The sequence below is a fragment of the Streptopelia decaocto genome (assembly GCF_964273445.1).
Source record: "Streptopelia decaocto genome assembly, chromosome: 3".
Lineage (NCBI taxonomy): Eukaryota > Metazoa > Chordata > Aves > Columbiformes > Columbidae > Streptopelia > Streptopelia decaocto.
This window is the reverse complement of record NC_138656.1, coordinates 30,360,932-30,433,020: the sequence shown is the minus strand read 5'-3', so window position 1 is coordinate 30,433,020 and position 72,089 is coordinate 30,360,932. Positions and strand designations below refer to the sequence as shown.

The following is a 72,089-nucleotide window of genomic DNA, read 5'->3' as shown; positions in this document are numbered from 1 at the left end:
CCCCAGTTTCTACTTTGATCTGGGCCACTGGATGCAGTTTGCTGCTCAGGTTCTGCTGTGGGTCTTTCCATATGACACAGTGACCTACATACCTCTTCTTGTCATTAATGGGCCGTATCCTGGCTTATTTGGCCCTCCCTTTTCCGAGGGTGATAAGAAAGGAGAGACCTTTAAGTATCTGGTGGTCTCCACCCACCAGTCCCCAAGTTAAATGTGCTGCTATCCCCCATTTTTGTTCATGTGTTATTGAATAAGAACTAACCTAAAGGTTTTCCATCCAGGCATCTCTGTGGAGTCTTAATCTGTCCACAATCTTAACTAATTGGATTGGTTTGTAGAAGAAAGCTGCCCGTGGTTTGACTTTCTGCAGAACAGTTAAAACACACACACACACACTCAAAAAAAGGGGGCAAAAAGATAGAACCTAATTACAGTAATGAAGAAAAAGCAAACTGCATCACAGCTTACTCGGTTGCAGGATTTATAAAGACATTGCTTAAATTTGCAGTGGAGCTTTTGCATGCATAAACAAAGCAGCGGACTACACGGTGCTTAATATTCCTCTGCCCTTGTAGGTTAGTTATGCAGGGAATAAGCAGCAGCGTTCCTCCAATGAGTCACACTAACTTATGTTTCATTTCTGCTTGCAGCACCATTGCTCTGGTAAAACTCAGAATGTAAAATGCTGCTTCTCTTGAGAATGGCTTGTAAGTACTACCTTACTTTTGCAAGCATCACTGTTGAATTGCTAAAACCCCAGACTTGAGAGGTTAGGTATAACTCATAGACTTGAGAGTCAAAATTAGGATGACAATACCTATATCCACTGATTACTGAGGTGCTGTGCCCATCACACAGTTAGTATAGCAGTACTGCCTGCTGCTCCCCTGTGTCCTAGGCTGTGGGACATCTACCACAGCTGCAGACATTATGTTCAGATGACCAAAAAGCAAGTGTCTGCCCAAGAAACTGCATCCCTGCAAACACACAAAGGCTGCCTAAAATGCCACAGCATCAGGAATGAAAAACGCTGCTTACGGCTCATTTAGCAAGGTCTATAGGTCACATGTGTTTTCTGTTTGGTGCTTCAGACTTCCCTCTGGGCTGGCGGCGAGCGGCAGGAGCCCAGCTGTGCCCAAGTATGGGCAGAGACAGGCAGAGGTCGGAGTTTAAAAGTGGTGCAAGAGGTCAGTTGTTCATTTTGGCTTGGAGATGGGGCCGCGTCTCTGTTTTGATTTGATGTTTTATCAGTTCTGCAGGCTTGGGGGCTGATTCTAGTTTAATCTACCCTAGCTCTGTATTGATGTTGCTCCACTGAATCTTGATTTTTATGAAGGTAAGGGTACCAGAGCTCTGCTCATTGTAACACAAAAGGCCAACCTGAGCTTGCTTCCCATCACCTCTGTGATGGATACCAGGGGCTGGGGCCGAGCGTGAGCCAAGCCCTGCTGAGCTTCTGAGACCTACTGGAATTCATGAGATTTAGGTGAGGCCTATGATGATTTCAATTTTTCTGAGCTGCTTCTAGGAGTCTGGAAGAATACTGATCTTCGAACTAATCTTGATTTAATGCACTGAGGACCTGTGTGATTGATGGTGCCTATAAATATCATTTAAGTGCACAATAGGATATTTAACATACCATTTCCAGCAGGCTTTGAGCCAGGCTCTCTGCCTCACTCCTGCAGCAGCTTCCCCTGGCTGCAGGGGGACCCTCTTGGTGGTGTGTCCTTGGCACGAGGAACATGTGGCTGGGGGGCTCCCTCGGTACCACCACCCCCATTTTGGCAAAGGTCTTGTCTAAAGAGCGTGCTGGACAAGTGGGCAAGTGAGGGACACAGGGGCACCAGGCAGGGTATCAGGGGATTTCTGTGTTTTGGGTACAACCTAAGGGTCCCCGCTTTGTGGGTCAGCATGGGGCAATGCATGTTTTCTCACAGGAAGAGGGGGAAATAACCCAAAGGGCAGCACAGGCAAATGGGGCAAGAGGCTCCAGGCAAATAGTTATGGGAAGCACAAAATTATGGGGGCAGGGAAGGAGGAGAGGTAAGCTCTTCCCCCCTATCCTCCAGAGATATCTATGGTGTTATTTATAATATTCATGTGTTTATTGGTGGGGGAAGGAAAAGCCTTTTATAGGAATCTGATTATGTGTTTCTATATTTAAGAAGGGTGGGTTTTTTGATGCTACTGTAGAAAAAAAATAGTGGTTTACTGCATTAAAATTTCCAAGTACTTAGCGTAATCTAGCGATTAAGGCAGTCTTTTACTAGTACACTTGTAAATCATAAATTTCCACTGCAGAACAGCTCCTGTGGCATTTTGCCATTTAACCTTGGAGTGCTTTGATTTCACTTTGACTCTAGAAGTTCAGGCTGCTCCCTAGCTTGTTTAGTTGTTGTTGTTAACAAAATATTTGCCATTTGAAACACACAGTGCTCAGTACACGTGCTTAAGGTCCCTGAGCACATGCAATATTGATGTCTTGTGGATCGCAGAAAAACCTTGACTCATTAGAGAAGAGAAATTAAACAAATACCCTCAAAGCAAGCAAACAAACTCGACCATTTCAAAGATGATTTTTCAGCCTGAGCTGCAGCGGCAGAGGCATAGGAATTTCACGGTTAGTAAACTGGTGAGAAGAGAGGAATCGCGTTGTGTTTGCAGGGACCCAAGCTCAGTGTCCCAGCTCTGCCCACCTTGCAGACCTGCACTGCCATCAGCAGTGGGGCTCAGCTGGAAGAGCGGGGACTCTGCCTCCTGTCCTGCTTTTCCCAGGGCTGGAAGCAGAGCTGTGGGCCAGCTGGTGAGCATGTAGCTTGCAGTGAATATTCCTGCCCTGTGTCTGGCAACCAGCAGACAGCAAGCGTAGCCTTTCTGCAAAGCACGACAGGCACGGCGGCTGCTGTGTGCCTGAGTCCATCCTCGTCCCTCCTGGGTTCTCATCCAAGATCTGCCTTTGGCTTAGCCCCTCTTTCATCTTCTCCTTTAAGAGTATAATGTACGGTATTTACTTTTCTCTTCCCCTCCCATAGGTAGTCCTGCAGTCAAGGGCTGGAAACACTGGTTGAGACCAAAAATACTTCAAGATATAAAGCTTATAATGAGCATCAAGTATTCTGGATATATATTTTGCAAGCCATGTGGCATTTATTATTTATAACTAATGAATACATGACAGTTGAGAAATATGAAAGAGAATTTGCTCTCTGTGTTCAAGGTCTCTCAGTTCACATAAGTCAGTCTCGGTGTCTGAAGCCTAAAAAAGGTCACTTTGCAACCTGTAAGTAGCTTTGAAGCCTTCACGGGCCTTAAAGCACCAGGCTTAGCCAGTGGAAAAATACCTCCTGGAACAAGGCAGCTCTGCCAGTAGAGAGCTGGAAGATGGAGAGAGCTGCTAAGCCTGTCATCTCCTGCTCTTGATGCAGGTAGAGGAAGAAGAGCAGAATGTTTTCTAGAGGCTGAGCATATGTCTGTTTTGTCACAGCTTCAGCCAATAATTCTCACAGTTGTCTATCCCAGGCTTGTCTCCAAATGACCAAATATAAAACTTGACATTGCCTTATGGACACATGGATGTGTGGAACTGGTGAGCAGTCCTACCTCCACAGAACCTGGTATTCCCTTGTATTTTCTTCTGTCTCCTGCCTTTGTCATTGCAGCCTGCATGTCCCACCACTCAGCCACCAGCATCTGTAGTCTGCTGCTTCTCACTAGACCCACATCAGTCAAAACTTGTGACAGACTAAGAATATTTCTTTAAGCTCAGGTTTTCTTTGCATCCAACCTCCAGTACCCACCCATGAGGGAAGGTGAGAGCCTAGATGGCTCCCATTATACAAATGACAGAAACTCGTTGTCTCTCAACATGCAGCTGACTCCCCTCCCCTTTCCCCTACAGAAAACCCAAGTGTTGTGCTTTCATAAAGAAGGCACCTGAAAACACAGCCCCTCTCCAAGAGCGGTTGCCCTGTGAAGGACATGGACAGACACTCCTGTGTGAACAGCTGTGGCAGTGAAAATGTTACTGCTCATCTTGACCTGCTCACAGGAGCACCTCTCAACCTGCTCATGTCAGAACAAGCTGGATTTATAAGGTAAGGTTCCCCTTGCTCCACTTTGGCTGAAACAGGACATGAGTTTGTATGAGCTGCTCAGCTGGAAGATGAATCCCTGGGCTGGAATAGGGATGAACTGCAAGCCACAGGGGCAAGGCTGGAAGCACTTCAGTCTCCTTGGTTCAGCACTGCTGAATCTGGGGGTAAACAGCTGGTCCCTGCTTATTTGACATCACCACTTTTGCACATCCACCTCCTTCTAGTCAACTTTCCCTCAAGTGGAGTTTTCCTCCACGCTGCCTTACACACCTGAGATGATCTGGGACAAAACCCCACCTTGCCACCGCCCTTCTGACTTCCTAGCCTTCCTTTAAATTCCTCGCCAGGTTGTGAAGCTGGTGTCAGTTGTGAGCAATGGACTGTGACTAATGTTCATTTTCTTGCACAACAGTATGCTTGGTTTCTTATTACCTACCTTCAGCCTTTCCACCTTCGTCTTCTCTTCCTATCTGCATGTTTATTTTGTGCATCCATTGCAAGTAATTACTTCTTAGTAATAGGAATTGCAAGTCTGGTTTCCTCAGGAAATGAGGCTTAGGTGATCATGCTCTGTACGTCCTCAGATAACTGTTGAATATATTGGTTGATTTAATTTGGCTGATGGAGAGTGGGCTCCACGCTAATTGAATTCCTACAAAGTTTGTGCAAGTAGGCAGCTAAGCTGGAGCAGAGAGGAACCCTGAAACCATGTGTCAGAAAGAAAGGTAGCAGATAAATTTGTATCTTAATAGATATCAAACAATTCATAAGGGAGATAATACACTAATAAGTGTCAAAAAAGCACCTCAGTTTATACCTGAAAATGACCACAAGACATAAACCCATAAGAAACCTGGACTCTTCTAGTGTTTGTTGAATTATTTGCTTTTTTATGTTGTTTGCACTGTGATCGGAACAATAGCTTTACATCCCTGAGAGGGATTTTTAGTGTGTTAATACAGGTGGTGAAAAAATAATAATAGCAGTAAAGGCATAATGTACTAATGAATGTTTCCTATTCGCAAAGCTGTTTTCAGGACAGCGCTTTTCTGTAATCCTGCAGTATTTGACACTTCTCCATAGCTTTCTCTTGCACAGCCTCATTAAAGTCTTCTGCAGTCTTAATACACTAATTTTGCATTTGTTTAATTTCAAATGGTGGCACAATAGGGCTGGCTCAAAAGGACATTTGGGCTTTCTTAATCATTCCTGCTAGGACCAAAAGGCAACTCTGGTGCTATATCACCACTGTCCACCAAAACGACTTAGTGCCATTGGGTTTTAGCCGTCTTTTCAGGCTGCCTGCTCTCCTGGTCTGTGATCTCAGGAGACCTCATCACCAAAGGGTTCATCTGACAACTGCAGGGTACAAAAATCCTACCCCACCATTTTGTGTTTTTTTGCCAGCAGCAGATCTTTAGCCCTTGTCCACCCCACTCCCCTTCCAGCGACAACTTTAAAAGTAGCCGGATAACTTGTAGGCATGTGTAACCCTGGAAGAAACCAACTTCACCTGCAAATGGCAGGTGATGGATCTAGACCTGGTTCAAGGTTTCCAGCTCCTGACTGCTTACACAGCAAAGGTGGTAAGTGCAGCACTAAGAATCAGTGCGAGGTTTTGCACGGTGACACATGCCTACCCAGAAGCAGACAAAAGGGGGTATTTAACCACAGACCAATTCTACTTTTTTTTTCTGTAAAAAAGGCACTTTTCCACTGTAAGACCATTCCAAAAACTAAAAATGAAAACATAAAAATGCTTGTGCAGCAGTTTGGCTGCCATGTTTCATGCAGTAGTGTCGTGTTACAGAGATAAACATCGGTGCTTCGCTTACAGATTGTCTCAACACCTGGAAGGCTGTTGTAGAGGCAGGCTTAATAATTAATTGCTATTTCCCTGAGACAATGCACGCTGGATCTCTTAAAGAGCATATTGCATACCAGGTAACAGGAGGAGTGGGCAAAAGAGATAAAAGCTTTAGAAAAGATAAAAAGACTGAGATCAAATAACATTATTCCTCATGTCGTGTTGGAAATGGGGCTATACTCACCTGATCCTGTGAAGAGGTTGCCTGGAGATGGTTCAAAGTACTTGAGGTCAAAATACTTCTATTCCAAAGTTGCTTTTAGGTAAATGACTCTCCTATGGCTGGTAGCAGGAAAGATGGGAGCAGATCAATTCCTTGATGTCACTATGTTTGGCTTATGTCATGTTACACTGCACGGATAGGTATATGGAGGGGTTGTTTTATAATCAGGAAACTATGGTACCTGGAAATTATGCTGAAACTTTCCTAAGGGATATGTTTCCTGTACGTACTACATATTCTTGTACGTACTATATATATTCTATGTTTTAGCACTACATTTTTCTATGAAACCTATCAACCTTATGAAATCAAATACTACAATGAAACAAGTAGTAAGAAAAAATATTATTATGCTGGGCTTCTTAGTGACCGTGACCCAAACCACAAACGCAGCCCATATCATGGCAGCAGAGGAACACTCGCATCTGTTTCTCTCTGTGTTTTGGGTACTTGCCCACGACAGGTACTTTACCACCTCACTGGGCACCTGTGTGTTATGACAGGGGTACGAAGGAGAAAGGTAACGTCTGTGTGCACAGGTGTATTGGGGGTGAAGGCAGAGGGCCAGGTGAAGGAGGTGGCAGCAGGAGGAGAAACGCTTGGGGAGGGGAGGCCAGGCCAGGCCTGGGACATGCAAAAACACCAGGACATTTGACAGGTAAAAGTGGACTCGTGTTGGGGTGGGAAAGTGGCATGTTTCAAGGTGCAGCAGATAAAAGCATCAGATGTGTGTGCAGGGAAGGAAAGGCCCCAACATATCAACTGCACCTTTCTCCTACTAATGCTTATAATTTTTAAATCACTGCAAACGCATAAGGGATTTCAGCCATGGGGATATTAATGATGCACAATTTTAATTCAACCTAGAGTGCAGATACAAGCTTATTTGACCAAATGTGTATGTTTACTGCGGGGGACTACAATGGGTCCATGGATTCCCTGACGGAGGGCATGGGAACAGAGATTGGCCTTGAAGATATTAAGGTCTACCCATGAGATAGATGGGAGTAAAGGAGTATCCGGAGATGTTAAGGATGTACCCGTGAGAGAGAAGGGAGTAGAAGAGTAACATTGATGGCAGCAAAAATAGCCAATGAGATGTTACTGCTGTGAATTGTAACCAATAGTGAAGAGACACACAAATTAGTAAAACTGTATAAAAACGCACTTGTGGCAATAAATGGCATCTACTACGTTCATCCTGGAAGAGCTTGGTCTATGTCATTTGTCCGTCTCAACTGTGACAGTTTACTGATGTGAATGGTCTGGTTTTAATGGAATCTGTGAAATAAGCAAAATTATGAACGCATTTAAGATATCTACAAGGACAAGACTAACTGCTGGTACGTGCTGTGCTGTGAGTTTAGGCTGCTGGTGATCAGTGTGTGTTTCATCATTGAGTGAAGCCCATTGACATCCTGAACAAGATGCATAGACTATTTTTCTCATGTTTTTTATTGTTGAAGAGGATCTTGATTTCAGTGAGTCAGTATTCTTTGGTAAACATGTCAGCTCAGATGGCTTTGAAAAATGTGTTTCCTTATGAATTGTAGCTGTGTCTCCAGCTTCTTTGATAAGCATCGTGCAGAAATTGAAATTGAAATGGATGTGGATAGTTAAATCACTTCTACAGATGGGTCTGATGCTGTTGGGCACATTTTCTCAGTGCTGCTGTAAAAAGAAGGAGCTCCTGAGCTGGAAGAGGGCTTTAATAGAGGAAATTACTTGGGATTGTACTGGTTTCTGTAAGATAGACAGTTCCTGTGGAAAACCTCTGTTTGCAAGCTTCCTTTTAGCTTATGGCCATATTCTCAAAGTATAACTCACCCCAGGCCAACTGAAATTACTTTCATACTACCTGAGTTTCTTACCCTGTATTTTATCATCATTCCTGGTAGCTTTAATCTGTTAATCTGCCATGGAAAACCAGCCTAGGCTGAAGCACAGAATTTATCAACCAAGTCTGTAAATCTCTCCTCCACAAGACATTTGAAATAATTCATTGTCTCTGGCATAGAGATTTTAAAATACGTAATGGTACCTTGTAAGTGAAGAACCAGTAGAAGCAACAGTGAGATGTGTTTGGTGGAGATGAGGGAGTCGCTCTTTTGATTGTGAAAAGCAGCAAATAGCTTGGGTGACTCCAGAATGTCTGGATTTTGAAGCAAGTGCTGGAACATGCAATCATGATACCATAACTGGCTTGTAGAAATTGAACCTATTTTAATTTCAGTTCCTCCGATGAAACAGCTTTTTCCCATCTCCTCCTTAGCTCTAAGTGCTGGCACTCTCGCTATCCAGTGCTGGTGATAACATTCAGCACTTACTGAGTACTTTACATACTTCCAGTGCTGGAAAAACATTAGGTCATTAAATCTTCCAGTATATCTGTAATAACAGCAATCATTAGAATTGTCTTCACTTTATGGGCAAGAATAAGAGAGAATGGAGAGTTTAAGTGACCTAACCATAGTAAATTAGTGGCAAAGTTAGGATAGTGCTGTTGATTTTTGCCTATTCTCTAAAGGCTCCTGAAAATTATATTCTCTGTTCACTCAGCTGATTAGCCTTGGGCTTTCTCTTATAGAACTGGTGTGGGCTTGGATCTAATAAGTAATGGGATTGATTATTTTCTTCAAAACTCTTTGACACAGACTGTGAGGCACTTGAATATTTTAAGGCTGTTGAGTTACCATGTCTTACTTTCCTTACTCTTGAAGGAAATAGTGAAATCCATACCAGAAGGAGTTACGGGGCTTTGCACGTCCGTATTTGTAAAGTACACCGTTGCCTGATGGAGTGATGGGAGAAGCTGGTCAGTGGTGCCACCGGTTCCCCATTGTGTCACGCAGTGTGGGTGACGTGCCGAGCAGCTGTGGAAGGGGAGCACAGTCCTCCTGGGCCCCAGCAAACCTACACCAAGCTTCACAGCTTAGGACAAACCACCCTCACATTCATTCATGGCTCTGCCCATGAGCCTGAGACTCTGCATAATCTTTTGCACCTTTACAATTCTTCACAATAGCCACGGTGGTGGAGCAGTGTCCTCAGTTTGCAGAGCAATTACATGCTCTGACTTTTGGAGAGTTCTCCCCCTGTTCCATGCAAGATCATGGTTTGGTATCATGCAGTTCCCCAGGAGGTGGCTTTTTAATGTGTGCCAAACTCAAAGCAAATGTTGGATTGTGTTTTCTGTCACTCATGTGACAGCAATCATTGGCACGCAACGGTGCATCTCCCTTCTTTAGATCACAGCTGCCCTGGGTAGACTTCTCCTTGTATCCTGGAACAACTGCAAACTACATTAAACCAAAAAATACTCGAAAGTATGGAGGCACTTCCAAATCAATACAACCTTTTCCGACTACCCATCTTGATGTCTTCTGTGAAAAACTAATCTTGAAAGTTCGATTGCCACTCCAAAGTCATTTGTATTTTGCATCGAGGCCTGTGCAATGATTCACTTTTTACTCCATTTGCCACTAATAAGAATGCATCATCTTTGGAATCTGATTTCTTCTGTGGAGTTTTCTAGGAGCTGGAGGTTGAGTGATTAATTTTATTGGGACAATAAGTTATAAAGGAAGGACTATGACATCCTTTCTCAACAATTCTTCTTCCCCAGATGACAGCATAATAAATTACAGGTGTAACGCAAGCTCCTAAATGCAATCAGTTGACTTGTGCCGGGTGGGTGCAATAAGAGCAGTGACGATGGGTTTGGTCACTGAAGCTTTACTGGTGGTTTAAGTCAGCACTGGGTGGTCTACTTTTGAGAGATGGTTGAGCCTAAAGCTCACGCTGAAAAAAGTTTCTTTTGACAAGGTCACCTACTTTATGCATTGCTGACAAAGATCTCTCCTATTGTGTCATATTTTAAAAAGAAGGGTTTGTCTTGCTGGATAGAACCATTAGTCTCTTAAGATTTTCATCTGGACATCATCCAATGATCAATGTCTGAGGCTTCAAAGAACAGAGGAAAAAAAGAATAGCCCAAGAAGTCCATCTCAAATGTCTCCTACCTCCATAATTCTTGTATAGGGATAGGAAACATCTGTTCTCACCCCCTTGATCTTCAGCTTCCATCTTGAAGATTTGCTTATTCTTCCATTCATGTCCAAAATGTAGATACTCTTGAATAATAAAGTTAGGTAGCCCCTTTTGTTGCCTTTCAGTGCCCTGTAGCCAAGCATCAATGTAACAATGGTTCATTCTACCAGGGATGCAATGCGGGCTGTAAACCACTGTGGCTTGGCAGCTGCTTCACAAAATGTTTTGAAAAGAGGGGGCTGGAGCTGGAATCAGTAATCACACAAGCATCCCTCTTCATTTATCCCCTCTCATGAGTTAATTAATGGACATTAAGTCCAGCAGGGACTGTTCTGATCATCTGCACTGAATTCCTGCTTACGTTGCATAATTTAACCCCGTAATTCCTGCATGGGATGACTGTACAAGAATGGATTTTCAGAAACACCATTAATCCTGATTTAATCATTTTATATCATGGAGAATTAAAAAAAAAAAAAAAAAAAAAAAGAGCCTTGGAAGGCCATTCACCTGATTACCCTAAAGGTAACCAGGAGGTACTTAGTGTGCCCAAGGTGATGCCAGGAGTTGCTGGCTGAGGTCAGGGAACAGAACTGGCTGAGCGAGCTCTCAGCCCGTGCTGTCACTGTAAGAAACCCTTACACTCCAACACCCGCAGGATGCTCTTGAACAAACTGAAATACGCAACTTGTCTTTCTAAAACCATCAGCTGTTAGTTTCATTAATTGCTCTTGAACATGATACCCTGCTGGGCAGTCTCTTACTGGTTTAGACTGTGATCTAAGGTGAAAAGATGCTATTCAGAAAACCAACAGCCTATGCAAGAACAAGGATTAGAAATGCTTAACTATTTTCTTCTCCTCTGTAGGGCTGAAAAACTAAAAAGCCTCAGTGACAGGAGGCAGGGGACACAGCTGCTTGATTTTAGGCATGGCCCCCTAACTTGTATTATTTATACTTTTGACAGAATTAACCAACATAATGTGTGTCAAGTGCAGGGCAGGTACTGGTCAGAAGAACAAGAAATCTGTTGGTTCTTTTCCTGTTATTCAGGCAAATTTCCACTCATTCTTATGCAAAGGTGTCAGAATTCAGCTGATCAGCTCTGTTTTTTAAACAAACATGTAAATACGTGCACGTGCGACACTCCTCTCTGTCCTTTTAGAGACCATAATATGTTCTTAAGAATTTGGGCCACAGGTTTTGAAGAGAAAATCTGCTTAGTGCCCCAGATATTTATAAAGCTGCTAGCAAATATAAAGAGAGAGACGGCACGACAGATGTGCAGACGCAGTGAGGAGGAATTGTTAGAGGCATGAGAATAATTTGTCGCTGACGTGTGTTCCCCTGCTTCCTCGACCCACATGCGGGGCACCCTTTGTGGGGCACTTGCTGTTGTGTGGTTTTGTTTTTCTGCTTTAATACTGTTGTCCTTGGGGAGGGGGTGAATCCTGTTCCCTTGGGGTCCATGGGGGCTGGATGCGTTTAATTCTGGTAACAAGCTTTAGAGGGTGAAGGTCTTTGATACCAAAGCCAATAAGAAAAGGAAAGGGAAGGAAAGTAAGAATGGGTATCAAAATCCCCATATATTTACTATATTCCTAGCTTGGGAACTACTGACCTGGAGCCTTTCCTAACCCCGGCTGATGAGGTTTCCTTGGCAGAGCTGCAGAAACAGCCAATATGTAACAGTTGTGGGTATTTAACTTTCTCTCAAATTCAGGCAATTTTGGTTTCTGAAGATGTGTACAGCATTTTAGTACTGATAGAAAAAGATTCTAATTTAATAATTGATTAAATCTCTTCATCCAAAGCACCAGCTCAGGGATTCGTTATCCACTTCAACCTCAAATCTTTTTCAGACTCATAGGTTTGAGTCTAGAGTAGCTCAACATCTTGTGTATATATGGGCAAGATTCTTTGCTGCATTTTTTTAACTTCACTGTTCACCACACTGAAATGAATATTGTTTCTTTACACCAACTTCATCATCAGACCAATAATCCCGGTGTATTCTCTTAGCAACCTTTGAGCATTTGCTGCACAGAAACTTATTCTGAGTCATTTTTCCTCCTTCTTTGCTTCTTTATGGTTACTTACTAGGTTAAATCAGGAGAGAAAAGCCTTTTCCTTGCTGAAAGTTGAATGAGCTTTGATGAGCCATAAACTGAAACTTGGCTAATGCTTTCAAAGTACTGTGGGTGAGGACTCATGTGGGCAAGGGACTGTGAGCCACAAGCTTCCTTTGCCTGGATTAATAGTGATAATAATACAGTGATCAATACTTAAAAAGTGAACATTCTTAGAAGCAAGCCATCATACAGAATGCATGTATTGCTATAAAATAACACAAAGTCACATCAGGTTCTATGAAATGTTTTGGTGTTGTTTTTTTGGGGTTTTGTTTGTTTTTTTGTTTGTTTTTCAGAGGCAGCTTCCAGAGAAAGTAAAGAATTCACTGTATTTTTGTGATCACATCTAGGAGCAAGCACTTTATTGTATTGTTTATCTAGCCCCATAACAACAGTGAAAACTTGTGCTTAAGGTCACCTGGCGTTTTAAAGGACTAAAAAACTGAGGTTCCATGCTAGTTCTGACCAGGGTAGGGTATGAGTCCTTCTTTGTAATTAGACCAAGCAATCAAATTTTATTGTTGTTTCATCTGAACAAACAAAATATGGCACAAAGATTGTGAAGCAAGTCTGTTTAAAAATTTAATGAACTATAAATGTATTGCAGGGTTTGATCCAAAGCCAACTGAAGTCCATGGAGAGAAATGCTTTCTCAAACAAAATGTGAATGAGAGAGAGGAAGAAGGAAAAACAGTGGAGAACTTCAGGAAAAGAGCAAAGGAAAAATCAGAATAAAGTGACAGGCTAATCAGAATTATATCACAGCTCTCTCTTCTTAACCCCCATGTATGTTCCTCACTATTGCTGTTATTTTTTCACTTATTCTTCATGGAAAAGACATGGCTAGGACACAGTTTCTGCAAGAGAAGCTCCATGCATTAGGCATTTGGCCAACTGGCTGTAAGGCTCTTCTGTTCACACCAAACCTTGAAAGATCTGTTCTTCCTCCACCTCATACTCCTGACAGGCAACTGGAGATGCCTCCACTTCTCCGGGGACCTGCCCCTCTCTCAGCCCCCTTGGAGAACCAGAGGCTCTTCACTCCTGTGCTGCAAAATCCCTCTTTTGTCCTCCTCATTGCAGATTCAGTCGTGGCTCAGAAACACAGACTGCCGACCAGAACAGCTTTCTCCAGGGGTTCAGAACTAATCTTAACACAATCTGTTGGCACCAAAGAAATTAACTTATTTGAATTGAGACTGGATAAAAAAAAATAATGTAAATACTTATCTGATAAAGTAGCTATTCTTAGTTTATCGAATTATTCTTCAAGCCTTTGCATGTTTTTTATTTGCCTTTCTTCCAAGCTGAAATTCAACCCAGGCAAAATTTACTTTCCCCTGCATTATGATCATCAAACTTGTACTTGAGTGGACTTTTTTCCTTGAAGCCAAAGCCAGTTTTGTATTTCAGCCAATTTTACTCACAGCTCCAGTCAAAAGCAACAAATCTTCTTAAAGTACACAAAGCATATATTTGGTCAACTGTGAAGACAGAGTCACTAATGAGCACGGAATTTCTCATCATCAGCATGGGTGTTTGCAAGAGAAAATGCTACTTGGAAAAGTTGCACGTTTCTTGAGTAAATCCCCCATCAGGAGTCCAGGCTGCTAAGCTGCTGGAAAAGTAGAGTGGTCAGCAAGAAAGACTTTTGGGGGGTTAAGTGTGATCAGTCAGATTATTTGATGCTGAAGTCAGTAGATCAATAGCTCCCTGTACCTCTCCCCCATAGAAATATTTCTCTGCTGAAAAATACCATTTAAATGAGAAACTGCTGGCTAGGCTGACATGCACTGGGTTTTTATTTTATGTGTTTTGTGTGTTAAAGGCTCTAGGTGGGTGAAAAATTGTGGCACCACATTAATATGAAATAGCAACGGCAGTTGCAGAGATGGAAAAGGCATGCCAGATCATCTCGATTAAGGCTACCAAAAGGCATTACAGAAACTGGGGCCTGGGAAACGCAGAGGTTTATTCACATTTGGAGGACTTTGGGGTTTTTTTAATCTATTGTTCAAACTTTCAAGGAACATTCATAAAGCCTATACTCTCCAAATTATTTACTATTACTTCAAATTAATGACAGTAACTTGACTTGCTTTGTCATATGGGAAGTAAACAACTGCTTTGACTAACTAAATACTCAAATCAGGTCGAGGAAGGTTTTAATTAGTTGATTTCATTAATCACAAAGTCTGTTTGTTGCTGTTCATGTGCCATGGAGCAGTAGAAATGGCTGTTACTATGCAACAAGACTGCAACTGTGCTTCTTCCTTCAAGGCAGTTAAAAAAGGCTTTCTGCCCGTGTCTTGTAATATGTAACGACAGGTGTACTTTTTCTTAGGATTTTGTCTTAGACTTTAATACAATTAATATCTCGTATATCATTTGTTCATGAAATACCTTATGCTAGCAAGAGAACAGGTTATGTGATTTATAAAGACACGTTACAAGTTTGCAGTTAAATGGGAATTCTGTGAATACTGTGGTATGTCCTGTTTATATCCACCAAAGGTTGGGAAGGACACAGAGAGAGAGAGAGAAAAGCCCCAACTTTAAAAGTACTTTTGCAGCAAAAAATGCCATAAAGCAGTGTAAAAAAACTAAACCTGTGTGTTTTGCTCCTATGTGCTGTGAAATTAATGTGTAAGTTTGAAATCAGTTATAGTAAGAGAGTGGAAAAAATCCAATGCAATTTATTTGGGAAGCATAATTTGTTACTTTAGGAGATAGGACAATTCATCTACAGTAGCCATATTGAAAAATACGTGTAGTGCTCATAAAAATCTTCAGGCTGACATCAATCTACATAAAACCTGTTGGGCTCACTCCTCTGCAGCGTAAGTGATGGTAATTGCTCTGAAATCAATGACCCAAACTCTCACAACCTGGACTGGCTGCAGGCCTGCCCATATTCATTTTTCATACAATAGGTGCAGAATGGGCAGCAGTGAGGCTACATTTCCCGTGCAGGGCAATTGCTTCTCCACCCCAATCTCAAGGGATCATTCCCAGGTCAGACCTGAAAGAGATGATTAATCTGCATATGTTGTTCAGTCCTGGGTCTCTGTATTGTGGTCAGCAGTTCATAAAACCCTGAATGGCAAACACCATCATGTCTTCTCTTGGCTGCCAGGTAGGAATAACTTGCAGTCACTCCTAACCTGGTCTAGACTCATGCAGTAGCCTGGAGGTAAAAGATAACAATTAATGAATCCTTTGACTTGCCTAGTTCCCACTTTTTCACCTAAATTACACTTTTTAAGGTTAGATTACACAGTATTGTTTGAAGAAGAAAGTTTCTGTTTTTCACAGGCATCATTCGTTATGTCCTCTCTTGGAAAATTGCAGGTGCATTATATCACTGCTGTGGATGTTATTTGTTATTATTTCTACCAGGAAATCAGTTGGTCCTGCAGAATATAACAAAAAACACTTACAGCAAAGAGGAGATTATATTCTCCTGTGGTGATGCTGATGACATGGAGAGATGGTAAATAGATGGTTGGAGAAGACCCTACTGTTAGCCTGGCAGGATTGACCTTAAACAGCTATGTAGGCCTATATATATATATACTGATTTCAGCCTGCCATCAAAGCAAAAGCAATGGGTACAGTACGCATGTAAGCTGAGTGCCAGCATTAAAACTGCATTTGCATCACTTTTGTTTGCTTTTAGAAAAATGCTCTTGGGTCTGTTTGCTTGAGTAGTGAAGCAAGAATTCCATTATTTTAATATGAGGCTCTGTGGCCTGAAGTAGAATAGCAGTCACTAGTCCTTTACTGTTCTTGCAGTTAGAAAACAATACTAAAATATATCAAAGTGCCTGACCTCTCCTAGTTCTCTGAAAGCCTCGGCCTCTGCATCTACTGCACATCCTCTGCTTGAAAGTACATGCTCAGTTGCAGTCCCTGGTGTGGCCTATAAGTTTGTCCTTTTTGTAGCTTTCAGTGACTATGGAAGTGATTTCTCAGAGGATTATTTTCATGTAAAGTCCTACAGAGGCCACAGAAATATGAGAGAGTCTCTTTGCCAGACACTGAACAAACGTATAATGTGTGATAGTACCTGCCTGCAATGCGGCACAAACCTCACCTGTGGCAAGCAGGAATCCCCTGGTATTTTCTGTAGTAAAGGTGCAATGCCCTAATTAATTTCTCGTTTGGCTAATTACCTTGTCTAGTCACATTTCCAAGTCGTATCACCAGGATGTAGCGCTCTGCATTTACTGCTTTGGCATTTGCTAACAAACTGTTCAGCTGTCAGACTCTTGGCTAGAACTGAAGGCACGATGATGGACCTACTCAAAGTTTGTAAAATAAGCAGAGCTGATTGAACAGGTCCACATTGCACCACAGAATTAGTTGCACCTCAGAGAGAAATGAGGCCTCTCCTTTATTTAGTGTAGGCCTAAAGACACCTCCTCTGAATTCAGTAGCAAACTGTGGCTGATTCCAGGACAAATCTGGTTCCAGTCCCTCACTCGTGGATGGACTTTGGCTTCGCAGTATGCACTGCATGGGTTAAGATAACATTGTTTTTCTATGTAATCTAACAAGTAACTTTCTGCGAATTTTTCAGGTCCTAGCCTTGCCTATTTTAAAAACTTGTGTCATTGTTTTCTGAAGGGCAGCATTTGCATTTTTGAGGAAACCTAGCAACGCTCATGTGAAAAAAAAAATTAATATGAAGCAGATTATTAGAAATGCAAGACTGAATTACAGTCTGCTGAGGAAAACTAAGTGTGGCTAATGACATCCTTTATAAAGAGATACTCAGCTAAGAAGATAAATTAATGTCATTTGTATTGATAATCTATGTTAATGCTTGCAAGTATTTTAAACTATTCAAAAAATATTAGGGAATCTATATGTAAAGATCCAGTGGAGTATCCATCAGAGTGACAGACGATTTTTCGCATTGGTATCTTGGATATTTTTACAGTTCATTACACCAAAAAATGGAAAACAAATATGAAAAATCCTAAAAGGAAAAGTGACTCTTAATACACTTAACTGAGATGAAGACCCAAGTAATGTATGTCGGAAGAATTTTGTAGGTAAAGCTAGAGAAAAATAAGCTGAAATAGAGCAAATTTCACCCTGGACCCTTTCACCCTAATCTATAGTTTAAGGCAGATTGAATAGTCCCTGTTTAACAACAGCTATGCAAAAATCAAATTAGATTATACTACAGTGGACGCAGGGTTAGTTAATATGATGCTGAATGGGATTTAACTTTTTCTCTGCTAACTATTCAGCTGTGGTCAGCACATTCTAAGAAATCTACCTTGATTTTCCATAGCTGTATTGAAGCACAGTAACACCTGCCTGGGTAGACAAGGTTTAAGATTTTTGTTGACACTTGAAGGCTTTGTCTTGTGTAGGGTGATTTTTATGATATAACAACTTCAACAAAAGCTGTAGCGTACACACAATTATACCAGAAGAAAAAAAAAAAATGTAGGTTTGATGTTATGGCTCATATGGCTTGCCAAACTGGAATGCGTTTTACAGGCAAAAAGCACTTTAATTACGTAGGAGGAGTTTAGGGCATAACTGCACAGCATGACAAAACTTTCAACTGTAAACAGGAGCTAGGTGCTTATTTAAGTCAGTGTGTCTTCTAACCACTTGACAAAGTATAATTCGTTTTCCAAAACCTCTCCTTCCCCAGCCACACACTGGGTCTGACTCTCACCCTGTTCAGAAGCCAGCAGCAGGACACCAGCCCACCAGAGAGGCAGAATCAGGCCCCTTCCTTTGGAGAACGACTGCACCGACACCATTCACCTGCTAGCAGAGGGTGGCATGAAGAGAAAAACAACACCCTGAGAGGTAAAAAAAGAAAATAAAAAAATTAGTCCTTGTCCTACTTTTACTTACACATTCATATGACTTCTCATGCTTTCCTGTTTAACTCGTACCAGCTCTAAGCTCCTTATGGGTGCCCCTGGGACAAAAGGGATTTAAGATAACAGCGGGAGGTGCTCACTGGGCACCAGGCAGACTGTGCCCTGCACAGAGCAGGTTCTCCTTTGTGCGATACAGCTGCTGGTTCCAGGAACAGGAAACCTTTTTTCTCACCTGAGGGCAGGCTGGCTTGGCCAGACTGCATCTGTGTGATGCTGTGTGAGGACACATTACCAGCTCAGGCTGTTGATAGCTTGGTTCATTCTTCCAATTCACAACGCAGACATCGGAAGGACCTTGTGCCTGCAGGAAGACTGTGGGGAGAAGGTCAGATTTGAAGGATTACAGCAACTGGGCAGTAGAGCTTGCACAGTTCCTACCAATTATATTTCTGACGGTTGCCATCACTTTTAATGAGCTCTACCTTTACCCCTTCCAATCTACCCCCAGCCAAAAAAGTGCAAGTCAGACATGGGAATGTCTGTTTTGTACTTTTCTGGTATTTGGGTTGAAAAGGGCAAGGAGAAAAAAGAGAAATCAGCAAGATCACATTCCATTAATATTTTGGAAATCCACAGGCTTAATGAGAGAAGAGAGCTAAATGTGTGACTGATGTCACTAGCAAGTCATCTGGAGTGTGCAAGGGAAAATGCTGTCAAAATCTTTAAAGTAAATGATCATGCAAAGACAGAAATAGTCAACACTTGCGGCAAAAGGTGTTTAATTAGAGTGGGAAAAGTCTTTGTTCTAGGTAATTAAAGGTAAAATTCCAGAGTAGATGAGAGAAAACAGAACTCCTTGAACATTTGACAGCCCTAAAGAGAAATCTGCAAGGATTCACAGATAAACAAGGAGATGCAGAGGGTGAAGCCAGACTGCCTGCTAATGCAGCTCTGCTGGGGCGCTGCAAGGGCTGAGAAGTGGGTCCCTGCCCATCCAGCGTGACTCAAAGGACCAGAGATGGGCATACAGATATCCTCTACAACCAAGGAGTGGAATAAGCCTCCTCCAAAGAACGGCAAAAAATCCCACATGCCAAACAAGGATGTGCCGTAAATCAGTCTGCAGGTAGGACGGTGTAGGGGTGTTCAGAGAGCAATATAGGCTGGACGGGATCTGGAGGTCACTGGGTCCACCTACCCAGCTCAAAACAGGGTCTGTTTGAATCAGGTACCTGGCACCTTGCTGAATTCTCACCCTGCTCAGGAGGCTGTGGGGTCTCACCCTCTTTGCATGCTGGTCATAGATTCCTCACCTTAGCTAAATCTTTAGCAGGAGGAGGATTTACTCTTTGAAACAAGGCTGCGACGGCAATGGCCAGCTTTGCAGAATGGCCTGTCAGCTAAAGTGTGTGCCCAGGAAATGGGGTTTGGGATCAAGACACCTGACACTGCCCAGGGCGTGCTGTAATCCTTGATCTACGGCACAGTCTGGAAAAGAGGGAAACCTTTCCTTTTGCTAGAAAAGCTGGCCTGTAGGCAGCTGGGCTGCCAGCATCACGGGGCATAGACAAGAGGTTAGGGCCACCTGCCATGCAGTGGGGCACCTAAGCTTTGGTCCTTACTTTCAGAGCTACTAATGGGTTTTGTATGACATAGCATCTTCTTTATACAGGACACAAATAATCCTGGTATCGGGGACAAGCAACACAGACAATGGAACAGTAAGTTCATGGATCCTCATGAGATAGAGTTGTTGAGGTATCAGTACTGTCCATGCTGAAACATCTCTGGACATGCTCAGAAACAGGGCTGCCAGCATATGGAGGAACTCACAAATCTAAGATTTACCAACCAAAGCTTTCACTCAGAGGCTGATGGGGAGTCTGTGAGCATCCTGGTTTGGGGATTTGGCATGGTAAAAAGGAACTGTTTAAGACTGAGCCACCTGCATATTTTTTGAGGTCTAACTATAAAGATATACACACTACAATGACAGTTTAACATGACAAAAAGTTTTATATGATAGAGTTCAATCTCCTAGATGAAAGAAAACTGGAAAAATCGTCAGTGCACTGTGAACTGAAAATGTTCCCTTTTCTTTTATTTTTTCTGAATACAAGAAGTCAGGTACTAGTCATGTAATCTTTGCATTCCAACTGTTTCCAACAAAATTCATACTTTGCAACAAGCTTTGCTGTATGAGAGTCATGACTAAGCTTTGTATAATTTGGATTCTACTACAATTTTTTAATATTAATAACATTTTCCAATTTTGTGCTTTCTCCCTTCTCTGTAACGGTTGCCATTATAAATTTGTAAGATTTCCCAGCAAGAGGATTTCTTACCACCCAGAGCTTTCCTAGCACTCAGCAACAGTAGCAAACATTTTTTTAATTAAACTTATGACACAATCATATGGCTACCAAGTGTACTGCATTTCTCTTCATTAACAAGCCCACTGATGTTTACTGAAATTTATTGTGTTGAATTTATGCATATACAGGAGGACACTGTCAAAAGCTGTATCTTTTTTCAGTGTTGGCCAAGATCAAAAAGCTTTAAGTTTACAGTCCAACTTCTGACCAGCATGTGGGAATGGACTCATAATCATCTGCACAAAAGCCTCAACTCTTTCCTAGCTATATATTTTAAAGGGCTTGCCACAAGTGAAAGTGGGATTACCTAGGATTATGCAGAGTGAGATAATCATCTAAATCAGGTATTAAACAGTATAAAAAATATCCAGATGATTCCTGGGAATCTTTTCTTCTTAGTGGAATAGGAGAGAGAACACAAGAGCTGGTTTATACTTTAGCAAACAGAAAGTCACTGGCTGCTTTCAGAAGAAAAAGTCAAATGCTGAGTTTTTATCAAAGGTATTTTATCATAGAGTTAAAACTGCCCAGTCTTTGCTGGAATTCTGTTGTCAAGATCACTAACTAGCCAATTAAAGTTTATTCTAACTAGGAAATGCTCATACTTTAATGGATGAGTACGTGAAATTTTGGTTTTTAATTCCAATCGGTCACACAAACTTTTCTTGTCATTTAATTAGAAAGAAGATGCTCAAGAAAGTCATTAATTTTTTAAATTCCTGGAGACAACCCCAAAAAGGAGCTCAGCTTCAAATGTGGGATTTACACTGCTTATCTCTGAAACTTGTGAAGAAGGTTGTTTATAAGTCACTGAACTCTGTGAAGAACATTAATCGCACAGGCGCCTTGATTTTCTGCCCTGTTGTATGTGTGTGCCACATGCTGCCTACAAACAGAAGTGTGCTACCCAGCCCTGCCATGCTAAACACAGGCAAGGGCCTTCGGGAAAGTAACATCTTTTTTTTTTTTTGGTTGTTTTTATGGTTTCTGGTGGGGTTTTTTTGCTAACTATATCAGCTGTCTTCCCTTCCCTTCCCTTCCCTTCCCTTCCCTTCCCTTCCCTTCCCTTCCCTTCCCTTCCCTTCCCTTCCCTTCCCTTCCCTTCCCTTCCCTTCCCTTCCCTTCCCTTCCCTTCCCTTCCCTTCCCTTCCCTTCCCTTCCCTTCCCTTCCCCTCAATATTTTCTTGTTGACTGGGTCAGACAGCTCTGGAAACCAAAATACTGATTTTGGTTTCTGGGGGTCTCATTCAATGACAAAACTGCCTCTGTGCTAGGTACAGCCTTTTTTGGGGGTTGCTACAGAAGCAGAACACCACAACTCCCGCAACCCTTTTGGCTTTGGGCTTTACGCAAAATGCTGCTTTGTCCTTTTATTCTGCCCCTGTGAAAGTCATGGAAATGTTTATAAGAAACTGTTTTCCACTTGTGATAGAGTCTCAGTAGTTCAGCTGAAACTGCCTGGATGTTCTAAACTTATAAGCACCATCCCACCAGAGATGTGTTCTTGAATGTTAAATTTAGGCTAATTGAAGGCATATCCTTTAATTTAGCAAGCTGAGGTTACTAATACAGATCAAGAGCTAAAAATTAGCAGCGGAGCTGATGTATGCTAAATGCCTAAGTGATATCTTAACCTATAATTATACAAGTTCTGTTAATAGTGAATAATTCAAATCTTCAGGGATTTCAATAGTCTAATGGGCTGTAGTTATTTCCAATTTACATTATGGTTGCTAGGTTTCATTAAAATGAGACAAACGCTGTATAGCATAGCAGAAGAAAATTGGTGTTTGTAATTATCACCTAGGAATCAAAATATGAAATTTAAATTAGAAGGTGTCCAAGCAACACAATGACACTAAAGCCGACTGCTGATAATGGAAGTAGGAAGAGTGCAAGTTTGGAGAGAATATTAAAGAACAACAGCACTACCAGCAACATGCTCCGTAACAACAATATCTTAAATGCTGCATTACCATAGCATGTAAAGAATCCAAAACATATTACAAAATGAAATTAAGCCTTGCTACATTCTTCTGAATTATTTAAATTTTGTTATCACTGATTTGCAGATGGCAGGCTGAGGCAGGATGAAGCACGTGATTTAACTGAAGTCAGGGATGACTCAGTAGGATGCAAGAGCAGCAGCTCGGGGCTGTAGGTCCCCACTGGTGGGGTACAGGTATGTCACACCATCGGTTTTGGGAGGCTGCTCAGCCTGTCTCCCTCCACAGTTTGCCACTGCCCATTTCATCCTCATGCCACAGTCCTTGGGCTCCTCAACTGGGCTGAGACACGTTTGAGAGATGCGCTCTACACCAGCAATGTGAATTGAAGCTGGTGCTTTCCAGAGAGCCAGAGGGAGCTGTTATTCATCTGGATGACTGTGGACATCTGGCTTGCAGGGCAGTCCCACAAAGACACCAGCAAGGCCGCAGGGATGGCAAATCCCAGCAGGGCAGGAGAGCAGGAGCTTGGAGACAACACCTGCCGCCAGCGCTGCCACCACTGAGAATGTGCTATGTATCCAGCCCTGGCCACGTGTGCTCCACCGACCCAGGACACACTTTTAGCGGGGGGCCACAGTGCACACCCCCCAAAACCCACTTATGACAGCAAATGGCCTCCTCTTAGCCAAGCCCACCCAGGCTTTTAGAGTAAGTCTAGGTTTTGCTGACTTCAGGCTTAAATCTGTCAGTGTGACTCATTGCTACTAGTCACAGTGATGTGACTCCCAGCTTCTGCCCTTCTGAGCCACACTGTATGCAGGTGAACTATTTTTAGAACAAGGAGGATAAATCAGGTTCCTTGATAGATAATAAAAATGCGACACAAGTTAATAGGAATGCGCAGCATGTGTTAAGATTTAGCGGAAATCAAGGTATCTGGCAGGTTTTGGTATCTAAATTTGACTTTAAATTTCTTTTTAATTCTTCTGGAGTGTACTTTGAACACAGAGAGTATCTGCTTCTTATGAGCAGATTAACAACTAAAATGAATGTTCTTTTATACTTAAAGATTATCTATTTCTTCAGTGTTTTGTTAGTGATTCATGTTACTTTGTTTAAATTCAGCCTCAAATTCCTCACTTGTATTAATATATCAGTTCAGTTTTTTGATCTAAATTTATATTTCTCTAAAAAAGCAGAAAATACGGTGGAGTTTGTTTTAATTTAAACACCTTGAAGTGCTGCAGTTTCCATGTTAGTGAATGAGCCATGGGATGAAGATTTATAGCTAAATCGTTCTTTCTTTACAAAATAGGTTTTCCCAACCGCTCCTTTTTTTTTTTTTTTCTGAATCAAAGTAACCTCTTGCATCTCCCTTTGAAATACATGTACCCATTTTGTAATATGTTGCTACATATCTCTGATTTACATAAAATGCAACAGCAAAACTCCACGTACACTGCGTTAGTTAAATTATTATTATTAGGTAATTACATAATGGAGAAATAGCAAATTCAAACTCTTAAAATGCTGATCATGAAGTATATTAAATTATAGCATTGCCTCAACTGCAGGGCAGGTGTGCTCAGTGGCACACCCTCTGCCGCACAGACGATGGGATAAACCGGAGCACAATGCAGCTTCTCTTCTGGAAACCGAGGGAAGCCAGCACCTAAGGAGACATTTTGGACTTCTGCTGTGTTCTGCAACCAGGACACACTTGAGGGTTCACAACTGTCGAACTTCGAAGATGTTCGTAGTGATTCACAATAACTACGCATTGCAGTGAGCCAGAAAACTGCTGGCTTTTGCGGGCAGGCTCATTCTGAAATTGTGAATAAGAAATCCTTCCCAAGCCTATTTTTACATGCAGCAGATGACAGGGAGTCAGCAGGGTTGGATTTGGCTCAGGAACACACGCTGCAGCCGTCAGTGACCACGAGGCCCAAAGCCCCCGAGCCACCCTCTCCAAACCGTGAGTAATCTTGAGCAACCCACATCAGCCTCCCAGCAGCCAGCACAAGGGTGTACCTGTCAGTCACACAGCACAATTACTGAGCGGTCAAAAACCACTTTCAGATCGGTAGAAATGAGATGCCTTGTTACTACAGAATTATGTTAAGCAGCAACAACACAAATCAATAAAAATCACCAAATAATTAAGCATCTTCAGACACTCAACACCCATTGCAACTGCCATTAGCAGGAGGTTTGAGGGCTGCTCACAAATCTCTTTAGCATATTATAAATTCCCCACAGAGCACTCATGTCCCAGCTACGGCAATGCGTGTTGCATACACTGCAATCCAGTCCCTGTGCTATTAACAGTGATGGCTTCACATTTTAAAATCGTGTCCTGGGAGTGTGGCTGAGGACACAGCACGCTGGAGAGGCATTAGCAAGCAAAGGGACGTGTGGATGGCCAGAGCACGCAGGAGACTAGACCGTGACTCACTGCATAACATGGAGAAGCTCATTTACCTTCTCATCTTTAGTGTAATGTGAAATGTGTATCAAAATTTAATTACTTCATGGACTGTTATGTAGTCTGATTAATAATATTTAGAGAGCACTTGGAGATCCCTGGATGAAGCTTGTGGGTTTTTGTAAGTCTATTCTCATTGCCTTCATAGCTTTAATTTCTCGTGTTGGGTCCCTGAATTTAAAGGAGTTCTTTTTAATGCTCTGCACACACATTTTGTGAAACTCCGACTGCTAGTGTCAAACGCCAGCATATTCACAGGGCATAAACCATCTGGTTTTGCTGAAACTAAATATTCCCTTGTTTACTTAGGAAAATGGATGCAGACATTTTCAGTTCTCACAGCTGTTCCTTCCTGGGAAACAGGAGGAGAAGAACATTTTTCTCTCCTAAGCAGAGGAATAGTAAGCTTGATTGACATTCCAGAAACTGCAGATCCTGCAAGCCCAAATTATTTGCCTTGTTTTGCTTCAGAAGTCCTTCCCCCTTCCTCACTTGGGGAATAACGCCACAGCAGGTGTTGTGTATTTCTGAGAGTTTGTGGGCAGTAGGACATGCTGCTAGGGGAACTGAGATTGTATCATATGCTAATAAATATAATAATAATAAAAAAGCTCCTCACACTTCTAAATAGTTCGGACACCAAGAGATCGAGTAATCTGTGACAGGTACCCCTGGGTACGCCTCACCTTGTCCTGGTTCTGCATGGGCTCCCGGAAGGCTCCCTCGTGCCTTCAAGGCAGGGCTTATCCTGCCCGGGTGCCCTACCCCAGCTATGGGGACAGGGCAGGGGTAGCTGCTCTTTTCATAATCAGGCTTTCAAGCCATATGTACTGGATTGAAATTCGTATTTTTTAAATTTTTTTTTCCAGCTGTTTCAATATTGGTTCTTGACATCGACAATCTGTTTTCTTGTTTTAATTCCAGAGAAAATAAGGAACATCTAGACCTGCCCTGCCTTTTAAGTATGCATAAAAGCCAATTAGAACACAACTACACACACAGGAATCGACAGTCAGTATTAATATACAAAAAACCCCCTCGTTCTTCCAAAAATACTATTGTTAAAGCTTTGATGATCATAGCAAACACATTCATGTATCAATCAAACATCTCCTCGTGTGTTTCAAATATTTCAATTGTGTCTCTTCACTCCCTAGAGAAGTTCACATATGGTATTAATCCGATTATAAATGTGGGAATTGAAATTGAGAGCTCACCAAAGTTGCCCAGGTGGTGACGAGCAAATGTATGACAAGAATCTGGGGAGGCTGAATCTGACTTACCTATTACCTCTTTGAAGTGGAAAGAATAAGTGTAAAATGTATGTAGAACAGTTATAGCATGTTACATTAATGATACCCTACCTCTTTGGTTGGATTAATATTTAACTGTTTCTATGAACTATAATACCTACATCAAAAGAGATGGACCAGCTCTATCGTGGAATGATTGGGGCATTCACCCAACACAGACCCAGACTCAAGCTGATGCCCCAGTTTAATTATTTATAAAATGTTTTGCAATTCCAGACAGTGATACCAAGAGACCTGCCTTGGATGCAGCAGTTCAGAGAAGAGGTTTTCATGTCCTAGGTACGTGCTCCCAAACCACTGGCTGGTTTGGGACTCTCCTTCTGCTTCTCTATTTTTTCAGGAAAGTTGAGAAAGTCTTGGTTTGAGCTCAGTGTAGAAGAGTAGTATTTTTTTTTTTTTAATCTTAAAAGGATACAATTAAATCTGCTATTTTCCCAGCTTTAGTGCAAATATTGAGAAACAAAAAAGGGTCATAAAGTGCTAAGGAGTGGCTCCTGTTTGGTTTTCTGCACCTGTCTCCGAATCAATACTTTTGGGACAAAAATAGTGATAATTTACCTGCAGCCTTTGTATATTTTGAGATTACTTTGATACAGTTCCTTGCCACTTCCTGACTAAAGAAAGTGGGACCTGTGAATATTTTGTAAACAAACTATGCTAAGAAAATGCATTGCTGATACGGATCACCAATTTCTGTTTCAAGTCAGAAACTGAAGGCAGCCATAGAGGAGGCAGCAGTTTTTCAGCTATCACTGCCCAGGGAGAATATGCTCCTAATTACATGCTGGGAATCGAACCACATGGTTCCTCTTGGATTTCTCCTCCCATCCACATAACAGCTGCAAGCCAGCCCCGAGCTACAGTCAGCAAAGGTGACAGAGTACACCAGAAACAAGCTGTACGGGTGAGATAATGCTGCAAAATATGGCTGTGTGCTGTCTAGCAGGTAACTGAAAACAGACCTAGGAGGGCAGTGTAGCTGGGGCCATGGTTTTTGAAAGCAGCAGTTACAATGGCATAGTAAATAACTTAATGTTGAAGGACAATGACGTGGACGTACTGGCTGAAACAACACAAGGTCACTAGGAAAGAGTGGGGAACATTGGAGATGCTGAGATGGTGCTGTGCAACTGAGCTGCAACCGTATCATTGTCTCAGCAGCAGCATGAAAACTTGTGTCTAGAGAGCCCCAGTTTAGGGAATGACACTTAAAAACATATAATTTTTTTTGCCACCTTCTTTGGAAATTTCTGTCCTTCAGATCTCATAAACTCAGCAGAAGAGCAGTACAAATTAAAGGACACCTTGAGATGGTGTGCGGATAAGGAGAGGAAAGTTGACAAATGGGGCATTTAGGGCAAATGACACTGAGATCAAGTAGGGGAAAGTTAGATGCAAAATTGTGTTGGTGGACATAAGAGGAAATTTCAAAATAACAGAAAGGAAGTTTAGAAAGTTGAGCGTTGTTAATGGGAATCTGTCACAAGCATCAGCAATGTTCAGCTTCTCCTGCTGCTTAAATCACCAGTTAGGTATCTTTGGCCTGTACCTGTGTATGCTGTAATGCCCCAAAATTACTAAACATCTCCCCTTGATCAAGGAAAACACATTCAGTCCACATAAACTATTTCTTTCTGTATCACAGAAGAGGCTTAATTGTCTGATCTTTTATTTGTTTGCTGTACTGGGATTACACCAACGTAAACCACAGGTCCTCTCAAGTCTTACCCACTGAGGGGGAAACTCATGTACTTGTTTCCCTGCTATGAAGTTAGGTTGGAGAGGGCATCGGGGGGGCAAACTTTACAGGGTTATGCAGCTTGGTGAGGCAGCCACCCTCCCGTCTGACAACCCACGTACAGGCAGGGAGTGACCCTGTCACCCAGAGATGCCGCTGCAGAGGGTGGGAAGGTGGCCATGGTGTGCAAGCTGGGATGCAGCCATGATGGGAACCGAGAAGCATCTGGTGAGGTGTCATCCTTCTGACGTCAAGGGCAGCACCAGCGGGCTTTCCTCATCGTGTGACCCAGCTGTCCGTCAGCCCCTCGAGAAAACAGAGAAGTAGTGAAATGGAGTAGGAAAAACAAGCCTAACATATTTACCAGAGATCCTCAGCAATGCAATGGCATGATTTACACAGGTCGATGTGGGTTCAGATGTGACGTGGTGAAATAAAGTAAGACACTGGCACAGCATCTACATGGAAAGAAGCGAGGTATTTTTTGCAGCTTGTTCTGTTCCACAGCATCTCCGCTTATTAAATTATTTTGCTATTATAAGATGCTGCTGCATTGTTTCTGGAACATGCTGACATGCCTAGTAAAAATGGTTGTTATAAAATTGTTTTCTTCAGTGTATCTGAAAGTTTAGTAGCTTCTGGAGTTTCAGAAAACAAATTAATTGTATCTTTATGCCACAGTGAAAGATAATTTCATATCCCCATTTTGTTGTCAATGCAGAATGCTCTGTGATAATACAATATTATTATGTCTGAACCTGATGTTGTGATGGCTTAAAACAACCTTCAGGGCAGTTAGGTTGTGTGAAATGAAACTGGGACAATTCCTAAAAGCTGAAGAAGTGCTGTAGATCTATTAGTTTTAGCAGCAATAAAGTAATTGGGATAAGGTAGAATCTTTTAAAAGCTGAATATTTATTATTCCTTGTTTCACAAAAAAAAAAAAAAAAAAAAAAAAAATTTAGATTTTTCACTACTAGAAGAATTTGAAAAACAAAAAAGATAGCTGTATATGTGTTCAGCAGCCGAATTGGAATTACATTTCCAAATATGCTGCCTATAAATCGAGATAAAAAATCAATTTTCTTCTCTGGAGTTTCTTCCTCTTTCTTCAGTGCATCAAGTGAATCTTGATTGTCATTGCACAGGTATTTCAAAAGAGTGTTCTTTTACCCACCTGTCTGGACACCTAGGATCATCTGACGCCTAATCATTGCCCCGCCTTGTCTTAATTGCTTTAGTTTTGCTCACACTCAAGAGAAAAAAAAAGCCTGGATTTTGAAATTATTCAAGGTAACAGCATTTTGCTGGCTTGTACGGACTGATGGAAAAATTCAAGTCTGAGGTCACAGAAATAAGTTTCTCCAACACCAACTATGCCTAGGCATATAAATAAGCGGCCTGTTTTTTCTAGAACATCTGCACTTTGTTATTTTGTCAACATACATGTATTTGTCTGCTGTCCCAGTTCACAGAACGTTTTCACCACCCACATTTTAAAGCACTTCTTTGTCCATCCAAGGCAAGCATCTGTTGTTACTCTGAGCAGGTCCAGCCACAATGAAACCTAAACCACACTGGTTGGGAGGTTTTTTTGACAAGCGTGTTAGAGTTGGGCTATACTTGTCATTCCAGTTTTGACAGTTTGGTGTTTTTTTAAATAAACTGTGAGCTTTCACAGGTGCAGCTTCAGCAGAAGGGGTGACACACAGGTAAAACGAAGTCTAGTAGGCTGCGTTTTCTTGTCTTTTGTGCATAACTGATGGCTGCCAATTAAAGGCAAAGCCACCCTTCTCCTGCAGCAGCCTGTTATGAGGAGGTTGGGCACCACCAGAAGTGTCAGGTGTCCCCACACCCATGGTGAAGTCCTCGGAGCTGCTCCCCGAGTGGGAGTCAGCCGGTGGAGCTGCCTGACCCCTCAGCCTAGGGTGTACTGGAAGGGGGGTGGTTAGTAGATTGAGAAAGGTTCTCCTTCCCCTCTACTCTGCCCTGGTGAGACCACATCTGGAATATTGTGTCCAGTTCTGGGCCCCTCAGTTCCAGAAGGACAGGGAACTGCTGGAGAGAGTTGAGCGCAGGGCAACAAAGATGATTAAGGGAGTGGAGCATCTCCCTTATGAGGAAAGACTGAGGGAGCTCGGGCTCTTTAGTTTGGAGGAGACTGAGGGGTGACCTTATTAATGTTTATAAATATGTAAAGGGTGAGTGTCACAAGAATGGAGCCAGGCTCTTCTCGGTGACAACCAATGGTAGGACAAGGGTTAATAGGTTCAAACTGGAACACAGGAGGTTCCACTTAAATATGAGAAGAAACTTCTCAGTGAGGGTGACAGACACTGGAACAGGCTGCCCAGAGGGGTTGTGAAGTCTCGTACTCTGGAGACATTCAAAACCCGCCTGGACACATTCCTGTGTAACCTCATCTGGGTGTTCCTGCTCCGGCGGGGGATTGGACTAGGTGATCTTTCGAGGTCCCTTCCAATCCCTGACATTCTGTGATTCGACACTGGCGTCGTGACAGGAAAGGGCTCCTCACCCTGCACTTTGCGGAGGCCGTTCCCCTAGAGGACGCCCCGCAGGGCCCCCGGCCCTGCCAGCCTCATGGAGACCGGCAGGTGACGGTGTGTCCGTCTCATCCCGCAGGACCGCTCTCTCGCACCGCAACCTAGAAACCCGCGGGGACGCGGGAGAGCGGGCGGCAGACGCACCGCGCATGCGCCCCGGAGCCCGCCAGCACCTTGGGCGCCTGCGCGGCGCCTGGAGCGCGGGGCGGCGGGCGGGAGGGGGCGCATGCGCGCTGGCGGCTTCTGAGGCGGGGAGGAGGCGCAGGGAGGAGGGGTGGCCGCGTCCCCCCATTTAGTGGTGAGGGAGCAGGCGCGGCGCTTTCGGCTGCCAGCGCGGGAGAAGCCGGGCGGCCGCAGGGGACTGCCGGAGGGGGGTGGGGGGAGCCCGTGTAGTTGCGGCCACCGCTCCCTGCTCCTCCTCCTCCGTGAAGCGCCGTCCACCCCGCCCTCTCCCCGCCCGGGACCGAGTCTGGTGGCCACAAAATGGCGGACGGGGAGCTGAACGTGGACAGCCTCATCACCCGGCTGCTGGAAGGTAAGCGAGACGCCGGGCAGCCCAGCCCGCCCGCCGCCTCCTGCGCGCACCGGGAAGGGGGGGCGAGAGGGTGCCGTGCCTCCCCACGGGCTCCCCGCGGGAACCGGGGCTGCCGGCGGCGTGAGGGGGAAGCGGGCGGGGTGGGCCAGTCCCGAGCCGCGGCCGGGGAGCCGGGGCATCGCCTCCTCCGCGCCGCCCGGCCCGCGGTGGCAGCCGGAAGGGGGTTGGAGCGCCGCGCCACAGCCCCGGGCCAGGCCGTGCGTGCGGTGGCTGCTTTCCTATTAAAAAAAATGCCTTGCTTTCAGTCTTCGCTTTCCCCTGCTGCAGCTGCCTGGCTGAGGGGCGAGCTGGAGAAGCCTCGCTAGTGGGGCTGTGAGCGGCCTGGTCCCTTCCTCCGGCTTGGCTGGTCGCGGTCTCCCGTGTTTAAAACTGTGTGTTAGGTGTGGGGTTGTATGAACGTGTCAGTGGAAGCAAAGGGGTTTGGTGGCCTGACATTCCTCTGCCCGCCTGCGGGGTAGTCTCCAAAAGTGGCTCTCACGGATGGCTTATAAACGCTGTGAAGGGTTTTTTGTGTATTAAATAGCGAGTCTTTCCTTTAGAGAACGAGGAAGCTGACTCCTTGCTTTTGGAGAAGCTGAGGAATTATTCCAAGCGTTTTCTTTTTTATTTATGTCTCGCATATTTAGTCTTCTTAGGCCTCTTCTCACATTAATCTTTCATTGCACATTCAACAAATATCTGGTATGCTGGAGATGAGAGTACATGCATGGGTATGTGCTGTTTGCTTGGCTGCTGTACTCCGTGGGTCGTTGGATCACTTTGCAGGAGGCTTTATGGAAAGGAATTTCTGGAGCATGTACAGTTCTGGAAGTGAAACAAGCTTTGTAAGTCTGAAAGTTTTGTTCAGCTGAGTTACTACCAAGCAGAGTTTTTAGGGCTTTGAGGATTTTTTTTTTTTAGTAATTCCTATATTTTCTTTTCAGATGTGAAACTTAATTATGAACAATAAAATCAGTGTTTTAAAATACATAAAGACTTTGGGCAGTTGTGCTTATGTTTGTGATTTAAGGTATACAGTGTAGTATAGTATGTAGAAACTGCGGGTATCATCAGTTGATGTTTATATGTGATCACTAATACTGATAAAACTCCCTTTTTCCGGATGTTGAAACCCAGATTAGTACGTAGGTTTTTAAGACAAACCAAATAGTAACCTAGTAAAAGCTGACTTTGCAGTGCAGATTTTTTGGGGACATTAAAATGCGTGTATATGTGTGGTGGTGGGATTTTTTGAGAGACACTTAAAAATATGGTTGATACTTTTGCTCATTGCTCGTTAGTGTAGTTACTTAAACACAGATTCCTTTAAGAAGAGGGGATTCTGTCATGTTTTGGTATGCAACTTGGTGGGTTGTTTTAAATATTACTCTACTTATCTTTTTAAAATAAGAATTTTCAAATGTTTCATACCTTTTATGTACACCATAAATACTTGTGTTGCAACTTGCTGCCTTTTTGGGTTATGGTTGGGTGCCTTGTGTTTGAGCAACCTAATCTGTGCTTTGTATTCCACAGTACTTTAATCTTTAGGGTTGTGTATGTGCAACTTCTGAACCAAGCTTTGCTTATAATTTTTCATCTCTGTTTCTTGGTTTGTTTCTCCCTCTGAACAGAGATGAGGAAGTTTCTTAAGGGAAATTGGGTGGGTTTTCACTGCTTGTTACCTACTAACAGTAGTAGGAGTGCCTTGTACATCATCTTGTATCTGAAAGGGAATAGGTTTTTGCAGTTTCTGTTTGGGAAAAAAAAACTAACAACAACTTAAAGAATGCATTGTGTATTATTTTTGCTTCCATTTTACATATTGTGTTTGTGATACTGCTAGTGTATAATATTTTAAGCTGTGATTTGGATAGTAGTGTTTCACAATGAAGTTTGGGTTGTTTTTTTTTTTTTTTTGTACAATTGGTATCTCACATTCTGGAGCTCCTGCTATTGCATAGCTGACTTGTTCCCACAAAGTGAATATGGATCCTTTCCTGTGCTGCTTGCACAGAAAAATTTCTATTGACTTTTATCTCTGCAGCAATTAATGAGTTTAAAGCATTTTTTTTCTCCATTACACTTCAATTTTGACTTAAAGGGCAAGGAAACATGGCTTTTGAGCTGTAAAAATGCACATTAAAATAATCAAAAGACATTTTTATGAAATGTCATGAGACACATATTTAGTCCTTTTAGTTACATGGAGTGAAATTTATTGTGTTGATAGCAGTCTACAATTGTCTCTCGGTGGCTACTGCATGTACATTTTAAAGGGTAGCAAATACATACCAAAAGCCACAGCAACAGGAAACTTTCCTGCTGTCATTGGATTGTGGGTTGGTGACACCTGTTTCTAGCCTGTGACATTAGTTGTCATGAGTTCTTGCTCTTACTTTAATTAGGTTACTCTAACTGATTTTACCCTTGTTCAAGACTACGTATCTTTTGGGATATATGACAAATTAACTTGCCTTTGATTGGAATTACCTACTTAGATCATCTTACTCTCCATGTGCTGTGGTTTGTTGTTTATTTTCTTTTCTTTGAGCTATTGGTGTGAGGTGTAGCCAGGCTGCTTGGGAGAATTCATCAAGAACATCTTCCCAGCCCTCAAGATATGTGCATGCATGCCTAACCTGAATGTGTGCGTACTTTAGAGATCTTTCGAGTGTTGATTAATTCTTTAGTTAAATTTGGGATAGTTTTCAGAAAGACTCAACTGAACTGTAGTGTTAATGTATGGTGATAGTCTTCTAGGACATTAGCTTTCAATTTCCATGTTCTTTTGTATATATCATGTTCTTATTCTTTTTTTTCCTCCCATGGAGGAATGGGAGGTAGAGCAAATAAGAGAAGACGTTGCTACATTCAGACTTGATGCATACAGTATACACTGTAGTTTTACTTTTCTCCAAATAGAATTCATTTATAAGGTATCACTAACTAGTGAATTTAAGAATAAGAGCTTGTTTTGAATTCTCTTTTAGTATGTCTAGTATATAGTTTCATCCTATTCCTCTTTCTTTACTAGACAAATGAGGGTAATGCTAGTGCTCTTAGGTGTGTGCCTGACTGATGTTGGTGATACTTTTAGCTTTATTGTAATATTTTTGATAAATAAATCACTTGTAAGTGAATCTCCAAAGATTTATAGGTCATGTAAACACAAAATTCCATAGTTCACTAAAACACTTTGACTAATGTGTAGCCATGAAAGTGAATGAGCCAAATTAGTGTTAAGACTGTTTCCTTCTTGCACTGGTATTCAAAATTCTAGTCATGGGTCAGACTTGGTCTACACTATGGCACACAGAAAGTTGATCCTCTCATTTTTGCTTCGGTGTCCTGACTTTTTTCTTCTTGTTGTGTTTGTGGGTTGTGGGTTTTTTGGTTGGTTTGTGTGTTGTTTTGTTTTTAATTATTATTATTTTTTATTTATTATTATTCCTACTTTCCCAGCTATGCCACCTGGTGGATAGATGTTTCCAGTCCCTTCTAGCTGTGAACAGCACAGGAGTGTGCACATACACGGGACAGTCATGAGTACAGCAGATGTGGAATATGTTGTGTTTTGCCTCATGTAGGCACACCATGTATCCCTCTGTGGGAAATGCCCTGAAATTTGCAAAAAAGCTGCACTAAACTGTTACACTAGGCTTATATTTAAGACAGGCTCTAAGCTAATTTAAGCTTTGGTGATGTATGCAAAAGTTCCATCTGTATCAAAGCAAGGGTGCTGGAATAGGTGTGACCTTACTTGTACAGAGTGCTGTGCATGGTGTTAAGTGAGACTGCTGTATTTCTGTCCTGGTGTTGGGCTTCCTGTTTCTGTGCTATATATGTCTCTTATAGTGTGAATATAAGGCAACCCAGCTGGACTGGACTTTCTGCAATTTCAAATATATATGTATCTGTCTCAGTAAACACTGAGGAATTTACCATATGGAAGAGAGGATGTAGTTGGGGAAACCCAGACATATAGTAGCTGTAAATACAAGCTGGATTTCTGTGAGGAATGTTTATTTATATAGCTGTACAAACAAATTTACCTTGTCTAGGCAAGACCTCTTGCTTGCCTAGATATGGCTAACCTATTTCAAATTAACAACTTGAATTCACTTGATGGAACTTAATGTGGATCTGCTCTGAAGTAAAATTATTTTTTGTGAGGTTAGGAGGGCTGCTAGTTCTGATAGTACTGACCCACCGAGAAAGCTGGAAAGTGTTTATCCAAGAAGACCTGAAGAATGATTATTTCTTCAATGTTCAGCTCAAAGTGTGATTTCTATGATTGCCTTGTAAAAGCTGGTTGCGTAGTCTTCTTAATGTGTCATGTGATGTCCTCTAAGAAAGCTGCAACCTTAACTTCATTCTGATTTCAGAGGTCTTGCATGTTGTGATAAAAATAGAAATGTTAGTGTTATTAAAATTTTCAAATGGAAGTTGGATTTTAAATGCTTATGAAATAATAAAGATTTTTCTTATTAGTTTTAAATGCTGTAGTGCTATTGCGCTGATGTATTATGGTCAACAATGTTTATCTTGTTTGATTAGTGTCTTAGCTAATTAAGCTGTGCAGCCAGCCTGGCAGTGTGGTGTGATACAGCAGTAGTGCTCGCAGTTCCACAGGCACAGTAACTGATACTGAAAAAGAAAGGCGGTTGTAGGGGGAAAAAAAATAGACTTTATTGATCTGTTGCAGAACAATAAAAACAAACCATTGAGGTGAAGCTTGAATAAACAAGGGTGATTACCTGGTTTCGTTTGAAATCACTGGATAATCTGTTATTAGAAAAATAAATAAGGACAATTTAGTAAGTTTCTTACAAAGGTTGTATTTTTGAAATAAACTTTAGAGGGAAAGATAACAGGCATATTTACTGTTTCAAGCAGGGTGGGTATTGTATTAAACAGGGAGAAGGGATAGAAAGAAGGATATTTGTTTCTGGGTTTGTACAGCAGTGCAGGTATCAGCCAATTCATCTTTAGCTTTATAAGTGCATGACGAATGGGATACTTGGCTTGAAAGATTGCACTGAAGGCCAAGAGTCCAGTGTCAGGCAAAGTGTGTTTGTGTTCCTTTATTCTGGCCGTCTGTTTTATGGCTTGAAGCCTAAATGATTCAGTAACTGTTTCATTTAGATATTCTACAGAATAGTTTTTACTTGACTCATTCAGTGTCTTGCTCAGTGTTCAGCTAAATCATAGTATAAAAGGAAAAAAAAAACCAACCCTGTTTTTGTTTAATGTAAATATGAGGATTTGTAATACTTGGTGGCTGCAATTAAGTACTCATTAGTGACCACTACGAATGTAGGTATGTCAGTTTTGGGGGTGAAAAAAAGAAAAAAGAAAAAAGAAACCCACCAAAACACAATATATGGTTTAGCACTGTGAAGTCAAGCGTGCTATATATGGCTATTACTCAGTAAGGTGAGATGCTGTACTCGGTGAAGGGGATGTGCATACAGGGGAATCTACTCATTGCTACAACCTGAGGTGCCTCTAATGTGATGTGCATCTGCTTTATAACTTTAACATAGAAATGAACCTGTTCACTGTCTTCTCTTACTGCTGTATGATCTGTCTAGTATGTTGGCTAGGTCATCTTAGTTTCATAGCACCATCTTCTGTGTGGGGTTTTTTAATATCAAGGTTGAAGCAAAGCTTTTGTGTGTATGTGCCACATAGCCGTATTAGTTAAATACCTGAGAAATTGAAGAGGTGAAAAACTAATGTTAAACCCTAGCTTTTTGTATTAAGTATTTAACTTCTTTCCTTGGTACTTTTCAGGAGTTATGAAGTAACTTTGTAATTTGCCTCTGCTTTCCTGAAGTTTTAGGAATTCCATTAGCCCTGCTTTAGAGGAAAAGTCAAACTTGAGAAAGAAGCTGAAATTTGTTGTTTCATGAGATTTTTAGCCTTCCCTGTGGACTACAACAGGAATTGCTGCCGCTGCATAATCCAGCATAGTGAGAGCCTTCTACCTCATGCTTTCCTATAGTTGTGTTTCAGGTTCAAATGTAGTTAAGCAAACAGTAAATATGGACCGATAACAAGCATTTAAGGTTACACATTTTGCTTACAGGGTAGAGTTACTAATGTGATCTTGTCTTTCAACCTTGAATTCAGCAATTCTTGCAACTGTGCATGGTCCAGAATGAGACCATAAATTAGTTTATAAAACCTCTGTGTAAGGAAGCAAGTGGTCCATGAAAAGCAAATATAATGGGTGAGGCTGATGCAGGGGAACTTGTCTTTTCATGGCCTTATTTGGGTATCCCCTGAAGCAACTTTAGATATTAGTTTCTAACAAACCTCCTTCTCCATGAGCATTAATTCTGCTGGATAGTATGTATTTTAAGAATGTAGATTCAATTTTGGGTAGAAGAACAACACTTTGTTTAGTTATTTTCCTGGTTAGAAATGATAGGCTTGGGCAGTCTCTTGCACTGCAGTGGATTTTTTTTTATGTTAAATAAGTCCTACTAAAATGAGTTCACAAGCAATCACTCTGTTATTCAGCAAAATACTTAATATCAAGGGCATCCAATGAAGGTTAATTTAATAAGGTTTTAGGCGTACTTGGATATAAAAAGCACAGTTCTTCAGGTAAAAACTCCCTAGAAAGCTGATTCTTCTGTTTTTAGTGGGGAGTTTGGATGATGTACCCTATGAAAGGTACAAGCCTTTGCTGCATACACCATGCAGAGGAGCTGTGTATTCAGCAATAGCCTACTTACTGTATTGAGCGAAGTTCTAGCAGGGCTTCAGTTATATTATTGATGTCCAGCCATGTAATACATAAATGAAAGCCATTCTAAGCTTAATTCTGTTACAGCAATGCTGAATTAACTCTCAAATGTTTTGCTGCAAGATAGGGAGTGGTTACTTCTGGATGACAGCTGAATAATTTAAATAACAGAGGGAGTAGATGTTTCACTTTCCAAAATGAAAGACACTTTTTAAACCCAGTGTAGGATTTCTGACTTAAAACCACAAATATACATTACTTGGACTTAAAAATACTGGGGGTTGATAACTTCAGAACATGTTTCCAAAATTGGTGTAGGAATTGTTTGTTTCCAAGTCATTGGTAAGGCCACCCTTGGCTTCCAAATCTATTCTGCTTCTGCTGCTGAGCAGCTGTTAAGGATTCATCAAATATGCCAAAGTACTTTGAAGTACAAGAAATAGTTAAATGTCATAGTTGCTAATCACCAAGCATTAAACATTCCACAGAAAGTTGGGGAGGGAGTATAAGCTTGTGGGAGTTGCTTGTGTGCAATTTGTAAAATTGCATGCTTGCAGTCTTGTGTTGTAGTTTGGGTTTTTTTTTTTTAGATATACTCTGGCAAAATAGATCTCTGAAGCCATAATTTCAGAAATATGCTTGGCTGGAGCTACTGTGAAAAGAAGCAGAACCAGCTGCTTATTCTTTCACTAGTCCTAGCCCAAGTTCACAGTGGATGTATTCTCCAGCTCGGTGAACTATCTAGATTGTTTTTGTTTTGTTGCATCTTTGTACTATGAAGAAAAGATCAGTTCACTGATGCAGTTTACTGTGCAGCCACACAAATGCATATGCCTGCAAAAGAGCAGGGAAAGAAGGAGGCTTCTTAGCAGTAATGCTGTCCCAATTTTTAGTGAGAATTAGAGGTCTGTCTAGGTTTTCATGTTGTGCTAAAACCGTGAGTGTTTTGTCCAGTAAATAGGACATGTGTAATATCAGAGAACACAGTATAAAAGTTTAGGACAGCTGTGCATACAACAGCTGATTAGTAGTTGAAGAAACTTCTATTAGTGATTCCACAAAATGAACAGCTTAGTTACTTAGTGAGAGGCACACCAGAAGCAGTGTGAAAGAATAAGTTAAATTTATTTTCTCCAGTTCATAAAAGTATGGCAAGAAGTGATGCTCATAGGACTTCCAACAGTCCGTTCTTGACCCACTTTCCTTAGTGTTATTTATTTTTCTTCCTTTCCAGTATTGCCTTACATTATTTGCTACTCCCTGGCATGGATTTGGAGGGATTAAAAAAAAAAAAAAAAAGAAAAAAAGAAAAATTTCAGCAAAAATAATCTGTCCTACCACTGTGCAACTCATGTCTCTGATTACTAATTGCTATTAGTAGACTTGCTGCGGTTGCTTATCAAAGCTTGTATAGGTGCAGAGACCATTTTTAGTATTGATTAGAGCAGCTTTTGGATTACTATAGGATCTATTGTGCTAAAATAATGGCCTGACAGTACAATGAATATAGTTGCTTTTAATTCTCTTTATTCCCTGCTATGTCACTCTGCTTTAAGCTCCTTGCAGCAAAGGTTTGTTCTGACATAGCACTATGCACATGGGATTGTATATTACAATAGGAATTGCTGTCCCTATGAAATACTTTTATGTAAATCAAAGCTTGTTTGCCGCATCTGTGTCTTAGATTAAAGAGAATTAATTTACGTCTAATGTTGAGATGCTGTTTCTGCTCTGGGTAAATGACAGCCATTAAAGAGATGGTTTTCCCAATGCTGTTAAAGGTTTTTGTGAGGTACAGATTTTACAATGCATGAAACTATGGCTTGTATGTTTTAAGAATAGGTAGAAACAGTAATTTGTAAACGAGTCTGAAAAACATCACACCATCTTCTCTTAACCTCCTTTAAAATCTGTTCTTGGAGATTTGGTTTTTGAAAAACCAGATGTGGTGAGAGATGTTCTTGTTTACAATCTGTACAGTGCTCAGCTGAGTCAAGGAAAGTTCTACGAAATTCTAGTCATAGTGTAAGCTGGTGAAGTATTTGCTTGTTCTTGCTTATGTTCTTGTACCACAGCTGTGGCGCACTTGTTTCAAGTGAGAATTTTGCCAGCTTGGCAAACCTTTCAGTGCCTTTGTGAATCTAGTAAAGGGCTGAGGTTTGCAAGGTCACTGTAGCTTCTTATTTTTCAATATTTAGTACCCTTATTGATGGTCAAGGGATTGTGGGAGAAAACTTCTCTTTATTGATGATTCTTGCTCATGAAACCCCAGGCTTCCTACTTCTTCAAATGTAAGAGAGCTTACAAGTTTGCTGTGTGGAGCCTGCTGACTGTTGGGATGGGGCGGGGGGGGAAGGTGCCTTTGCAAAGGTACCGTGGCCCAGATTTGTATCCTTCCCAAGGGCTGGAAGTAACTGCAATCATTAGGTGTGTGTTGCTGCCTCCTCTGAGAGTGACATACTTGCTATAGTTGTAGAAACTTCTCTTATCTGGAGAATCCCAAGTGTGGTAATAAGTCACTGCCCTGTTTGTTGGTTTGTCTCTTACAGGCTTGCAACATTTAAGGCTCTGTTGCAAAAAATAAAGAACTAATATGAAGACACTGGATGCACTGACTATGGCAGTTAGTTAATTTTGAAGTCAGGAACTGCACGTTCTTTGCGTCTTTCGGTGCAAAAATCCAGCAGCACTTAAAGCCTCAATCCCATAAAGCAATTGTTCCAAGTTTAAACCTCCATGTGAGTTTCAGGGGGAGCTAAAGGCTGGTGTTCTAAGAAATATTGATTGGATCAAAGTTATTTTAAGTATTATGAGTGTCCCTTTGAACTGCTGTCTCAATTTGTGTGGTGGGCTTTCCCGAGTCTGAGTATCAAACTGGAGTGTATGTGAAAAAGTGTGCAGTTAAGTCACTTCTTGGCTTAATTCTGGTGTTGTAAAACGTTATGAAAGTAGTTAAATACAGAGGAAAATTTAATTGCTTATCAAAACAGGTTAAAAGAATGCACGGTTTGTAGAGGAAAATAATAACGGCTGTGATGTTGAGACTCTGTGCTTTCAGGTGTGTGCTTTATCTATAATGACAGTTTATTGTGCCTATCAAAGTGAGTTTCTGCTCTATGAAAGGGAACATTATAGGATACCAGAATGTTAGCATTTGAAAAGGAGATTACTGAAGCATTTTGGTACCTCGCAAAATTGGATTGTCAAGTCCTGTGTAAAGCTATCAAGCCTGACTTTTTTTTTTTTTTTTGGCTAATAGTCTCCATGGGGCTGAAGATGCATCTACAAGTGCATCACTTTGTAGATGTTTGAGATGTGATGAAACGGAAGCCTGTAGGCATTTGTTTTCTAGTCACCTTGATTTTTTCTGTCTGCCTTTGTTTTCTTTTAATAGGTAAGGCAACGTTTTCATGCATGAAGAATAAGAAGAAAGTGTTACTAAAAAGCTATTTGCTTTCTCAAATATAGTTGCAATCTTAATTAGCAAAAGGAATGTGACTTACCATATGGTAAATTATCACCTGGTACTGGTTCAGAGTTTTACTGAAAGAAGTCCTGTACGTGACAGCCTTGTTCTGTGGGCTTCTAATGAGTGAAGTATTTCCAGTGTGTCCTCACTGCAGATAGGCTAGCTTTCCTGCTATTTTGGCACTCAAACTGGCTGTCCCAGCATCTAGTTTCACATATTCTTTTCCCTGCTTGAGAAAACAGTTCTTAGTTTCTGCCTTTTCACATGTTCCTGTGGCTGCTTCCTAACCTCATTTCAACAAGTGTCTGGCATTTATTTATAATAAAAAATAAAAATTCATAGCACAGTGTTGGAATGGTTCAGATGTGCAGCTACAGTGGGACAGAAGTATGCAGTGATAACCAAAGTAGATATTTTTGGGCTTAACACTTTGGACTGTAACACTAGGTGACCTAGGACAAATGCACAAACTTACTTCCCCTCACATCCATTTTTCCCAATTGCACAATGTAGATGGTGATATTGATCTCCTCTGCAAAGTATTTTTTTCTAGGAGCTAAGCAGAAATAAAAAGAAAAGGGGCGTTATAGTTTATGGAAAAAAAGTTCCAAGCTTAATGTTTTTTTGGAGAGGGGAAACAGGGAACTCGTGTATTTTATGGCGAAGAACTAATTTTTGCTCTTCTCTTTTCAAACCTTATTATATTTCCTGAAGTTGCAGCTAAAATTTTTATGAAGTAATATCTTGTGTGAGAGTTTGAAAGTATTTGGATTTAAACTGCTGAAGTTTTGTACCACCTTGTCTTGTAGGTACCACTGCAGTCTAACTCTGAATGTTGCTTCCCATTTACAGCAGGTGGCAGAACAGGATGTTCGCCTGTTGTTGACACTGATACATTCTGACTTACTAGTTTGAAGTTCGGTTTATGTTGAGATGCGAGACTGAACTGGATCAGCCAAAATGCAAACACATTTATTCTGTTTTGCTGCCTCATTAAAGACACATTAAAGCCTTTGACAGAGGAATAATATATTTGTGGAAAGAAACAGCTGCAGATAAACTTGCCAGAGGATGTTGGTTTGAATGCAATGACACATGAATGCTTTCGAAAACTTAGTGCTAAATATAGGTATGAGTACCTGACTTATTGGTTTAGGAATTCAATTTAATTCTAATTAGAATGTCTTTGGACATAATGGTTCTGATAACTCAAGAGCCGTTTTATGTGAATGAAGGTTTCATCAGACTTTCATGGATTTTAGTGTGAAGTTCCTAATATGGCAGTTTCAGCTGCTGAAAGTGTAAACATGCCTGTAGATTCTTTTTTGTATGTAGCTAACCCCATTTAACTTAATAGTCCTAAAGAAGTTTATTTTGTGCTAATGTGAAAGTGTTTTCAGGATTTTCATTCTCAGGATTTTTTTGCCTATTGTGAATGCACAAGCATGATGGGATTGTTAAATTAAACATTTCTTGAAGTTGCTATTTGTCCAAATGTGGACAAAAGCAAGGCTTAAATTGTTCTCTTCTGAGACCCTGATTTAACAGGAATGCACACAGACCTTCAAGCATAGATTAACACAGTAGCAGAGATTAATTTTAGAATTCATTGGAATGTATAATTCCAACACGTTTGGTAGATGTGTGCTGCCAGCTTTTTGTCAAATATAGCTCATCTGCACTTACCTATTGTTGTGTATCTGTGTGATAATTACCTTCAGTTGTTAACCGATCTCATTTCAGTACGAGGATGTCGTCCTGGGAAGATCGTTCAGATGACCGAAGCAGAAGTTCGAGGCTTGTGCATAAAATCACGGGAAATATTTCTTAGCCAGCCTATTCTCCTGGAACTAGAGGCACCTCTGAAAATTTGTGGTATGTGAACTTCATATGTATGTGTTTTATGTAGGTGTTTTAACCTAGTTGTCTGCTGGGTGGATTGGAAGGATACCAAGACAGGCAAGTGACCTTGACTTGGGTGATATGGATTAGAGTGAGGTCTTCACAATCTTAAATGTAATTTTCAACCTGGATTGGATTAAGTTGAGAGAAGGCAGCTAACAGTAGGTTGTGGATGCTTCCAGTACTACTTAGGAGCAAGTACTGTTGGCAATGAGAACTGCTTGTGCCCTCATCTAGTGTAGATTTTGCAACCTGTGCCTTTTACTTCCCTAGATACTGCTTGCACAGAGCTGCTGCTCTTTCAATTGCTATTTCAAAAAGCAGTTGACTTCTTTAAAAATAGCAAATGTTTAATGTTGTAGTTGCTTTCTTCAAAGCATAACCAAAACAAAGATTTTTACCTGTTGAGAAGTGGAAGACTTTCAAAAATAACGTTGAAGAAAGCATTGTTAGTCTTTTAATTAAAGAAAAATGCACAAAAACAAACAAAAATGAAAACAAACAAAAACAACAACAAAAAACAAACAAAACAAACAAAAAACAACAACAACAAAACACCAAAAAAACCCCACCACACTGGATGCAGACTGTTAAGATAGGCTTAGTTACCATGTAATAAGTTCCTTGACCTTTGTAGCAAATTTTAACAAACATTGTTATTGCTGACAAATACATGGATAAAACTAGAATGTGTGTGGTCTTTACCTCTTTAAAGCTTTGTAAGATTCTAGACTTCTTCAAAAGTATGCTGTTGTTAATAGGTATGCAAGCTTTTTAAAATCTGTTGCAAAAGTATTGTAAATACTGGCTTGTAATAGTCTTTCAAGTTATTAAAAGCAGATGCAGTCTTAGAAAGCACTAAATTTATGAAATTAGGCTTCTTAAACTGTATTAGTATTAAAATTGAAGCAGTCTTTGATTTTGTTGTAACTAACATGCTCAAAGATAGATCGGCTTCTTCCTGGCAGGCCTAGTGTAGCAATGTTTCTCACATCAAGATAGGATAGTACCAATTAAAAAAAAAAACCAGCACACTCATGGCAAAGTCACTTTTAAGTGACCGATTGCTTTGTAGGGTGGGGAAGAAAAAGCAGACCAGCTTGCATAATGACATAAAGTTGAAATTAAAATCCAGCTTTACCTTGTTGTGTTTATGATACACTGGAAATAATACAACAGTCTCATCATATTCCTAGATAAATAAAAAATGAAAACTCAAATATTTAGATTGCACACAAGTCAATGTCTGCAAAGAATAATTAGCCTCCTTCAGAGTTACTTTCTAATTTGCTTAAATCGAGGTGGTTGAAGGGACTGTTAGATGCGCAATAATAGGCTAGCAAATGCACAGTTTAAAAAGGCATTTGTTAGTTTTAAATTGGATTCCAAACACCATGATAGCACCAGGAAGTGTCAGGTGCATCTGAATTTAATATTAGAGCAATTGTCAAAGATGCATTTAGATAAAAGCAAAAGAAAGGTGATTACTTTCACCAAAAGCAAAATATGCAACTGTACTGCTTTGAACTGCTATTGTAGTCTGCTCTGGCATTGCCTGAGGAACCATTATAGGATTGTTTTTTCCTGTAATCAAGTCAGTTCAAAAGAAACTTTTACATCTTTAATGGCTGTGTTTTAATGTAAGATGAAAGATATTCTTATGTAAACATTCATTTTAAAATGGGTGCAGTTTTTACTGTAAGATGCTGTATCTGTTAGACTTCAACTTGTGCCCATGTGAAGCTGTATTTTTAAAATGCCAAGTGCCTTTAATGAAATATTAAATGCTTTGGTTCATTTACAAAATTGTTTCTGTAAAATGTTCCTTTACTCTCAAAGTGCTTTGGTCCCTCTGGCTCATGTGTGTAACTGAAAGCAATTTTAGGGAATGAACACATTTGTAGTATTTTTTTAGTATGTTTACTTGGCAGTTAATTCTAGTGGTGTTGAAGTTTGGAGAGTGTGTTAGTAGTGTAGTTCTGGAGTACTAGACTCAGCATAGCAAGGACATCTTGAGGAGTCTTCTATGTGTTTTTTCTGGTTGTGACCTGGAGATTTCTAAATATCGAGTAGGAATCTCTGCAATATAGGTCAAAATGATTTTAGCCAGTGGAAGTTCAGATTGAGTCTGGAATTGGATAGTGGAGGATGTTCCTGACTATTAGAAGAAAGGTGGGAAGTGATTCCTTTCCCTGAGTTCAGAATAGTTATGGAAGAATGTTGCCAAAGGAAGAAGTATAGCATTTCTAATTGTAATAGTAAAGAGAAATATAGCTATATACTCACCACTGTATGCTTTAGGAATTGAACTGGAGAGCATATAGGTTTGGGAACCTTTTTTCTCTAAGATCATAGAAAAAGTTGCAGAGAGACGCGTGTTGCAATTTTTGCCTTTTTTTTTTTTAAGACCATAGTAGTTAGCACTCTACTGGAGGGTAGCTGTGCTTAATGAAGTAGGGATTTTGGCACTGAAAAAGCAGCAGAAGCGAAAATGCGTTCATGGAATGCTTAGTGTAAAGGACCAGGAGGTACTAAGTTTAAACAGCATACAGCAGGTACTGAAGGCTTCTTGCATAGCTTTTTTTGCATTCCATCATTTCGGTAATGAATTCTACAATCAGCTGGAATACATCTGTATTCTAAAAGTTACTGCAGAGCAGCTTTGGTGTCGTCTTTGACCTTACGGGCAGCTCACAGATAGTTAGCTTTGGCTAGTCTGATATGATGCACTGTGGTGGTGTAATTGCCACACAGAGCTGTTTCATGGAAAGCTTACTGAATTTTAGATCTGGCAGTGCGATGAATACCATGACGATTATTTTTCCGAAGATATACCTGCAGGGTTGAATATCTTGTAAGGGATGTAAGTCTTTTAGTCTCTCTACTGTTTTTATATTAATAACTGTATACGAGGAGGAGTTACCCTAAATGCAGGGGAATGGGAATCCCAGTTCTGCAGTGTTACAGGAGGACAAGCAGTTGACTTCTGAAGTGCTCTCTGCCAGCACAATGTTCAGTTTCTCTGCAGTCTATCTAGATTCTCTACTAATCTGTTTGTGTGGTAAATAACGTGACAGCTTTTCCTCAATACATTGGCTTCCTCGCCATGTAACTGTTCAATTAAAGACTGTCTTTCTGACCTTGTTTTAATTTGAGCAAATTAGAGTTTGGTTAGGAAGTGTAAACTTGAAGACTTCTGTAGCTTTTGGTTTTCAGATTGTTTTCATAACTGACACAGCTGTTCTGCAAATGGTTTCTAATATTAATGTGGTTCTCACCTTTCTGATACTTATTGCTGGCCTGTTTTTAAAGGAAATAATGGTTTTCTTTATGATCAATTAATTAAATGTGATTAGCTGACATAAGTTCTTGATTTCTGTATTCTTTATTGCACTAATCCTTGGTAAACATTTTCTTACCCAGGTGATATTCATGGTCAGTATACAGACTTGCTTCGATTATTTGAATATGGAGGATTCCCACCGGAAGCTAATTATCTTTTCCTTGGAGATTATGTAGACAGAGGCAAACAGTCTTTGGAAACAATTTGCCTGCTGCTGGCATATAAAATCAAGTACCCAGAAAACTTCTTTCTCTTAAGAGGAAATCACGAGTGTGCTAGCATCAATCGGATCTATGGATTCTATGATGAATGTAAGCAAAACCTATTTTTTTTGAAAGACTGTTTCAGACTGATCTTGTGTTTTGGAGACGCTTCTAGTAGTGACTCTTGTACTGCAAAGATTTCAATACTCTGTGAACCTGCTTTGGAACTTTCTAAAAGTACATTTCAAACCAAGGTTAAAGTCATTTAGAGACATTATTGGCTATTCTGCTGCCATTGAAATGCTTTTGCAGGATATTGAAACCTAAGTACACTAATGGAAATAAACTGTAAAGACAGTTCGCTAATGTTTTTGGTCAGGTTGTGATATGTATTGCAGCTTGGCCTTAAAACAGCCTTCTCTTTCTAATGTCATTCACTGTTCTTATAGGCAAACGGAGATTTAACATCAAGCTGTGGAAGACCTTCACAGACTGTTTTAACTGTCTGCCTATTGCAGCCATTGTGGATGAGAAGATCTTCTGCTGTCATGGAGGTAAGCTGATGACCACTTTTAAAGGTTGTGTCTAAATTGATCTTTGAGTTAATGCTATGAAAAATGGAGTGTGGATGTGGATAGCTGATATTTAGCGGATATGCTTAACCTTTTATTGTCTGCAAAGGTTGCTGTTATGCCTTGTGCTTTTCTATGCACCTGACAGCAAACAGATATCATCCTTACCTGATACACGTGGTCCTCTGTGCCTGAGGGGCAAGCACGTATCTAGTTGTTCCTGTCAGTATGTCCATGTCTGAAGGATATTGAATGCTAGAATTCTTGTCTAATTAGCCACATGACTTGTTGCTGTTACTGTCTGTTGATGCAGCATTAGCTGTCATCCCTGGCAGTGGAGTGAAAGAAAAACTTTCCCAAGTAACCCCAGCTTTTTAGTCTTGGTCTCTTGAACAGGTTTCATAAGATGTTGGTGGAATGGACCTCTGAGGTCACATCGTCAAGCCTGCTGCTTGAAGTAAGATAGTTGTTAACATTAGAGCAGATCAGCCATGGCTTACAGGTTTTTGGGATCTTGCAGAGTCACAAGAACTCTAACAACTTAGAACAATTTCAAATTACTTGTAGTAAGAGCCATCCCTGCCTCTTTGCAGCTGTCTTTGCATCTACCTCCATTACTGAGCAACTTGATGCCTTGCACTGAGTGATCCAGAGATGGTCTGGTTGGTGTCACACCTGCATTGCCAGTGAGATAGAGACTAGTGGAAGTGAGAGCACTGTAGAAACCTCTAGTTTGAACAGCTCCATTTGGAATTAGAAATAACAAGCATCCGAAATCACTGAGCAAGACTCTTACAGGCTTTGTGAAGTGATATTTATGGCTACCATCCTGCACTTATTAATTACAGGTATCTTTGCAAGAGCTCTGCTTGTGTGGAATGTGTGGTAAAAATTATCCTGGCTCTTTCTGAACCTTGTGTTGAAAGGTTCTGCCTTCAGTGCCTGCTTGTATAAGCTATCAGTCTTATACGTAGTATGCTCTGAGGTATTGTCATGTCTCTGTAAATACAGCAGTAATGCAATGATAGACAGTTGAGTCTGTGCCAGTCTCCAGGTAGCACTGACGTATTAGAGGAAGTACATGTTGTCTCACAGGTCATCTTTTCATCTCATTCTCAATCAGTGTGGTGTCTTTCTTTTTTAAGAGCTGGTACCTGTCTTATGAGCTAGATCGCATGATTTTAAGAATGTGAGCTACAAAAGTACTTCTGCACTGAGTGAGTGAGTTATCAGTGGCTGTCCAATACATTTGTTTCCAAAGAAAATGGGAAAGGAACTACTTTTTTAGTAGCATTATATTTTATGAATTTTATTTGGGAAACAGTAAAGAATGAATGGTGACAAAATATTGTGGTGTTTTAGGCAAACAATTAAGCTTAGGTGGGTGGGAGAAGGTAATCAAGGAAGCTTAGCAGGTACTGTATAATACTATGTTCTGAGACAAAACTGATAGTTTTGTGTGTATATGTACTTAAGACTTGACTTACATTTAAGAAGCCTAGAAAGCTGTTTTTCAAGAAAAAAAATAAAGCTTTATTATAAGTGTATTGGGGGGATTAATCTCTTGTTTACTCAAGTAGGGAAACTGATTTTGTGCAGTGCTCTTTCAGAATCCTCTTATGAAAAGCAATATTTACTTTATTGAATGCTAATTGTCCCTTAAACTTGTACAGGCTTCATCTGTAACTGAAATTACTGTCACAATTGATCTGCAGCTGTGAAATAAAGTGAAAAAGATTACTAAATGTGCTGTGGGCTCCTAATAAATGGAAGTGGACATTCAGCACATGTATCAGTTTTGCCCTTTTTCTGCTTTTCTCCAATTCTATCCAAACTGCATTCCAGATCCCATGAAGTCATGGACTGTCAACGCCTTTTCATGATGTTACTACTATAATAAACACTGAGGCAGCAACACAAACCATTCAACTCTGCTGGAGGTTGAAGCTAGCATGTAGATATAAGGTAGGTGCCTTTTTTACTATATTGCGCATTTTTGCATAGTTTATTTAAAAAAAATTGTCCTCTGGGATATATAATAAAACTTTGCAAAACCGCATAACATAGTAAAACAAAAGGCACCTAACTTACCCCAGTAGGCTATATACAATAGCTTAAAATCTTGAGTCAGCTTTCTTACCTGGGTTTTTCTGAACATCTGCTGTTCTGAGTGCTGTCTCACAATATAAATCAAACCTCTCTTGCCATTCATGTCTCCGAATGTTCATGCTGCTGAAAGGATTTTTCATTGTATCCTTCTCATCACCTCCTTCTCTTTTCCCAGTCTTTCCACATGGAACATAACAAGTCGTATTTTGGCCTTTTTTTAAGGTTGTTCTCTCAACTTCTGACTTTGCTCATTATCTTGCTTTGTTAAAGCTTATTCCATAACCATTCCGAACTTCTCCCTTTTGCTCTGCTTTCTATTCTGTAAAATATTGTCCTCTTATCTATGACACCACTCTCCTTCTAATTTTTACAGACCTTATGTGATTACTCTCAAGTTTCTATAAATTAAGTCCATGTTGTAGTGTCATGCTGATGGAACACATAGTTCTTATCGTATTGGACTTAAGCTCTGAGATAGAAGTCATGTTAGTTTAGTAGAATACTGGATATACATAATATTTTCAAGCTCTGAAATTCTGCTTTTCTAGTGACATAAATGACAATGAAATGTATGTTGAAGGTGAAGTCTACTTGATAATCTTACATAGTGTCCAAAGAGACCTGATGGGCTTCCTGGATTACACTATAAAAAAAAAATAACTCACTCTTTATCAATTCCACCTGATCAGGAAGTGGTTCAAACCTACAGCCTGGATCTGATGAGCCTGCCAGGAGTAATGACAATTCATTTTTTTGTTTCCCGTAGGGAATGGGTGCTCTTATGCTTCAAGAAGATGATATGCTGAAAGATACTTTTTCTGTGCTTAGCTGTCATTATGTGACAAGACAGCTTAATGCAATTTTATACTTTTCAGTTTTCTTTCAGTATGCAATCGGTTGCAGCGATCACTAGTGGCAGCAGCCTGACAGTGAGCTTGAGAAGACTTTGTTTGCATTCTTATTTCCATTATATAGTGCTGATCTTGTACCACTTTTGTCTGTACGTCTGAATTTGAGATATAAGCTCGGAAGTTATTTGGGGAAAAAATGACCTCTTTGGTGGTTACAAAGAGGTCTGCAAATATGCAGGCAGTTCTTTGGGGTTTTGACATTTTACAGTGGTGTAAAATAGCATAAAAATTAACAGCTACAGGGTTGAGACATGGTTGCTAATAGCATGTTTTCTTTTAAAGAACTTTATGTTCTGGGTGCAGCCCGAAATGTAGAGCTGTAACCTCATAGAAGGTCACGGACTGGTTGTGCTTATTTCACTGAGATTGTCCTTTACTATCTTGAGGTGTGGTGCTGAGTAGAATCAGAGCAGAATCCACAAGCCTTGTGCTAATGTAATCTGTAGATCAGTTCTGGAGAAGGGGAAGAGGTAGGCTGGTCAAATTGTAAAAGCTGAATTTGTATGAATTTTTATTAGTATCCATGTATTGTTGTGTAAGTAAAATTGACTAAAACTCCTTTGATGTGCTATTTAATATAAGACTTCTGCCATCCTTTGCAACCTCAGGGTAATATTGTGAAGACCGCTTTAACAAGCTGATGAGAACACTTTTATCATAAGACTGCTTCAACAATCTTAAATCTTAACACTTGAAGAAAAGTTCCTCATGTCTTTATATCAAATGCATTGGAGTCTTTGTTCCTGTAACACCTGCATTGCAACTGTGCGAACTGATGTCGGCTGAAATTATTTTACATGATAACTCCTTTCCAATGATGTGTTTTCTTCTATCATGTTCAAAGTTCTGGACTGAGGGTATGGCTTGCTAATGTGAACTGTGTCTAATCACAAATTAGGTCTTCCTTATCTATGTCCAAATTTGCAACTTTATTATAATTTATGTCACTTTAGGACCCTGACTTAAGGATATATTTAGATGCTAGAGCATGTATTAGGCTCTCTTTCGTGCCTTATGCCTCAAGTAGAGAAGCTCTAGAGTGGGTACTTTAACTGTTCAAAGGGTGACTTTGGAATCCCATGCTTTGGCTGTAATTACATGTTAATATGGCAAAACTACAAAAAGAGCTGTGTCTTTGTGATGAGGTTTTGAGTAATCAAGGTACTCTGGTTTTATAAATGACTAAGCAGCTGAGCTATAGGAGATGACTACATCTGTGCTCCTTGACTATTGCAGTTGCACAGTCTAGTATTTGTTTATAGCACCCAGTGATTTCAGCACAGCTGATGTGTGGTTAAACACTGAAATAACAGTGATGTGGCATATGATTCCAGTGCTACCTGCAGGCTGTTTTGGCTTGTGGTCTTTTAAAGCTGGGTAGGCATTTTCCTTTAGCTTTTGTAAAGTAAGGTGATTGTAAAGAAGGTAATCTGCATCCAGTTTGTGTTAGATAATGCCATCCTTCACTGGTTATCTCTGGTAAGCTGTTCAATAGAACATCCTTAACTGTAGAGTTCTGTGCTGTGTGGCTACAAGGATGGTAGGAAAACAATTAAAACCGCTTACTAGTTTCACTTGTGATGTTCTCTGTCCGTCTGTTCAGGACCTCAATTGTCTTATAGAAAACTGTCTTTTGTTTATGTTACAGCGGAAACAATGGATGCTGTATGACTTTGAACCTCTAATTGTGTGTTCTCTGGAACTCTTTTTACAGGTAAAATACATAGATAAGTCACTTGTTTTCTTGTACTTACAGGTCTGTCTCCAGACCTCCAGTCAATGGAGCAGATCCGGCGAATTATGAGACCTACAGATGTTCCTGACACAGGTGAGTGATATGGAATTTGCGGTAAATAGGTCTTAATGATGAAACAGGTTTAATCAATTTCTGTACAGGCAATGCAGTGACTTAACCTCTGTTCACAGTACAGTATTCCTTGATGTATGTTTGTGCAAGGCGTGAGTCTTGTTCCTTATGATTGCTAAGTTCCCTGATGTGCTAGAGGCTGTTGCCCATGTTGTTATTGCTTGTCATGAGAGTAGGGTACATTATCCAAGTTGGTTTACATTACCCATGTTTGCATTAAAACAAACTTAGAAATTTAATGAAAGATCAAATGAAACTAAACAGCTAGTTCTTTTTTTTGCCTTGTTTAGGCACACCCAAACCTTGTAGCCTATCAAAGAGCCTAACTGTTTAAAGCCTGCTAAGTATTAAAATATGCAAGCTTCTTTCTACTTGAGTCCATGTCTCCTTCCTCTTTAAATTATAAAGTACAGTTCCCACTTCATTGCGATTGGGATTTCAATTGCTTGTATCAATGTGCTAGTCCTGAAATTTTCTTCTACTACTATATTCTTTTAATATAGATCTTGGATGCAAATTGCCAGTGCTTTCTGCACAATATTCTTTTGAATGGTTTAATTAATAATCTTCCTCAGTGTCCAATTTATTCCAAATTTTGTTACTAGTGGATTGAAAAAACTGTCAAACAGTACAATGGGATATTTTCCAGTGTTGATTTCAACAGTGGTCTGAAATTAACTTTCAGAGGAGATATTTCATCTAAAACTTTTTTTGAAACACAAATTACAGTTAAACTTTGGAATAGAATTCTGCTTCCGGTAATGTTCCTCAGTGCTGAGGCGCAGGAGTGACTCGGACTAATATATATGCTGTACCTTAAACAACAGGATTTCTGTGCAAGCTGGTGTATACACACAACACTGAGAAGCATTACTAGGCTGTTGTATGAGTGTTTCTGTAGTACAAATTACTACATTGTTCTTCCATTTATGCTAGGAATTCACTCAATGCATAACCAAATAAATGTCAGTACAAACGAGTTTATCTTTGCATTTATCAGAGCTCTCAGAAAAGCTAGTTCTGTTCAACACCCTAATACTATTTCTTGAGCCACCCCCTCTTCAGGAATGCCCTTGCAGAATGTAATTCTGGTTTCCATGGACACTTCACTGAAATCATATGTATTCTTAGCACCTCCTAAAAATAAGTATAGAGATTTTTTAAAAAGGTTATTTATCCACAGAGTGCTTTGCAGTCTTAATTTTGCTTTCAGAAGCAATAGCTGGATGTTTGCCAGCAGAGGTAAAAAGAAATGTCACATCAGGGGCGTGTGTGCGTATGGTACAGTGACGCAGGTCTTGGCCTTTGGGACCTACTTAGGGCAACTGATATTACAGAATGGAAGTAAATCTTGTGGGAAAAACTAAAAATAAGCTAAAGTGGTCTCACATCTGTGAAAGTTACAAGTCTTTAAAAGCTGTCCCTTTGTGGAGGAATGCCACTTCCCTGATATTAATGTTGGTACAGAAATTCTTGGTAGATGTTAGTGTGGCTTGTGTGGAGAAGATTAGATCATTATGATTTCTTCTAGCTTGATAAAAAAAGCCTTTTCTACATTGACTGCAATTTAAATACCTCTATTTTGGTGACATGTCTATGGGGTTTGGAAGCTGTTAGCTCAAATCTGATACTGTATTCCAGCTTAAATCAGTTGCCTTTGGTAACCGTTAGAGTATTTGCATTTTATGAGGCCAAGGTATAAATGTTGTGTTTTGGTAAGCACTGGCAACCATTTGCTTTTTAGGAAACTAACTTGTGTAATCTTGAGTGCTGTGTATCAGCTGTGTTATAGTATACTCCTGGTCAGCCCAAGCTATTGCAATGGTAGATATTGCATGTTGAAATACAGACCTACTTGGGCAGCATTGTTTAGTATAGGCAAACTTGTTTCAGGGTTCTGTTACACCACTGCTAAAGATTATAGGACAGATTTGCCTCTTACTGTTCAAAACCCTAAAGATTATTTGATTTTGGGTGAGAGAGTAGGAGAGGAAGTGCTTCCTAAGCAGCTGAGACATGCAACTTCTGTCATGTGTTGGAAGTTCATGTTAAGAAGCAATTAGACATGTTATTCAATATAGAACTAAATTTCAATGATGTCAGTTTTTGTCATGTGCTGTCCATATTCAGTAGTTTTTTTCTAGATAGGTATTTTACCTAAAATGCAGTTGTCCTTGCTGTTCTTTGTCTTCTAAATGCAAATAAAATTTTTATTTTCTTTGTGTTGTAATTGAATTGGCCTGGTTCTTATGTGAAAAAAGTTCTTTGAAATTTCTATGTATAAAGACATTGCAGTTGATCTAGAGAATATTTTTTTAATACCTGGTTTTAACTCTAGAGTTAGCTGACCTTTGTTTGGCAGCAGAAAAAAAGGTCTTGACCAGTGCTAAAATACCAGAGAGGTTTATTGTTCTAATTTGGATTCCAGACTGGTTGGCACGAGGCTTTTTGAAAACTCAACAATAGTCAAGCAAACTGAAAGTGCTACCTGAAACAATATATCAGAATTTTGCAATATTAAATTTTGATTTAGTCACATAAGATTCTTCATGTGGTAAGAAAGGTAAGAATCAAAGCTGTTCCATGTTCAGAAGCATGCTGTACAAGTTTATTTTACTGCAGCTTTCAAACTAAGCTTTCTTGGTGAGCTGTGAAATTGATTGCCTTTTAAAATGCATCCACTGCAGTATTTTTAAACTCTTAAAATGTTCACTGTAAAGGTGCTGAATATTACAATTAAATATTATTTCAAATAACTACTTGGGTCTGACTTGTTTCATCTCAAGGTACTACCAGTGGTTAAGGGGGGTGAAATCTCCAGATATACACAGACCATATATTTTGTCTGAGTTGCAGTTTAAGTATTGCTGTATTTGTTGCTAAGGCTTCTTTTCTTTAGGAGAGATGCTCTGATAATTAGAGTACAACTATTTTACATTACAGAATGATGCCTTCTAAGACTAACATCTTCACATGTATTGTCTTTCAAAGGCTTGCTGTGTGACCTGCTGTGGTCTGACCCAGACAAAGATGTGCAAGGTTGGGGTGAAAATGATCGTGGAGTCTCTTTCACTTTTGGTGCTGATGTGGTCAGCAAATTTCTGAATCGTCATGACCTGGATTTGATCTGTCGAGCTCACCAGGTATGACTTATGCTGCTGTTGCTTCTTAAAACCTCTCCTAGACTTGCTTCTTCTTTGCTGCTTATCAGTAGGATATATTTGAAACTAACTTTGCATTGTGTTACTTTTAGGACAAAAAAATACTTCCTAATAAAGAGGCTATAAGACTCTGTCCTTCTGTTGACTCATATTGAACTGAATGTCTAATGTCAGTGAAGTAAAATACTAACGCTAGATTTCCCCATGGATCTTTCTTTTGTACTGTCTGTTTATTAAGACTGCTGTTCATGAACATCAGAGGTAAAGTGTCCAGGCTTAAAGTCACAAAGTGACTTGGATTTGAATTTTACACTGAAGCTTCAGGGTTCTTCCATTCCAGTAGTAGTCATTTTTCTGGTAGTTGTGGCTTAACTACCTCTGCTTCACTTCATGAAAGTATTAAATACATTTGGAATGTTTCTGCAAATCAGTCTGTATATAAAAGCTTTCACTGTTGCCTTCCTTTTGGTTCAGCTATCTAGAGAACTTTGGCATAGATTGACGTACTGAAATGTGCAGAAAGCAAGGTTATTTTTAGCATCATCAATGTTTAAGTACACTTTTTTGCAGTTTTTATTAAGTTACTTCAAGCAAGTGTCCTAGTTAAATGGACACCAGGTTTCAATTTCCTGTATAACATTTCAGTTTCATTATTTAGTCTATTTTAAAAGCTCTCTCCTGCTGTGAAACAAAAATAGGCTTTTTATTCTGTGTCCCTGTTAGGCTTGGGTATACTATCAGAACACTTCACTAATTTTCCTTGCAGTTTTACTGCTGAAACATTAGAGTCAGTGTATGGAATGGATATTAAGATTTTAACTGCTCATGAAGATTTCTGCTGATTTCCTGTATTCATGTAGTCACATCAGTTCTCTATAAAGGAAATAAGACATTTTCTAAAAGATTATGGTGATTGGACTGAACTGAGCAGTTGGTGCACTAGTTTAACTATGTTATAACATGAGGCTTCTGTTTGGGGAAGAGGGAAAATCCTTAGCTGATGCGTCATACTACTTGTGCTATTTTAAAGATGAATTATGCTCTTAGAGGAAATACGGTAGAACCACTTTGCTTTCAGAGCATCAAAATTTTTAAAAAGGCCTACATTTGAGGTTTGTACAATGGACATCACTGTAAGTGAAACTTAAAAGTTACAGTTGTAATTAAGATGGTATACAAACTTTGCGTGCTTGGAACTTGCAGGTCAAACATCCAAATTCTGTGTATAAGCCATAAAATGCTTGGAATCCTTCAACTAGCAGTGTGCATAATCGGACTTCAAATATTAAAATATTGAATAGTCAAGCTGATGCATATTTAACATTGGAAATGTCAGACAGGTTAAGCTACCTGATTTGGCATTCAGTGTCCAGATAAGGTGACTAAACCTGTCCTGTCTGAAAGCCAAGACATACCTTTTTGAGTTATTGTCATCTCTTTAAGTTCTGTTTGCTTCAAGACTGGCTTTTCTCTTAAAAGTTTATCTTTTCTTATATGAGCTGTATTAATTTCTCTGATGTTGAGGTCCCTTCCAATCCCTAACATTCTGTGATTCTGTGTGTGACAGGTGGTTGAAGATGGATATGAATTCTTTGCTAAACGGCAGTTGGTCACCCTATTCTCAGCTCCAAATTATTGTGGGGAGTTTGACAATGCAGGGGGCATGATGAGTGTGGATGAAACTCTGATGTGTTCCTTTCAGGTATGGCATATTTGTACATTAAGTATCACATTAGGTGTTGGGCTATGTGTACTGAGAGAGTCTGCTTGCTGACGTACTTGTTAGTCTAGGGTAATATACTCGAGCTACAGAAAGGACTGCACAACAGGCTGGTATTTGGACAATCAGAACTGCAAACCAACTTCTCTCCAGAGAATTGTGTGGGATCTGCTGTTTTCCACACTCCTGCATATTAAGTTATTCCCTCTATTCAGATGCTTATTTCAGAGTTTAATTGGATGATTCTTTTTAGTCATACCTAGCGATCAGAGTACCTGGTTCTGCAGACTAACACATTGTTGGAACGCTTTTGGTGTGGTTACTCTGAGATTTTAAGCTCTACTCATTGCTGGATGTGTTCTTAGTCCCTTTCCTTTCCCTTTCTCACCCCAATGCAGTGGTAGATCTAGAAGGACTTAGAACTAGTGTTACTGTTGTATGTAGAATTAAGAAATTTGTAGGATTGTGATGGGATTTCCCTCGCACCCTCAACCCTTTTTTTCCTGCTGAATGAGATCTCATGTTGGCTTAACAGTGTTTGAAATGTTCTTAGCTGCCACTGACTCAAAAGAACTTCTTTATTTCCTCTAAGATATTGAAACCATCTGAAAAGAAAGCCAAGTACCAGTATGGTGGACTGAATTCTGGGCGTCCAGTCACTCCACCTCGCACAGCTAATCCACCGAAGAAGAGGTGAAGAAAGGAATAATATAGAAACACCATCAGATTTGTCAAGGACAAAACTCCATATTACAGTATATAATAAGTGTGCACTGTAAAACCATCCAGCCATTTGACACCCTTTATGATGTCACACGTTTAACTTAAAGAGACGGGTAAAGGATCTTTATTAATTTTTTCTAGTAGAAAGATGTGCGACACTGTATTGTAACAAGTATAGCTCCAAGTTCTAATATCCAGCATAGAGTAAAAAAAGTATTAGGAAAAAACTGTCACAACTATGTATTCACACTTACCACGGTTTTTAAAGTTGACCAACATCCCAGTTAAAACTCGCTGTAATAGTTAAACCAGATGAGAGCATGATGTTCCATTTGTGTAATGTGGTCCTATTGTTGCTTGATTGCTTTTACTTTGGTTATTTTGTAGCTAGAATGATGCAAATATGGTATCTAGTCTTTTTTTTCCCCCAGCTCTCTTTAAAATTGAATTAAGGAAGGGGCTTTTTAGAACAGCCATTGATCTCTTATCCTTCCCCTAGCTCCCTGTTGTTCATAATAATGCCGCCCAAATGTGTGCCCCATTATAATGCAAAGTTTATAGTAAGGTAGTGATTAAAAGGCATACTAAGTTCAAAATGCCCAGACTGGACAGCTTGACAGCCATCATAAATTGAGACAGAAATACCTGTCTTGACTTTTTTATTTAAACTGCCACACAATGAATTTGTGCACTACACTATTTTAAATTATTGACGTTACACTGTGCTATGGCACTTCATTTAACTTAGGACAAAAATGGTATTGCCTATTAGTTGGTAACTTGATTATGTGGTACCTTGGCTTTAGTTTTATTAGCATGAAACACCTTTGGCATGCGTAGCTTCCAGGTAACTCCCTACCTGCATCGGAGTTCATCTTGCATAGTTCCACAGAACATGAAGATCCGTATTTGCTAAGCCTTTGAAACCTGACACTCTTTTTCAGAAGAGGGTGTGTTTAAATGGATGTTCATCAACAGACAAGTGGTGAGCTGAAAATGCTATGTGAATGTCCAACATGATTGTAAGGCTTATGTCAGATTGTCATTTGGATTTTCATGATCAAATTTCATATACTATTGTATAGATTTCTGCTTTGTAGTGTACTATAGTAGCAATAATTTCTGTACATGATCAAGAGTTATGCAGTATTTCTCTTCAGTTCTCTCCTTTCTTAAAAGAGTTAACATTGGCAAATGGCAAGATACAACATTTATAGTAGGATAAATGAAAGGCACAGATTTGTGATGCTTTAGGATGCAATACTTATTGGATACAACTACAAAAGCTTTTATTGAATATTGTCAAATTTGTAAGATTCTTTGGGGGAAGGCTTCAGATTTATACCATTCTTAATGTGCATCAGTAGGTGTAAAACTTTGACTTCAGTATTGTCTTGGAAAATGTTAAATTGAGGATTCTGGTAACTTACATTTTATGAACTGGCACATTATATAATGCAAGAGATATATTGATTTTTGACACAGTGAGCAAGTTCTTTAAAATGGATTTAAGTCTCTTCTAATTCCATTTTGTTTTAAATGCATATTTTAAATGTAGGTTTTTTCATTTAGTAAAAGTTGTCTAATTCATTTGAATGAAGTCTGACTGGTTATTTTAACATACCTTACTGTTACTCAAGAAGTGTGGAGTTTGTTTTTTCTTTTTAAAAAAAATCCAATAACTTAAGGGCATATGTATCTGTTACTGATTTATATGGGATTGCTCTGTGGTTTTGAACAATGGTTTAACTTACCCCACCTTGAAGCAAGCACCAGAGTTTCAATGCATAGGACAAAATGCAGAAGTAGATTTCTTCTGATATTGCTCAGAGACACCTGTTCTTGAAAGTCAGTGGTGAGAGCTGTGTAAGCATAGCTTCAGTTTGTGATAAGGTAATTGATGACATGTATTCTATAAGCCTTGGCACGGTAACTTCCTGCTCTAAGTCATTGCTTACTTGAGGTTTAGTTTTATAAGTTTTGAAAATGCTGGGTTTTTACCAAGTGCCAGCCTCTATCATAAAGAAGCGTCATGTTACCAAACATCTGGGTTAACACTTTTCCATTTTTTTTCCGTGGTTTCTGCAACAATGTCTTCTGTATCATGAAATGTCTGGGTGTAAAGCTGTATGTTATGTGAGTACCTAACATGCTCGCTTGTATTACAGATGCTATGTCAAAAGGAAAATAAAGTCTTCAGGCCTTCTTACGTGTCCTAAAGAAACAGGAAATTCTTGGTTTATTTTATGGCTCTAGAAGGCCAGATCTGGTGGTGTTCTGAAGAATTGTTATTTATGTATAACAGCTATCCCTTGCAAAGGATTTGAGTGCTGCTCTGAATTTTGGGTAGTTGGGACAACTGCTAACATCCCTCATCATCCTATACTGGGGAAAAACACATGATTTAATAACCTTACCCTTACAGTTATCATTGATATTCCATACTAGAAGCAAGTCAGGAGTATCAGATACATAACAGAACTTGACCACTTCAGCTTATGTTTACACTGTTAATATAGGTCTTTAGTATTTTTACTGCTGTCCATTCTGGAAGAGGTAGAAAAGAGAACCCGAATTTAACTATACTCAGATAAAATTAAGTCTTCCATGGAGATTTGCTAGTGGTCTAGTAGCTAATAAGTTTTTTCCATGTAAACATCTTGTCCATACAAGCCTAAAATGCTGCTAAATAGCACAGTGTTAGCATGCTGGGAACTAAAAGGAGGGTTATCAAATGACCTGTTAAAAGGTGTATAAAACATTACACTATTTGAGGGATATTTTTGCATGTTCTCCCCTCACCTACTTTTATCTGTCAGTAATATTCATTCCTGAATTCACAGAGTGCAACATGGCACATAACCTTGTCTTGTTCCTTTTGGGTTGACTGGCACTTTGTGATTCTCAAACACCAGAGAAATAATTGATTTAATCTAATTTAAAATATTGGTGCAATCAGTGCTTCTCTGGTCTCTTTTGTGTTGTTTGATGTGAGATTGTTTTACATCACTTATTTTTTTTTGTATGCTTTGTAGTAGTGTTTTCTATGCATGGAGTATTCATAATTTATTGCTACTTTAAAGGAGGAAGAAAATAGTGTTTCATGTTGCTGTGGGTATTGTGCTGCTCTAATACCTTGAACACTGTTTCTGTTTAGGTAAACTAGCTTGTACTGATCTGATCTGTGTTTCAAAAAATGCTGTAGAAATAGAGTCACTGAAAACACTGTAACAAGTGTTATACTGGTGGGTTGTATTCAGTTTTCCATGTCTGGATACCTTGAAGTAACTGTGGCCACCGAAGTATGAGTTGGTCTTTTTGCTTCTAAGTTTGTGAAATTAACTGCAAGTGTACTGCTGGTAGGTGTCACCAAGCTTCATGATCCTGTTAGGAAGATGGTTTGCATTTGTTTTGTATTCTCTGTTGAGAGAGGAGCTAATAGGTACATCTGACACAGCTTGTAGTACCCCAGTGTGGTGCATTCCTATGTACTTACTTACCTGGGAAACTCCGATGGAAATTCTTCACATCTGTGGAAGGAAGTTGCTTTTATTGTTAGTAGCCTACCTCCCTGTTTTAAGGTTGGTTGAAGACAGGCATCCTCTCTGCTGTATTTCAGATGATAGGAGTTGATGAGCAGCAAGGTATCTTTCAAATAAGTGTTCATGTCTAAGGGTTATCTTTTGGTAAGTCCAGGAGGATATTGCTGAAGCTGTCAGATTAAATTAGTGGAGCTGTATGTGGTTAGTTTGGGCTTGGTAAACATTTTTTTTTTTCCCCTCTGTAATAGTGGAAATATTAAAGACACTACTGCTATCAGATATGGTTGAACTGAAAGTCACCTGGGAGTAACTCTAGCTGGAGTTTTCAGAATATGTAGATGACAAACATAAATATCCTATGTGTGGCTTTTGGTGTAAAGCTCAAAGGTTAACAGAAATGGGTATCTGCTTTATGGAGGCTTATGTAGATAATAACTGTAAAAACCTAGCCTGTAACTGGTGTTGAATTTCTTCTGGGCAAACTGTCAATGTTGTATCCATGGCTGGTGTTTCTGGAACTTCCCTTGCAGTCAGGTTTCTTGGAGATGACACTGTATACAAATCTGACAGGTAACATTACAGCTTAGCAAAGAGCAGAGGTGAAGTGATACTGTCAATATTGTGTTGCTTTTGAACTTTTTTGAGTTGTAACTTGACTCATGATTTGCATCCATCTGCATTGTAATGTACATGAGAGTAAATGTGGATATTTGGCTTCAAATGACCTGGTGAAAAAGCAAGGGTGAGAGAACATTCCTTATGCTGGAGCAGAAGTGGCTACAGCACAGTCAAATGTCTGAGTCCATGTGGGCTAGTAATATGCTTTAGAGACCAGTGTTGTTTTTAATACAAAACAGAGTTGCGATCAAGTTCATGTTCTAGTGTGTGTTTAAATTCCAGTTCTAAGAATCATGTAATTGTTTTGGTTGGAAAAGACCTTTCAGATTGAGTCCAATGGTAAACTTAACACAGCCAAGTCTACTACTAAACCATGTCCCTAGGTGTCACATCTGCGTGTTTCTTAAACACCTCCAGGGATGGTGACTCCAGCACTTCCCTGGGCAGCCTGTTCCAATGCCTGACAGCCCTTTCCATGAAGGAGTTCTTCCTGATATCCAATCTAAACCTTCCCTGGTGCAGCTTGAGGCCATTTCTTCTAGTTCCTGTTGCTTGTTACTTGGGAGAAGAGACCAACACCCTCCATGCTACAACCTCCTTTCAGGCAGTTGTAGACAGTGATAAGGTCTCCCCTCAGCCTCCTTTTCCCCAGGATAAACAGCTGCAATTCCCTCAGCCGCTCCTCATCAGACTTGTGCTCCAGACCCCTCACCAGCCTCATCACCCTCCTCTGTGCTCTCTCCAGCACCTCAATGTCCTTCTTGTAGTGAAGGGCCCAAAACTGAACACAGGATTTGAGGTGCAGCCTCACCAGCGCCAAGTTCATGTGTCTGTGGAGATCCTTGACTGTCACAAGAATTGCACACTAAGCACAGAGTCATTCTTACCAATAAAAAGGAACTCCATGACTCACTGTCAGGCTTGGGATATTTATGCATAGCCCTAGATATTTTTTGTTGCCGTCATCTATTTGATTCTGCTAGTCAGCAGTAGGGATTTTCAAGCTTGCTCTCAATGCAGCTCTGAACTTTTTTTTCCCCTGGATCATACATTGATTTTGCTTGCTTTATTCCAAAGGCTAATCAAGGTTTTGGTGACAGCATCTAACCAGGTGGCTGCAGATAACTCATGGGCTTTATAACCAAGCATTCTCACTGCATGTATCAAATGGTCAAAGCTGAAGGAACCTCAGGCCATGTTGAACTGAACACTGGGAAACCATGTGACAGTAAGTCCGTGTTGGGGCAGTAAATAAGTTACACCAAGGTAAGACACAAGTTTGGGCACTGTATATTGTTATGGGTCTGCTGGTTTTTCGGATTTCTGGAACTGGTAATGCCTGAGCATCTTCCTTGCAGATCCCTTGAGTTGTTGGAAATGAGCAAAGCTGTCTGGTTACTTGTTCTGGATCTTATTGTGCCTTGTTAAAATAAATACTTATGATCTCAACTTAATTGTTCCTAAGGACAAAATTTAATTCTGTTTCCCAGTGTCCCGTTTGAACTCATGTTAATCTCTGCATCTGTATGTCCCAAGAAATTAGAATTTAAAAACATAATTAAAAATAACCATTTGCTGCAAGCCATTGCCAATACATGGCTATAGCAGTCTTTTCCAAGGAAAACGCTTGTTGCTGCCCAAAGCAGGCAGAACAGAGGGAGCTTTAAATAGAGTGTGTGCGCTACATGTGGCTGAGCACAGACCCTTCCCTGGTTTCTCCTGCTTTATTTACAGAACTTGCAGCCCAGGCTTCCTGTTCAGCCTCCTGCAGACTTGATCTTAGAAGCAACTGTATCAGAAAACAGGTGCTAACTAGATCCAGCTACTAATAAAGATCAGTAAAAGCCATTTTGTATCTTGAGGTGGAGACATAAGGATGTTAAAAATGAGGAAAGCTCCCAGGCAGACCTCTGGAAACAAGCACCCCTTGAAAATCCTTTTGAAATATGATAGATGTGCCTGGCATTAAATTTTAGTGTTTTCAACTGAGTTGCTGTTAAATGGAGGAAGTTAAGCAAATAGGCTGGATTACATTTTTTTTTCTGATCTCTTACAGATAGCTGTTATTCAAAAATGACACATTATATTTGCAGAGAGCAAAATAACTGAGTCACTGATTTTCCCCATGGTACAGAGTTCTACCTGCTCATGTTGCTTTAAAGGTTTGAATCTTCAGGGTACAAGAGAGATGCTATAGGTGGATCCAATTAACTATTGTAAGGCTTAGCCAGGCAAAAACTGATATTATCTTGCAGACAAACTGGTGCAGCTCATGACATGAAGCAGAGGAGTGCACAACATTGAAGAACGCAGAGGACAACCTTGGCAAGTAGATATGTTCCAATGTAATGTTCTTCTCGATGGCTTTGCTTTGAAGTCCCAACATACATGTAATCAAGTATTTCACATTGTTCCGTCTCTCTGCTTCCTAGCAGCATTTCTACAGTGCCTCATGTAAGTCCTTCATTGTCTTGTTGAATTTCTGGGCATGTATAAATTAGTAATTTTCCAGTATCTACCCCAGAATATTTTATATTTCAAGTTGCTCTTCCCGAGTGGTTTCTTGCACCTTCCACAAAGACAGAACCCGTTTCATTTCTCTGAAATGCTGGGAGAGGGAACATGTTATGAGAATTATATTTTAATGAGCTTCTTAATTGCACCATGATTGTGTCTAGTTTCCAGGAGGCTGGGTTAAGAGGATGATCTCTAAGACTTAAGGCCCCGTTCTGTTTAAAGCAGTGATGGAGAACAAATGCCTTAATTCTTTCCTACTCAGGGTTCTTACCTAAAGGTCCAACCACAAACTACTGACATATTAGTCTCAGAGGCTTTTGCCTTGCCATCACTACCTAGAATAAGATGACATTATTGTCTTTGGTCTGCCTTGATTGTACAAATGCTCTACAACAATTTAACACAGTTATTTAATGAAAAAGATGTAACCTAGCTGTTGTCTTCATGGTAGAATTGGTCTAGCACGCAGATGCCATCTAGTGGTCGAAGGCCAGGGCATGAAAAGCTCTTGGTGCGGAACTGGCATTTTATTGCATGTTTATCCCTATCTGATGTGGAAACCGTATCCCTTGAACAGTACTGAAATATATCCGTAGTGCATGGCTTCATAATAACTCAGAACTTGCTGCATTGAAACTAGGCTTACTTCAGTTTGATGTACAAATTTATTTAGCTTATATTTGGCAGACTTCATGAAGTCTTTTTAAATTATCTGAAGATTCCAAAGGAAAAAAGTGTTGAAGCTGCTATGAAAAGCAGGCTTTGTCTTGGGCAAAGGTTTCCAGGCTTCGTCCCCACTCTGGAATCTTCTGTTCCCAAGTCTAACCAAGTAAGGTGCGATTCTTTGTATAAATTTCCAGTGATTGGAGAAGGACTGGCGGAAAATATGTAAGAAAAGGTATGCTTACATTTGTTATAGAACAATATAGCTACATAGAAAAAATGGTTCTGTCTTAGGTTTTGAGAACTAATTGAGAGATGCTATCAGAATAGGCATTAAATGTGAGTACCTTTATCATCCCATGTATTACATAATTCGTGTTGCTTTTAATTAAGCAGTTCTTCCTCTGTTCCACCCATGGACATGGTATCACAGGCATATACTGTTGAAAAGAGATTTTGGGAGTTTAAACCTGATTTGGAGGAGTCGCTTGATATTTAGCCAGGTTCCTCTAGTTGTCTACAAGTTGCTCTTGAAAGGCTGTATCTACGCTAGTGTGTTAGTCTGGGGCAATTATGTGTTTTTGAAATGAAACCTGATTGTCCTCACGTAGTGGTTTGGATCGCAGAGCTCATTCTGTTGTGTGCTAATTAGATCTCTTGGTTTAGTTTCATCCAAAAGAAATTTGTTCCCAGTGTATGCCTATGGTGTCAACGAACCAAACTACTGAGTGGACCTTACCACTGTGAAGTCCCCCAGCAAGGGTGAGTGACACATGGGTGCAGTGACAGAATTAAATGAAAATGTGAAGAGCTAATGTGATGCTGCAGTGCTTCCCGTGCTATGTAAAGTGGAACTAGCATCTCCACTTTGGACACAGTCAAGAGTCACACTGGAGTCTTACTCTGCTGTTCCACAATCTACCCAACATTTTCCTCAGTATCCTTTCCGTTCTTTCTGTTATACCTTCTGTTTCTCCATTTATTTTTTTTTCTCTCTTTTCTGACTGCTTTTCTAGCCAATGGTGTCAAGGTCTCTGGCTTCCCAGGTGTTTTGATATGGTAGCACCTTAGGCTGCAAGGAAATGCTCATTTTCAATCTGTCATGAGAGGACTGAGATGTTTTGCTGGATAGCCTGGCAGCAGGAGGAGCAGGCTGTGTATCTTGATAGTCACTGACTACCAGGAGACAAGCAATTGGGCTGTGCGTGTAGTTCAAGAAGGTGGAAGAAGTCATCTTGGAGACCAGGGCAACAACCAGATTTTGAGGTGTCATAGCATGTCCTTACTGCAGTGCTACTGTAGAGATCTCTTTGGAAGCATAGGACCTCCTGTGCTTGTGGCAGCTAAGATTCAGCCCTGCTTTCCTTATATGTGTTATTAGGCTGGAGAGGGAGAACAGATGTGTGAGGCTTCAGGTGGATCTAGGGCATGGGTCCAAGCGTGTGGAGAGGCAATGAGGCACTAGTCTGAGCAGGAGGGCTGTCTTAGGCTTTTAAAAGCAATTCTGTATGGCTGTGAGCTGTAGGAGAAATCTACCATGAAACAGCTCTGTCCCAAAGTGCTGGTTTCCTGTTGTGGGAGGTCTGTCCAAGAAACTAAGCAAACTGCACACAAGGGTAATGTACTCGTGTAACCATCCTCTACTTCCAAGAGGTGAAACAGCCTCTTCCCCTCCGTAAATGGTGTAGGGTATGAGCTAACAACACTAGTCATAACCTTGTGAACAGTAGCCATGACAAATATTGGTTGAGATGTCAGTTTACGTGGAATGAAAGGCAGTTACCTGCTGACACTGCAGTAATGTTTTTTTCCCTTTCACATGCCAGCAAGCCTGGAAGGTTTCATGGCTGCCCTTCCTTAGTCACGCCCTGGGAGCAGCAGCATGGAGCTTACCCCAGAGGAGATGCTTCCTACCACTCTTTGGTAGGATCAGAGGCTTGGACGTCAGGTACAGAACTGCTCTCTCAGTAGGCAATGTGCAGTCATGGATTGGTTGTAGGCCAAGGCAGGAGAAAAAGGATGTGTTCTCCTGCTTGCTGGTGTGATTTTGTTGCAAATACATAGCAGCTGACTGGGAGGTAGACAAGCTTGTGTGTCACAAGAATTCCTGTTGGTTGGTGAGTGGAGGCCATGCTGGAAGATGTGCTGTTCACAACTGTGGTCTAAGGCAAAAGTGAGAAGGGACTAGAGAAAGAAGAGCTTGGAGATAGTTGTGGTCAGTTACCTAGAACTTGTAGCAGGCCTTACAGCATTTCTTGGCCAGCCTGTGTGCCAGATTTATTAAATCTTAGGAGACCCCAGGAAGGTGGTGGGAAGACCAGTATCTTCAAGAGGCATGTGCTTTCCCTCCAGAATTCCCACATCATGCTCTTGGGCAGTGAGTCATGAGACAACTGCAGGAAGAAAGGAATGTCAGCTTGGCTCTTTTAGCTTTCATACACCTTTGGTCATCAAATACCCTCTCCACTCATGTAGGTGAGCATGAGGTAATGCGGCATGGAAGCAGACCCTATACAGGGTGCTTGCTGGACCTCCAGACTTCCTCAGAACTGGCGGTGTGACACTTGCCCCTTTGGTTAGACCTCACTGAAAATTTGGGTTATTAGTCCCTAGTGGGCCACATTGAGCTCCTGGGAGAAGTTCATACTGGTCCGGTGATTCCTGTCTCTTTCGTATCTCTGAAGTTCTAGGCCCCGCTGGCTCCCCCAAGGCCTGTGTCTGCTCATCCACACAGGGACTATGGGCCACTTCTCAGGGAACATACTTTTGTTTGGACACTTGCTGAACCATTCCAGTTCAGCTCGAGTGTTCTGACCACTCAGAGTTGTGGGTTTCCACCTGAAGTTACCTGACTTCCTGACCTGTGGTTTTCTAGGCTACAAACTGAGCCATGTGTGAAACTGGAAGGTTGTGCTAACTCTGAAAAGGCTGCTTCAGCAAAGAGTAAAGGGATTACTTCTACTGAATTACTGGCTCAAACATCCACATGGGATGAGTAGCATATATCTGTTTGGTTATAAAATATGTATGTTAAGCTCTTATAGTTGTATCTGGTAGTTGAGAAATAATGGCTTATGCCCTCAGGGCTCTGAGATATTGACCTGAGACTACAGAGCAGGCGGGGAGGAAATGGAGAAGCTTTGAAACTAGTGGCCAGCTTGTGGAGATGGGCTTGGGCATACATTGTTGGGCACCTTCAGGAGTCATGCAAGAGCTTGACTGTCACATACTTAACTTGTCAGGCATGAGTTTGTTCCCATACAGTGATGTATAGGGGTTTTTTTAAGCTGGTAATAAATTTTAATGGCATTAAATAATTTTTGCACTCAGATGAACTGCTGTCTATCCCTTAAAAAAAAATCAGTACCAGATACAAAATTTAATATCTGAGTTATCAAAGTGGCCGGGAGGTGGCATCAATGTACCACGAAAAGCATTTGAGTCTCAAAGTGTCGCTGAAAGGAGGCAGGTTCACTGTGAACATTTTTTCAGTGCTTGCTTAGTCATTCATGTCTGTACGAGTCACTTTGTTACGTAAGTGAAGTGTAGTATTTTTATGGAACCTGTCTAAATCAAGAACTAATATTTGCTGGCAATCCTGGTCAGATTTTTTTTTGGGGGGGGTGACTGAATGTATTTGTTTTTGTACACAGTTACTCAAACTGCATTTGTGTGGTTACCAATTTATGCAGGTAGGGCTTTTTCTATAGGTCACTGATCTCAGTCACTGGTTTTAGTGTCCTAGACTTCAAAGTGAAGAAACCTGGAGTGGCTGAAGTTCACAAAATTGATGCTTTATGAACAAGAAATATTTGTTCTATGTTGCAAATATAGTGTGTTCCTATGCCCCTCTCATGTTAAAATATTCTGTAATCCACAAGAATCCAAGCAATAAATCTGACTCACAATCTTTTAATGTAGATGAGTATCATGGTAGAAAACAAAAATATCCAAGGACTTTTTGACAATAGAGTGCTTGTGAGGACTAGAGTGAAGATGCGAGAGTTCCTGACTCAGGCCTGCGGTCAGGGTTAGACTCCTACTTAAAGGCAATAATTAAAGTGTTCTGTGTACAACACTGGCAGCACAGGCCACAGTTTCCCAATAAAGTGTTCTGTTTGTTTGTTTTTTCTTGGAGCTCTTCCAAAACTTTGGTTCTTCCTCAGTCTTTGTTTTATCCTGGTTTCTTTTTAATTTCTTCCTTCATTTTAACATTTCAAAGAATAAGCGATAAGGGGGGGGAAAAAACAAAACAAACCACATTTCCTCCACCCATATCAGACACCACTTTGTTCTTGTGTTTTTGCTGACCCACAAATAACACTTCTAAGTAGGAGCTGAAGAAAACGCTGCAATCCCTCAATCCCTCCTTCATGAGAGTGTTGTCATATTGGCTGTAGCACTAACCTACTGCAGGGTTAATGTGCAGTGTTCTGATTGCCCTAGACTACTGGCTGCTCATCTTCCTTGGATTGCTACTAGGCATTAATCTTTTCTGTTTGAACTGGTGCCTGCACTTAGAATCAGTTCAACGGAGAAAGCAGCAGTACCGTTGCGAGACAAGATAAAAATGATGAACCTTGCTCAGCTTCATTACTAGCACATACCAGAGGATGACCTGTGCTGTGTTGGGATAATTGTTGGGTATGCCACAGTGATCTTACACATGGCTTTGATAGATATTTTCTGCAAAGACTGAGGTTGAAAGTGTCTGTCTGCATTCTTCTCTTTGGAGCCACTTGTTAGTGTCCTGTGGCTGCCAGCAGCTGTGGAAGACCCTGTGTCAACATGTTGTCCATGAGGTACGAACTGGACTTGGGAAATTTCACGAGGTGCTTCTTGTCAACAAACTTCAAGTGACTGTAATTCTCTAAAACCCGGTTTTGCTTTTGTTTTGCATATGTCCCCATTTCTTAGAAAAGCAGCATGTATATTTGAATTTACATGGCATTAGCCTGTGATATTAAGTCATTGTACATCTGTCCATGTAGGAGATGGCACACATCGTCCTGTACAGCTTATGAGAGATTCTTCAAAGCAGAGAGCACTGGAATGATACACATGCTTTGGGACAGGCATCTGAGCCTACTGCTAACTTTTATTGTAAGCAACTCAAAATTCTGTTCTGAAATAACATTTGAAAGTCAATTGTTCTTAAAAATTTCCCTATAGGAAAAACAAAAGGAGCGTGTTGCAGTTGATGCTTATCCTTGTTTCAGTAAAACTTTTTTTCCAAGAAAATTGTCCACATGTGACTTCAACCAGCTTTAGTATTTTGATTCTGGGAGTACTAAGCATTGTAGACCTGGTGGGAAATAAGCTGCTTGTGTAGTTCCTTACCCAGTTATGGTGATCTTTATTTTTATGTATCCACTTTCTCCAGCCTGAAAATCTGCCTTTGTTTCTGTTTCCTCTGCTCCATGTTTATTAGCTTGTGACTTCTGACATCCCTTCTTACAGGTGGGGGTGGGGCGTGTATATATAAATTTTCAAATATATCTTCTGACTCCTTTCTTTGGAGTGAAAATCAGGGTGGCCAGTTGGAGGGTCGGTCACCGCTGAATGCCACTAGACCCCCAAGCTCATTTAAAAAATAGCAGTTTAATTGCAGTAGCATAAAGTAAAGGTAACTTACCCTGCTGAGGTGTTTGCATGTTTTGTAATGCTTCATCAAGTGTTTTACTGGTATCCAGGCTCCCCGTTTTAAAGCTACTCAGCTGGAGGTGATTATGATTAGTAATACTGCTTTATAAACAATACAACTTGGTGTGAACAACCCCAAGAACAAATACATCTTTGAAATGTGTGATCCTGCTGGCCAAAAGAGTAGACACAATGTGGCCTTTCATATGAAGAGATAAAGGGATATGCCTTTATGCCATTTGAGCTGCAGTAATTTGGAAAAATAGCCTCTAGAAGTTTCTGTTGCTGCCTAAAAGGAATTCTTCAGGTTCTGTAAGCTGCAGCAAAGATATTGCTAGAATTTATATCAAGTCTCTCCATTTTCCACCAAGAAAAGCTTAATGTGGTAAAATGCTGACCTATTAATAGTTAGCATCTCCCAAGAATTCAGTGTCCTACAGAAATAGTTGCTTGTGTATGAATATCTGAAAAAAAGAAAAAATGTGGCTTTTTTCATTGGCAGGTCATCTGTATATCAAACACACTTTTCTTCTCCTGGGGCAATGTTCTTAAGAACTATGGAGGTGCTGCAGGGAGAACAGAGGACTGAGCCACAAGCCTAAACATCTAAATAGTTCAGTCCATGTGCTCTGAACCTGGCCTATTTCTAAACCTCCTTGACTTCCCCTTCCAAAGAGGTGGCCTCTTAATTTAAGGTGTTGCCACCTCATGCTTCTATTTCAACAGTTCATACCTTATTTATGATGTGGGATAATGCAAGACTGTCTGGTTTGCTGGGTTTTTTTATGAAATCCAAACTGTCGTAGATTAGAACATTAGCTGTAGTCATACACCATCTGTTGTTGCCTGTTGGGCATATGAGCATGTTCCTGAACATCCCCTGTGTCAATATCCTATGTATGATAGGTAGAGATTTAACTATTTGTTGACAAAGCATCAGTGAATTGATTTTCTCTTTTTTAAGCAAGTGATATCTTGTGTTTGGAGATTTCCCTGTATCACATGCTACATTAAGTCAAACCAGTACTGTCATAGCAGATATTTCAGAGAAAAAAAATGTGATTTGTTAGCCATATTAAATGTTCATTGATTTCAAAATCATAAAACTCTGACATAGTTACAAAATATAGCTGTATCCACAACC

At 40.4% G+C, this 72,089-nt stretch overlaps 1 protein-coding gene across 1 annotated transcript; it reads left to right on the top strand.

Moving 5' to 3' along the window:
- Positions 1-30,882: 30,882 nt before the first annotated feature.
- Positions 30,883-60,176, top strand: PPP1CB (protein phosphatase 1 catalytic subunit beta). Its single transcript, XM_082047814.1, has 8 exons — positions 30,883-31,183; positions 43,195-43,326; positions 46,777-47,007; positions 47,349-47,453; positions 52,248-52,319; positions 55,350-55,501; positions 57,087-57,221; positions 57,832-60,176. Exons 1-8 carry the CDS (start codon positions 31,132-31,134, stop codon positions 57,934-57,936), a joined length of 984 nt encoding a protein of 327 aa, XP_081903940.1. The 5' UTR covers positions 30,883-31,131; the 3' UTR covers positions 57,937-60,176.
- The last annotated feature ends 11,913 nt before the right edge of the window (positions 60,177-72,089 follow it).

Coding starts and splice junctions, on each gene's coding strand:
- PPP1CB (XM_082047814.1), top strand. CDS start 31,132: ATGGCGGACGGGGAGCTGAACGTGGACAGCCTCATCACCCGGCTGCTG. Junction 31,184..43,194: donor CATCACCCGGCTGCTGGAAG/GTAAGCGAGACG, acceptor ATCTCATTTCAG/TACGAGGATGTCGTCCTGGG. Junction 57,222..57,831: donor CTCTGATGTGTTCCTTTCAG/GTATGGCATATT, acceptor ATTTCCTCTAAG/ATATTGAAACCATCTGAAAA.